The sequence below is a fragment of the Benincasa hispida genome, chromosome 6 (assembly GCF_009727055.1).
Source record: "Benincasa hispida cultivar B227 chromosome 6, ASM972705v1, whole genome shotgun sequence".
In the NCBI taxonomy this organism is placed as follows: Eukaryota; Viridiplantae; Streptophyta; class Magnoliopsida; order Cucurbitales; family Cucurbitaceae; genus Benincasa; species Benincasa hispida.
This window is the reverse complement of record NC_052354.1, coordinates 30781204-30838903: the sequence shown is the minus strand read 5'-3', so window position 1 is coordinate 30838903 and position 57700 is coordinate 30781204. Positions and strand designations below refer to the sequence as shown.

Here is a 57700-nt window from a genome sequence, read left to right as displayed (position 1 = left end):
CAAATAACATTTCAGTAAAATGAAGATCAAGCGTATGGAATTAATTACTAGGAGTATACATTGATCGGTCGATGTCAGTTTTCTCTCAAAACCGATACCAAAAACTTTGGTTTGACACCCGATTGCCAGTCGATCGGTTTGGTCAATTTTGTCGGTTTCCTCTTATTTTTCCCAACAATTAGATTATAGATATAGAGAGTTGAGAGGAGGGGGTGCAACGGTAGAAAATGTAGAATAGAGGTGTGGTTTGTGGCGAAAAGAGTCGAGTTTCGAGGAACAAAGAAGAACAAAGAGGAAGAAGAAGTTGGGGGGTGGTAGATGAATGAAAAAAGGAAGATGAATGTGTTAGGTGTTGGGTTTTATGTTCTAAAACTCGCAGTTTATAAAAATTAAACATATTTTATTATCAATAAAGATATATTCAACATTTCTTCAATAAAGGTATTGAATCTATTAATTGCATTCATAAAATCTAAATCCAATAAACTAAGATTCATGGTTATTATATGAATACTTGATGTAATGACCCGAATTCAGGAGGGGTACATGAATGAATCGGTATCACATCCGAATGAGAGGGATCCTGAGGACATGAAAGTATGGTCAAGAAAGGCTTAAAAGAATTGAAAGTTACTAACTATACCAACAAGGTGCACCATCCTTTTCGGTGGCTCAATCATAAGAACTCCAAAGTTAAGCGGGATATTTGAGTGAGGACAAAGCATGTTGAAAGGACCCGTGTTGATTTGTGGGGATTGTAGGGATTGTATTGACATGAGGAGTTTGGGCATCCTATGCATGAGTTTGTTTACTGGTTAATTGGATCCCGTTTAATGATTGGATCATAAACCAATTGTTCATCATAGACTTATTAGTTATGATTAATTTGGTCTGTTCAAATTCAAATTAGGGTTTGTACAATTATATTTGATATAATTATTTAACATTTAATTTATCAAAATGAAACGAAATTGGAGAGTTAATATTTAAATATTGATTTAAATATTAATTACATGAATAGAATTCATGTTTGATTAATTTAATATTTGATATTTAATTAATTAATTAAAAATGAAATTAATTTCCAATTTTAAAATTCATTTTAAGAAATCGATTTTTGAAATTTTTGAATTTGATTAATTGAGGATTAATCAAATTGTTTTAATTAATTTAGAATTAACTGAAAATTTTGGAAATTAAAAAATTGTAAATTGGAAAAAGAGATTTAGTGGGTTTTTCCCTACAAAACACCAAGCATGAGGTGTTGGTCTTCCAATCACACACAAATCCTATTAAATCTTCAAGCAGCTGCTGGCTATTGAGCTGAAGAGGAAATGCTTGCATGTATTAAGTGATTAAAAAGTATTTAATTTTGAAGGAGAGAGAGATTCAGCTGAAAATCAGTTTTTAGTTCATGTTCTTGTTCCTCTCAAACCTAGAAATCTCTTTCACAAATTCACTCAGATTTGAGTTTCATCACTCAAATTCAAGGCTAAGAATAGTAGAGAAGATCTCTTAGTGGTTCATTGACAATTTGGAGTTGAATTCACGTGAAGAACGCTTGGATTAGGGAGAATTCATCAAAGGTATGTTGAACTTGGAACCCTTTTCAGTTTTTCTGTTGAAGCATGTTTTTAAAGCTCAAATTAAATGCAATTAGAATGTTTATTGATTATGTTTACTTCTATTGCATACTTGTGTATCCCATCATTAGGTTAACATGATTTTCAACTTTTATTTGGTAGTGGACAATGGATTTAGGCTTGTGACCGTGGGCTAACACATTTTAGGGAAAAAACAGTAGTATACATATATCGATCAGTCGGTCGGATTTTTCACTTTTTGAAAAAAATTAACAACCACCAACCGACTTTAATTCAATAGATTTCGATCGATCGAACCGATTTTCAATGACTTTATGTACACCCCTTCTAATTACTACAAATATATTGTATGTGCAAACATTTAGAAAATACACATGGTTTATTCATCCATCTATACACCAAGTTTAAATTTCTTCTAGCCACTTGTACAACATCAAAATTTTCACTTTTTACATCTCAGGACTTCCAGTTTGCTTTATTCAAAAATGGCCCCCAGAAGCAGATAATAACTCAGAATTATTGGGAAGGCAATCAACATTCCAAAAACCACCCTTTATACAAATTTAAAAAAAAAAAAAAAAAAAAAAACAATATTTAGGTTAAATACATAGGTGATATCAACATCCTAAATATAATAAATAAGGGTTTACTATTTTTTCTATAACAATAATAACATCTTGGGATAAGCAAATTTGAATGTGTGATTTCTTAATAAAAATATATATCCTAATCAATTGAATTATAATTTTTTAAATAAAGAAATCAAGTTAGAAACTCAATAAGATGTATTTTTATGTCATACCTTCATCTTATTCAATAAATTTTAACATTTTTTAGATAATTTCTTTTAGTGATTAAAAAAGGAAAAAGATGAATATGTAAAGGACGAATTAAAAACTTTAGAAGAAAAAATGGTTTCTTTTAGTGATTAAAAAAAGAAAAAGATGAATATATAAAGGACGAAATTAAAAACTTTAGAAGATCAAAGTAAAAAACTTGGGTCTAAATATTGGTGGCTAGGTTATATGAGTGTTATTATTTAATGAACTTATCAATTGTAAATATTAGTTCTTGTCCCCCCAAAAAAATGTAAATACTAGTTATCCTTTTGATAAATTATTTCAAATGGTAAAACTGCTGAAAATATTTACAAAACATAACAAAATCTCGAAACTATGAATGATAGACGTTGATACTATCAGTGTCTATCCGTAACATTGATAGATACCGATAGACTTCTATCAGTGTCTAACAATGTCACGGATAGACACTGATAGAAGTTTATCCGTGTCTATCAGCGTCTATCATTGATAGTTATAATATTTTGTTATTATTTGTAAATATTTTTAGCAATTTTATCATTTAAAATAATGTTTGACATTTAAAAATGCATTTTAGTTTATTGTGATTTATCGTAGATAGATTGTAAAATTTTGAAATATTTATAAATATTTTGATTCATTTTTCTATATTTAAAAATAACCCTTTAAATATTCTCAATCAAGTGGTGTCTTTACTTTCATTCCTATGATATTTTAATATAAAAACTTAAAAAATATATATTTCATGTTTTTCGGATAGTAGTTGAACATTGGATTCCAATTTGAATAAGTTGAAAAAATATATTTATAAACATGAATTAATTTTATTTTCTAATATCATATAAATTTTAATACATATTTTGTAAAGAAACAATAATACATATTTTAATTAAAAAAAATTAGAGTTTATAATATGAAGTACTGTATTTATTATTTTTTTATATTTTTAAATATAATTCTATATTTTAAAATTTTAAATTCAAAATCGAGATACACAAAAAAAAATAAATTTGTTGTTTTCAAAATTTGCAATACTATTTATTATAGTACAATAATTACAAGATGGGAGATGAACCTTGATCTCTTAGATTGAAATGCATGTTAATTCCATTGAATCAATCTTGCTTTAACTAAAAGTCTCTTAATTAAATCAAAGATGTTTTTACTTAATTATTATTCTGTAAATTATGAATGAGTTGGTTGAAATAAAATGGTTCATTGAATAACTTTCGATTTTAAAAATAAATGAAGAAATATATGTGAATTAAAAATTAGATTGAATTATGTATGTACCAAGTGTTTACCCAAAATTTGGTTTAAATATATCCTCGGTTGTTTTGAAGGTTTTAACCATACGCTAACATTTTAATTAATGTGCATTTAATGAAAATAATTTTGGATGAAAATGAATACTTACGAAGTACTGATTATGTTTGGATGAACATTGTATTCCTTAGCCAATACGAATGAAACGATTCCGGGAGGAAAAGCAGCCTAAACATAATAATTAAAATTTAAAAATTTAAAAAAATCATATATATATATATATATATATATATACTATCTTTGAATATAGAAAAATAAATAAAAATATTTATAAATATAACAAAATTTTACTGACCGCGATAAACTGGATATTATTATCTGTATCAACGTGTCATGATAGACACAGATAGTAGTCTATCATGGTCTATCGTAGATAGATGGTGATATTTTGCTATTATTTGTAAATATTTTCAATAGTTTTGTCATTTAGAATAATTTCTTCTCCCATCTATATATCTGCACTTTCAAAAATTGCATGAGTACTCTTACATTCAAGAAAAAATGAGTTCAAAATGCTCTTACCCTTTATCTACACTCCATCACCTCCCTCTTTCATTTTCTTTCTCTCTCCCCTACTTCAATTTGTGACCTAATACTTATCTATTTTCTGTATTTTTTTTCTCCCTTCTTAACAAAAAGAAAAAGAATAATGAAAGCACCAAGTGAACCTTAGGGGTGTTTGACACGTAGGTCTGGAATCTAAAACCTTGGAATGTTAAGCCTGTGAGGTTTAGGTTGCCTGAGTTTTTTTTAAAAAAAAAAACTAGTGAAATATTTTCTTGTATTTAATCATTAGTTAAATTTTAGATTAGTTTAAATTTTTCATCTTAATTATTTTAATATAGATAAGTTTAAAATAAACAAAAAAAATTAGAAGAATATGTTTTTTAAAAAAGTTGAAATAGAGATTTTGACTAAAATTATAATTTTATTTAATCTATTGTTTTAATAATTTGATATTTTAATCTTACTAGATTTTGAAATAAAATTTCATAGACGTTTGTTACTTTAACTAATTCGAAAATAATCAATTTTTTTACTATAATATGCTGACCTAAAATTGAAATAAACTAGTATTTTAATATTAAATTTAATGATTGAAGAACTATACTTTTGTTTCCTTATCAAATTACATTTGAAGGATAAACAATCATAAATTTTAAGTTTTAGTTTTTATTTGGTCGCTAAGTTGTTTTAAACATTTTATATCTTTACACTTAGAAAATGATTCTAAGTCTTCGAGCTAGTTAAATTGACCAAGAAAAAAAATTAAAATGTTATTAAATTAAATTTAATCCTTCAAACATATATAGTTCTACACATATAACCTAAATAAATATAACTATACAATTGCAGTCTATTGGCGTGTTCGGAATGACTTAGGAAAAAATATCTTTAAAAAATTCATGTTTAATTAAACACTTTTAATAAAAACTCATTAAAATAAAATAAAAAAAACATACATGTATTGAAATTCTTTCTTAAAAGTGTTTTTATATACAAATTTGTCTAGTTTGTTATATACTAAGAGTATTTTTATTAATGTTTTTCAAGGTTGGTTGGTGGCAATCACCGGAAGTGGCCAACGGAGTTGGTGGCTGGAATTTTGCCAATGTAGGGGGAAGGGGGTTGCCAGAGGTTGATCAATGGTGGTCAAAGTTGGCTAGTGGTGACTGAAGGTTGGCCGATGATAGTCACCTAGGTGGCGGCCAGAGTTGGCGACCGAAGTTGGCCGATGATGGTCGTAGGAGGTGGTGATCGAAGTTGGCCGGTGGCGATCGTTGGAGGTGGCGGCAGTCGTCGGAGGTGGTGCCGAAGTTGGCGGCGACATTCGCTGAAGTTGGCTCGCGGCAGTCGCTAGAGGGTGGTAGCCGGAGTTGGCCGACGACGATTGTCGGAGGCAGGCAGCTAGAGTTGGCCATGGTGGTTATTGAAGGTGGCGTCTAGAGGTTGACCAACATACTTCCTAGATTAAACTAAAAAAAAATAATAAGGGGTTAACCCATGGGTTTTAATAGTAAACACTATTTCAAACCCATAGAAAAAGGATGTAGGAAGTAATGGCTTCCTAAATCCATGCCCCAAACAAGGGTTTGGCTTAGGATGCCTAACTCATCCAATCCCAACCCTTGAAACAAAAACCCTCTTAGTAGTTGTACGTTTGATAATATTGTAGTTGAATATGTGTTAATAGCCAAATACGTCTTTTTTGTATTTGGTTATTTATCATTTTGGTAAGTTTCAAGGGGAGATTTTGATTTTGAAATTTTTGAGATTTTGTAGAATTTTATACTTTAACCTGAAATTTTGGTTTATATTTTGTTGTGAAAAAAATGTTTAAGAAATAATATATTGTGTTAGAATAAGCATGGCCGAACAAAAGTGGGCAAGGGGGCCTGCTTAAGCATGGCCGAAGCCAGCATACTCGGCCTTGACCAAGGTCGAGGCCGACCCTTGCCAAATATTTGGGCAAGTTTTATGCATAACCCGGCCTAAGAGATCATCTTAGACTCGGAGTATTGCCAAAGAAAGACGCTAAACCAAGGCTTTGTCAAATTCTTGGACAAGATTTACGCATATTTCGACCCAAGAGATCATTTAAAGATCGGGATACTGTAAAAAGATGATGCTCGACTAAGGCCGACCCTTGCCAAATATCTAATAGTGCAAGTTTTACGCATGCCCGACCCAAGAGATCATCTTAGGCTCAGAGTATTGCCAAGATAAGAAATTTGGCCTCGACCAAGGCCAAGGCTGACCCTTGCCTAGCGTAAAATCGGTCGCTCCTCTTGACCCATTAGGTGACTCCAAATAATGGCATAACAACGGTCATGGATGATAGTGACTCCAAGCGGTAATGGCGATGAAAAGTACAAAAGAATATTTGAGCAAGACGCAACTTCCTGTTGATGGAGTTAGTACTAAGAACTCAATTGGAGTGATTATGTGTGAGATATGATGAGGGTGTTAAATGTGTACCAACCTAGTTGGGATACACTGGTGCACGTGCTGATCCATATTATTAAAAAAAGGGGGGAAAGAGCTTACGCTTCCCTTTGTTCTTTTGATTATATTAATGAATGATTGGGAGTGGGATATGATGAGGATGCTATGTGTATGTCAATCTAATTGAGATATACTAGTGCACCTCCTGAACCACACCCTAGGTTAAAAAAGGGGGAAAGAGTCCATCTTCCCCTTTGTTCTTTTTGTTATATTAATGAATGGTTAAGAGAGGGACATGATGAGGATGCTAGTGCGTGCCAACCTACTTGATCTACATTGGTTCACCTACTGAACCACACCTTAGAAGAAAAAAAAAAAGCAAAATAGGCAAAATGTTTCAGAAGGATGTAATTCTTTAGTTTTCTACATTGAGAAAATTATACTCAAAATGGTTTAATATGAACACAATGTGGATTCAAGATTATTGTGATAACATAACGACATTGGCAACATTTAGTAGTTTTTATGGACAGTTTTGAAGAAATCTATGTTTCACCATTGATAGGAATATATTTGAGTCAAGAAAACATCCAACAAATATTCTACCATATCATCTCAAAATTCTATCAATTATGAAGTTTTGACTTGAAACTATGCAAAATAGAAGGCCAGGCCAACCCTATGAATAGGAAAGCTGAGGCCGACCTAAGTCCAAAGGGAGCTCAAGGTCGACCATATCAATAGGGAAACTGAGTTTAATCCTAAAAAAATGGAGGTTAAGGCCGACCTATGAATAGGAATGCTGAGGCCGACCCAAGTCAAATGGAAGCCAAAGTCGATCCAAACAAAATGGGGGTTAAGGTTGACCTAATCAAGCAACAAAATAAAGATCCATTCATTCATTGATAGAGCCATACAACAAGTACAAAAAAGAGAAACTAAACATCCAAATAAATAACAAACATGAAGCAAAGCTAAAGCCAACAAATAAAACAACATAATAGTCGAGAGAGCCTCAAGCATTAGCATCAACATTATTATTCGGAGAGTGAAAAGTAAAAGGATCCTTACGCAGAGTTTCAAAATCCTGAATCAAAATTCTACATTTTCATATAGGTTTCACACAAATTTTTGTTCAAGATACGCAGTGTCAGAAAGAAGAGATTCAACTCTCTTAAGTTTAGTTTGAAGAGTTGATATGTTGGCTTTGGAAGATTGAAGATCTATCTGAGAGTCATAAAAAATGGTTAAGGCGAGAAAAGTTAGATTAAGCCTGGGTTAAATTCTTCACGAGGTACAAGAGATTCCATCAAATAGTTGATACAGTTAGCCATGCTTATGGTTGAAGTAGCGATTCGGGAGAAGGATTGAGGAAGGAAAGACAAAAGAGGCCATTCAAAGTAACAAACTAAACTGACCGACCCTACGTTAGCAAAAGTCAAGGACGACTGGAAAACAAAAGAGGGGTCGAGGCTGAGACCGAGGGAAGAACATAAAAGATAAAATATGATAAAATCATGAGGGGAAACGAGTCCAAGAGAAATTAATATTTTTTGCTGAACTAAAGTAGGGCTAAAGCGACAAGACTCATCAAAGCGACAAAGGGAGTCTAGGAAAGAAGCTACACTGAAAGATCCTTGATAGGTATGAGACGTTGCGCATAAAAAATAGTATGATTAAAAAAATGAGGAATCAAGCAAGGCGACTCCAACAAGGGAAAAGAAATGATAGCAAACTACTATATTCCTTAAACCCTCCTGGAACTACATAATAAGAGCCTTTCGGGTCAAGAGAGACCAGTTCCTGCTAACCCAAAATCGGTTGTCCTTTTAGTTATTTATAAAGAATGGACCATTTACAAAAACTCCACCTGTTAGGAATAATTTGAGCTAAGGCTAGTTGAACTAATACCAGAAAACTTTGAAGGAAAAGTTTAATTGATTTCCATCAGAATGTCATCAAAATCATCACAGGTACTTAAGTAATAGTTATCATCACTAGCCATGGAAAAGGAATTTCAGATAGCAAGATACAAAGAGGAAAAAAGTGAAAAAGAAAGAAAACCCACCTTAAAAAAGCTAGACTCGAGAGGAATGAAGAGATGATGTATGTGCGAATGGGGGCTTAAAGTGGTAATAAGAGAGTTGAAGAAGTGAGGGGTCGGCCGTGAGACCGAGGCTGAGGATGAAGGTGAAGGCAACTTTATTTCAAGAAAAGGATAAAATAAGAAATATGTGAGAAAGGAAGATTAAAACCGAGACAAGAAGCTAAGGAGATGCTCCCTAGAGCCTAGCAAGACAACATAAGAGTCTAACTTCCAAAGAGATGTGACCACAATACCCAAGCATAAGAGGCAAGAGAAGACATGACACAACAGTTCAAGAACATCATGAAGGACAATGTAATAGGTAAAGAGGAGAAAATTAAATTTTAAAGATGCAAGTTTGAAGACAGGCAAGTCTGGTCGGCCTCGATTTATAGCTGACCAGGGAGAGGGTGACATGTGGCACCAGAAGGATTGAAGGAAAATTTTGTAAATAGTAGTAGAACTGGAAACAACTCAATCGATAGTGGCAAGATAGCTATAGTCGGAAGGGTAAAACAACAATGAATATCGATGTAGAGAAGCTACAATCTAAGCAAAGAAACAAGGAAGGAAAACCAATAGTATTGGACATCATGAAGTGATGGATCAAAGGAAAAAAAAAGGAAAAAGAATAGAAGAAAAAAATGCATGAGAACAGTTTGTCTTGAATAAACCAAAAAAGTCTAAGAAAATAGTGATGCATGGTCAGCCTTGGCCCACGACGGACAAAAGAAGCTCTAGGAATCAACATCACAAGGGCTTCGAAGAAACTAGTTCAACAATAGCAACCAGAGGATGGAATAGCTATATAACAAAATTTTTGGGGTTTATGCCTAAAACCTCGTAGGGTCCTGTAGTTTGTAATTATATTGTACAAACATTTTATTTATTTAATAAAATATGAGATGTTTTATTTGACATTTAGTAGCATTAAATCTACAAACCAATAAACTAACATCCAAGGTTATCTTATGTAGCTTAAACATGTATGTAGAGACATACAGGTGGATCATGTTTAAGTGATAATCTAAATCTGTAGTAGATGGATAATGTTGGATACCTTATCTTAGTGACACTACGAGTATGGCTCGCTTTGTAGATGTTACAATTATTGTAAAGTGCTACAAATGATCTAATCCTTATTATTTATGTGAAGACATGTGAGCAGGGGTATTCTATACAATAAATTTTGTATAAGATCGGACCACGAAATGACAAGTCTCATTATATAACACCATTCACAATAGAGATTTACATTTCATCACAATGACCATAGGTGATATGACCTGAATCTTGAATGAGTTGTGAACTCTTGCCTATGAGGGTGTTCCTTTGATTTGTATGGGTGAGAGTGGCCAGATCGTAGACTCAACAAGCCTACCATTTTGGGGATTCGTCTGATTAAGAAGTTAGGAACACAGCTACACAAGACGAAATTACTCCCATAAAGGTTGATTTTGAGGCTTGAAAAATGTTGCGCCACACCCTCTCCTGGCCTGAGAAGGGTTTAGTCATAGTTGGAGTATGATTTATTGTTCATTAAAGGAATCAGTGGTACTTAAAGAGTTAGATGTAACTTTAGAGGCAAAACGGTAATTTTGACCTAGCTATAATTATGTGCAATTTTTGAAGGGTCATAGCACTATTGACTGGTTATATCCAATGGACATAGAAATATATCTGTACTGCGAAGAGTGCAACTAACGGTCTTTAGTTAAGTGCTTGACAGTTAATAGATGTTGAATAATTAATAACTGATATAATTAAAAGAGTTTAATTAATTATTCAAGTACCATTGGAGCTTCAAGCTACAGAGGGGCCTCGTGGACCTGTAGCTTAAAGCTCCAATGGTCCACGAGGTCCCCTCTGTAGCTTAATAGGGATTAAACGAGAATCAATTTTGGATTAATTTGAATTATTCAAATTAATTGACGAAACTAATTATATATGATATAGTTACTATAATGTATTTGATATATTATAATATAAAGTTTATTTGAGAGGAAATAAATATTTGAATATGATTCAAATATTATTTATGTGAATTGGATTCATATAATTAAATTTAATATAAATGGGATTTATATTAAATATCACTGTTGAGAGAATTAAAACTATAGGTTATATTGTATATGATGCAATTTTAAACCATAGGTTATATGTTATATATGATATAACATGTAGTAATATATATATATATATTATTAAAATTAATTATTGATTTATTAATTTTAATATTTTGAAATTAAGGGAGAGAAATAACTTCCTTCCTCTATTCTCTTTCAACTCACGTACTGAGTGAGGGTTTTGCTTGGGATTGGTTTTTCTTCTCCTTCTTCATTTTGACAGAGAAGTGAATACATAGAAGACAATGAAAGAACGGTTCTGAGAAATTTTTTTCCCAATCTCTCTTCTCCTCTCTAAATTTTCCTTTCCCTCTCAAAAAAGTCCAAGAGCCCACAAACTCCTTGGATTCTCATTCTAGAGAATACAGAGGAAACCAATTGGTGGTGGTCATCTTGTTTGTTTGTGATTTTTTTGGAGAAAGAATTTGAAGAAGAGTTCTTCAAAGGTAAGGGTATTCTTATCCCTTTTCTTTTATTCAATTTCATATTTAGCATGTTGTAGTATTTATTTTAATGCATAATATATAACAATTCTATAAAATTGAAAAAGGAATTTAAGACCGATCCCCGTTTTCGCTCAAGGACCTTCACCGGTTCCTTCAATTGGTATCAAAGCGTGGGTTTTGTCCTATATTTTTTTAATGTTTTAGAATTGATTTACAGAATTTTGGTGTATTTGTATTCTGTTCGAATTCTTCATATGATGAATATTTTTTATGAATGGTTTATGATTATTGGATATTCTGGGATTGGTCACTTTGTTTTATCGCTTTCAATTTACAAATTTAATTGGTAAGGGCCCATGTTTTTAGAGCATTTTTATTGTTATAGAGTATGTATTTATTGTTTATTGAGTCACTCGTGGTTGTTCTGGTCGAATTTTGGAGAAGATGGGGCCAAAATCGGAGGAGATTCGATGGAGATTGCAACTGTATAATGCATTATGTACAGTAGCATTGCATCGGTATGCCCTAGCGTTACAACGCTGCGATTGGGTGAATGAAATGTTCTATCTGTAACATTGCAATGCTAGGTCATAGTGTTGCAACGCTACAAGACAGAAAGAACAATCTAGTTCGCGTCCGATTCAGTTCGTGGCTCCGCTGGTTCCTATCCGATTCGATTGGTTCTAGCGATTCTTGGTTGGTTTAGGTGTTGGGCGGTTCGATTCGTGCAGTTCAAGGCCCAGTTCACTTGTTTTGACACGTTGACTATTTATTTATGTAATAGATAGTTATTTTTTTATTAATTAAATTAATATAAGTGTTATATTAATTTAATTAATTGTTTAACTATCCAACCCCGGTCCAATAGTTATTTTATTAATTATGCAATTGATGTATGATTTTAATTTATATATATATGTCATATAGTATAAAATCCCACTATAGATTATGCATTAATTTTATGCATCATTTATCTTATAAATGTTATAATATATAGTTTCATGATTTAATTTTTATAGCATGCTCGTGGATAAGATAATATAAGTGTTATAGTATATGTTTGCATGTATTAATAACATTGTCATGCATAATTTATATTATAAGTGTTATAATGTATAGTTTAATGTATGTATGGATGATTGTTATTAATTATTTCATTACCTTATTATATAAGTGTATATATAGCTAGTAATGAAATGGAATTGCATGAAACATGGTACTACCTTAGGTAATTTATAATTGTTATAATTTACTAAGTATGTCAATGAATGCAATTGTATGATTTTAATTTATTTCATTTTTTTTATAAAATTTATATTAAATAAAATTAGAAATTAAATTCAAGAATTCATAATTGCATGCAAACTTTAGATTAAAATATCTAATCTTATCTTTCCTCTATTCCCGATATAAAATATGATTCATATAGACCTAAGATCACTTTTCTAATAAGATTAGAAATTAAGTTTAATTTTTTTAATCAGTTTAATAGAGTTAAAATGATTCTTAATTAAAAGATTAAATTTGTAACAAATGTATCTATAAAGACCTTTTGTCTAAGGTAAGTTATGTCTAGGCTGGGATATTTAAGTTGACGGAAACGTAGCGCCCCTACCTGGGAACTTGTCTAGAAAGGTGAATTAGATAGATTTGTTATAAGCATGCAATAGTTGATTGTAGTTTATTAAAGTGTTTAATAAACATTAATAAAAAAATTGTTCAACCATCCAAAGGAAGTGTTACTTTTGGGAAAATTAAACAAACACTTAGTTTAAAATAAGTAGCCGGTTTTTCCTAAGTTAAATAACCCTAAGTATAACACTCAGTGAAAGGAAAGTGGGGTATATGATACTTCATTTTACCTTTTCATGTTTCTCCCTAAAAATTCATATTGTGAGATCTATAATCGGCCTTGAGACACCTTTGCTTGTGTCCCCCTATGTATAGTGTTTGTATAAGCCAATATCAAAGTGAATGGAAGGAGTGTTTATAGTAAGTGGAAGCGGGACGTGTGTCAACATATCCCACGATCTCTCTCATTAGTTGGTAGTAAAGTTTCATGCTCGGCCTCGAGGCACCTTTTCTTGTATCCCCCTATGGATGACATTTGCAGGATTCTTTACCTGATCACCTTATGGTGGCTTTTGTCCTTCCTCACTGAAACATCATTGCAAAATAGATGTCAATTAGGGTGCATTAGATTATTTTGCTAAATTTGATTGGTTTTTCCAAACGGGTTAATGCATAGATTACTAATATAAATAATTTGTATGTTTTCAACAATTTATTAATTATGACTTCTATGATACTTAATTTGCTTGCTGCAGACAAATTTACGGGCGAAAACTATACAACATGGGAAAACACAATCAACACGATTTTATCATCGAAGACCTCAGTTTTGTCCTTATGGAGGATTGTCCTTCTATTCCTGCTCCAAATGCTGCTCGAAACATTTGAGAAGCATATGAGCGATGGACACGAGCAAATGAGGAAGCCCGAGTGTATTTTTTGGCAAGCCTTTCAGAAGTCTTGGCCAAGAAGCATGAGCCCATGATCATTACCCGTCAGATCATGGAGTCCCTGCAGGGGATGTTCGTACAATCGTCCACACAACTCAGGCACGACACTCTAAAACACATCTTCAATGTTTGTATGCAAGGATGGGCATCTGTTAGAGAACACGTTCTCAAAATGATGGTCCACTTCATCGTGACAAAGATGGATGGGTTTGTCATTGATGAAGCCAGCCATTGTGGAATCTTTACCTGAAAGTTTCTTATAGTTCTGTAACAACGTTGTTATGAATAGGATGGACTACAATCTGACCACCTCAGACTTTTTAGTCCTTGATGAAAAGCAAGGAACAAAAGGGAGAGGCAACTTCAAAGAAGTTCTACAGAGGATCGTCCTCTAGAACTAAGTTTGTGTCTTCTTCTTCCGTCACCAAAAAGTTAAAGACAAAAAAAGGTGGAAAGGGGAAAGCTAACCCACTAGCTGCTGCCCAGAAGGGCAAGAAAGTCAAGGCTGCAAAGGGAATCTGCTTCCATTGCAACCACGAGGGACATTGGAAAAGGAATTGTCCCAAATACTTGACAGAAAAGAAGAAAGAAAAGCAAGGTAAATATGATTTACTTGTATTAGAAACATGTTTAGTGAAGAATAATGATTCTACCTGGATAATTGATTCAGGCGCCACTAACCATGTTTGTTCTTCATTTCAGGGGAGATGATGATGTGTATTGGAATTGAACACGTCATCTCAGTTATGGTAGTGGGAGGGCTTAGACTTTGCTTATATAAATATTATATTTTATTAGATAATATATATGTGGTTCCAGACTTGGAAATGAACCTGATTTCTGGAAAATATCTTCTTAAAAACATTATTCTCTTAATTTTTAAATAAATAAAGGGTTTATTTACAAGAATGGAGTATTAATTTGTTGTGCTAATCTTGCTAAGACTGTTAGCAACTAAAGCCCTCCTTAACACTGAAATGTTTAAAACTACAGTAACTCAAAATAAAAAGCTTAAAATTTCTCCTAAAGAAATTGCCCGCTTTTGGCACCTAAGGTTAGGACACATTAATCTCAATAGGAATGAGAGATTGGTTAAGAATGAACTTCTAAGCGAGTTAGAAAAAAATTATTTACCTGTGTATGAGTCATGCCTTGAAGGCAAAATGACTAAAAGATCTTTTACTGGAAAAGATCATAAGGCCAAAGAACCCTTAGAGCTTGTACATTCAGACCTCTGTGATCCGATGAATGTTAAAGCAAGAGGAGAGTTTGAATATTTCATCACTTTTATTGATGATTATTCAAGATATCGGTATGTTTATTTAATGCAACACAAGTCTGAAGCAAAAGTTCAAAGAGTTTAAGATTAGAGTTGAAAATACATTAAATAAAACGATTAAAACATTTTGATCTAATCGAGGTGGAGAGTTTTTAAATCTTACATTCCAGAACTATTTGATAGAACATGGAATCGTATCCCAACTCTTAGCACCTGATACACCTCAGTAGAATGGTGTATCGAAAAGTAGAAATTGAACCCTATTAGACAAGGTTCGGTCTATGATGAGTTATGCATCCCTACCAGACTCGTTTTGAGGTTATGTAGTACAAAATGCAACATATAATTTTAACTGTGCTCCATACAAGAGTGTTACCAGAACAACTTTGGAATTATGGAATGTTCGTAAAGGTAGTTTACATCATTTCAGGATCTAGGGTTGGCCAGCACATGTGCTTGAGGCAAATCCTAAGAAACTGGAACCTCGTTCAAAATTGTGCTTGAGGTAAGATTGTGTTGAATGAACTTTCCAAGGAAACTACTGAACCTTCAACAAGAATTATTGAAGAACCCAACACCTTAACAAGAATTGTTGAATTTAGTTCAACTAGTAGGTCATGTCCACCTCAAGTGTTGAGGGAGCTTCGACGTAGTGGGAAGGTCGTGAACCTGTCTGTCTGTTACATAGGTTTAACAGAAATCCTAGTCATGGTAGATGACAAAGATGTTGGAGATCCATTATCTTACAAGAAAGCAATGGAGGATGTTGACAAAGATGAATGGATTAAACCTATGGATCTCGAAATGGAGTCTATGTACTTCAATTCTATTTGGGATCTTGTAAATCAACTTGATGAGATAAAATCTATAGGTTGCAAATGGATCTATAAGAGGAAACGAGGTGCTGAGGGGAAGGTGCAAACTTTCAAGGCTAGACTTGTGCAAAGGGTTATACCTAAGTTGAGGGAGTCGACTATGAGGAGACTATCTCACCTGTTGCCATGTTGAAGTCTATCCGGTCCTCCTATCCATTCCCTCAAATTATGACTATGAGATCTAGCAAATGGACGTCACGACTGTCTTGATGAATGGAAATCTTGAGGAGACCATTTATATGGAGCAGCTTGAGGGATTCATAATCCAAGGTCAAGAGCAAAACGTTTGCAGGCTTAGCCAGTCCATTTATGGATTGAAACAAGATTCTCGATCTTGGAACATAAGATTTGATATTGCGATCAAATATTATGGCTTTGATCAGAATGTTGATGAGCCTTGTATATACAAGAACAGTTCAGTAGCTTTTCTAGTGTTGTATGTAGACGGTATCCTACTCATTGAGAATAATATAGGTCTACTGACTGAAATTAAGAATTGGCTAGTGACCGAATTCCAAATGAAAGATTTAGGTTAGGTGCATTTTGTTCTGGGCATTCAGATCTTTAGAAATCGAAAGAACAAAAAGCTAGCTCTGTTTCAAGCATCGTACATCGACAAACTGCTTGTCAAGTTTTCACTGTAGAACTCAAAGAGAGGTTCACTACCTTTCAGGCATGGAGTTATATTATCTAAGTAATAGTGTCATAAGACACCTCAAGAAGTTGAGGAAATGAGGTGGATCCCCTATGCATCAATTTTTTTCAGCCTGATGTATGCGATGTTATGTATTAGGTCTGACATCTACTATGCGGTGGGGATAGTCAGTAGATATCAATCTAATATAGGATTTGATCATTGGACCACCATTAAAAACATCCTCAAGTATCTACGGAGAACGAGGGACTACATGCTTGTGTATGGTTCTAAGAATTTGATCCTTACAGGATACATAGACTCTGATTTTTCAGACTGATAATGATTCTAGGAAATTCACATAAGGATCAGTGTTCACTCTTAATGGAGGGACAATAAAACGGAAGTATCATCTCATCCGGATAGTAGTGGTGTTGTGACTAATTTTCGAGAGCTTCGAAGTCACAAATGCAGGAAGCACATAGAGCGGAAGTATCATCTCATCCGAGAGATTGTGTATCAATGAGACATGATCATTATGCAAATAGCTTCGGAGCACAATGTTGTTGATCCATTTACAAAGACCTTCACGGCTAAGGTGTTTGAAGGTCACCTGCAGAGTATGGGTCTATAGGACAGGTCACATTGGGAGGTTTTGTATTGGGTGCATTTTATGCCTCAGTTTATTGATTTGTGTACTTGTATATTAGTATGACTTATATATTGTACACTCCACTAGCTTTAGGACAAACAGGAGATTGTTGGGGTTGGTGCCCTAAATCTAGTAGGGTCTTGTAGTTTGTAATTGTATATACAAACATTTTATTTATTTAATAAAATATGAGATGTTTTATTTGACATTTAGTAGCATTAAACCCACAAATCGATAAACTAACATCTAATGTTATCTTCTGTAGCTTAAACATGTATGTAGAGACATACAGGTGGATCATGTTTAAGTGATAACCTAAATGGTGTGTAGTAGATGGATAAGGATGGATAAGGCTAGATACCTTATCCTGGTGACACTACGAGTACGACCCACTTTGTAGATGTTACAATTGTTGTAAAGTGCTATAAATGATATGATCCTGATCATTCACGTGGAGACATGTGAGCGGGTGTATTCTATACAAAAGAGTTTGTATATGATCGGACAACGAAATGACTAGTCTCATTATATAATATCGTTCATAATTAAAACTTACATTTCATCAAGATGACCATAGGTAACATAACCTGAATCCTGAGTGAGTTGTGAACTCCTGCCTATGAGGGTGTTCCTTTGATTTGTATGGGTGAGAATGGTCAGATCGTCGACTCAACAAGCCCACCATTTTGGGAATTCGTCTGATTGGGAAGCTGAGAACACAGCTACACAAGACGGAATTCACTCCTTCTCTGACATTGGGGAAAGTAGATAAATTGCTCCTTTAAAGGCCGATTCCAGGGCTTGAACAATGTGGCACCGTACCCTCTCCTGGCCGGGGAAGGGTTTAGTCATAGTTTGACTATGATTTATTGTTCATTAGAGGGATCAGTGGTGCTTAAGGTGTTAGATATAACTACGGGAACAAAATGGTAATTTTAAGCTAGTTGTACTTACGAGCAATTTGTGAAGGGTCATCGCAGTGTTGACTAGTTATATCCAATGGACATAAAAATATATTTGTAGTGCGAAGAGTGCAGATGTCGATTTTTAGTGGAGTGCCCAACAGTTAATGAATGTTGAATAATTAATATAATTAAAGAAGTTTAATTAATTATTCAAGTACCATTGGAGCTTTAAGCTACAGGACCATGAGTTCTCTCTATAGCTCAACAAAGATTAAATGAAAATCAATTTTGGATTTGAATTGTTCAAATTAATTGAGGAAATTAATTATATGTGATACAATTAATTTAATATAATATATATGATATAATTACTATAATGTATTTGATTACATTATAATATAAAGTTTATTTGAGAGGAAATAAATATTTGAATATGATTCAAATATTAATTATGTGAATTAGATTCATATAATTGAATTTAATATAAATGGGATTTATATTAAATTCCATTGTTAAGAGAATTAAAACTATAGGTTATATTGTATATGATACAATTTTAAATCATTGGTTATATGATATACATATAGTACTATATATATATATATATATATATATATATATATAACTATTGATTTATTAATTTTAATATTTTGAAATTAAGGAGGGAAATAACTTCCCTGTCTATTACTCTCTCAACTCACGCACCGAGTAAGAGTTTTGGTTGGGATTAGTTTTTCTTCTCCTTCTTCGTTTTGATAGAGAAGTGAATACACAGAAGACAGTGGAAGAACAGTTCTGAGAAATTGTTTGCCCAATCTCTCTTCTCCTCTCTCAATTTTCCTTTCTCTTTTCACAAATTCCAAGAGCCCACAAAGTCTTTGGATTCTCATTCCAGAGAATACAGAGGAAACCAATTGGTGGTGGCCATCTTTATTGTTCGTGATTTTTCTAAAGAATGAATTTGAAGAAGGGTTCTTCAAATGTAAAGGTATTCTTATCCCTTTTCTATTATTCAATTTCATATTTAGCATGCTGTAATATTTATTTTTGATGCATAATGTATAATGATTCTATAAAATTGTATGTTCTGTAAAAGTTGGGATTTAGGACTGAGCCCTGCTTTTGCTCAAGGACCTTCACCGGATCCCTCAGGATTGAGACAAGAAAAAAAGGGGTCCGATACTGAAACTGTAGGAATGTCCTAGAACTCGCAGTTGGTAAATTTCGTGTTAAACATTCTATTTATCAATCAAATATTATTGAGTATATTATTCAATAAAATTGTTGATATTATATTCTATTATGAAAATCCAATAAACATATTCATAACTATAATATGAATACTTTAACTATATGTAGTGACATAAACAGGATCAAGTCAATAGTATATAGCCTAAATGGTCTATAAGTATATGGATGAAATTGGGTATCTCATCCTAGTAACACTATTGGATGCAGCCCATTTTGTATAGGTAATATAAATGATGTGATCCACAGATCAATCATGTAGAGACATGTGAGTGGGGGCATTCTATGCAATGATTTTGCAAAAAGACTGGACCATAGTCACTTTTCTTTATAACGACCATTTACTGTTAAAGCTGACTATTTCATGTTAAAGTAACCTAGGATAACTCGATCTTAATCCTGAGCTAGCTATAAACTTCTGTTTATTTGGGATTTTTCTTTGATATGCATGAGTGAGAGTAGTCCAACAACACTACTCAATAGGCCTTCAATTTTGGGGATAAGACCGGATAGTTGGGGACATAGCCCTGCGAGATGGAATTCACTCCTACCCGTTTTAGGGTTAGCAGATAGGTTGTTCTCTTAAGTGCTGATTCCAGGTCTTGAACAATCGGGGCCCCACCTTCTCATGATAGATTGGGACATGATTCATAAGTGGTATTATGAATTAGTTGTTCATTAGAGGGTCAGTAAGAACTTAAGGAACAAGATGTATTTACAAGGGTAAAACAGTAATTTTGACCCAGCTGTAAATACGCACAACCTGTGAAGGATCGACTTACTGATTATGGTTAACATGGGCAGAAATATATCTACAGTGAGGAGAGTGCAACTATCGAGCTATGGTATGTCTTGATGGTTAATGAAAAGTAATTAATTCGGTTTAAAGAATTTAACCAATTAATTACAAATCGTTGGAGCTCATGATCTGTAGGTCCAATAGGTCCTTCTACAAGCTCATAAAATGGAATAATGAATTGAGTAATTGATTGGATGAATTTCGAATTTAGGGTTATGAATTTGAAATGTTCAAATTCAGTTTTAGGGTTTATCAATTGTTTCTATTCTATGCAATTAAAACATTTAACTTAATCGAAATTAAAACGAGACTGGAGAATCAATTAATATTTAAATTATGATTTAAATATTAATTATATGAATTTAAATCATATTGGTGGAATTGATGTTATATTAATTTAATATTAAGATATTAAATGAATTAAATTAGTTTTATTTAAATTAATTATATAAAACTAAATTTTAAATAAGATAGTTTTATTTAAAATGAAAAATCAATTTTTTGAAATTGTTTTTTATTTAAAATGAAAAATCAATTTTTTGAAATTGTTTTTTGAGTTGGTGGATTTTCCCCAAAAATTGGAAAAATTCACTAACTTCACAATGGTGTATTATCACCAAATTCCACATGAACTCTTCAATCAATACCAAGTAGGAGTTGTCTTACATGCAACCATCTTTTAATGCATGATTTAATGCTATATAATGAAGCTTCATGCATGTAAATAAGGAGACTGAGCTCTTTATCCTTACTGTTGTAAAACCGAAACCCTACTCCACCCTCACTAGTTCATCTTCAATTCAACTTGATTAGAGTGTTTCCACCACACATTCCTTCTTGAGCATAGTTGAGAAGATTTTGTTGGTGGTCTATCTGAAGAATCCAGCTCAAACTTGTGGAGATTTTGTTGAAATTGTGAAGAGAACTATAAAGGTATTGTCATGTTCAAACCCTCTTTTGAAAACTTCATGAGTAGCATGTTTAAAACTCAAATTAAATGTAGTTTAAGTGCATATTGATTCTAATTTCTTCCGTTGCATGTTATATTACTCCTCTAAAAACTAGAAGAGCGACCAGTTGGTTCACCAAACCTTGACCTAGCATCCCACGTTCTCCAAGTTCGAAGGGATCCAGTGCCCAATTATCGTCTCCTCCTGAAATTGCATTATCATAGCTGAGCCACCTGTAGTAGGATAGAAGACTAATTGCGATGCTCGCGAACCAATTTGCAGTGTCTTCGTTGCTGACATTCATCAAGCAGGCCACGTGGATTGATAGCAGGACGGGAAAAGTGACAAGAAAAAGATGACAAGAAAGAAAAGAATGCAAAGAGCTAGGATTTAACTAGGTAGTGTTCCAAGCCAGCTTCTAATCCAGGGACCAATCAGGATCAGTTGAGCAATAACCTGTTGTTGCGACTTATCCTAAAGATGGGCTTGACAAAATTTGGCACATAACTTCGTCACGAGATGGAGAAGCACACATTAGGAAATCGGTTGGGCCTCAAAAGGGTTTGACTTGATAGGCCCAACAGCCCCTAACAATTATGAATTAAGTTTCGCGATAAGGTGGCGTGAAGTTTGAAGGGGAGATTGTACTCCCAAGACAGGTTTCGAGAATTAAAATCTATGATCAAAAGCTTGGAAAAGAACGAACCCTAACTTGTGAGTGAGGGCTAATGTTGTGGGTGGATTCTGGAATCAAGAGTAAAATGGTCAACTAACAGCAAACGAAAGAGAGAAGACCAAGCCTAAAAGAAAGATAGGCCTGGTCGGCCTCGATTTATTAATAAGGGCCTTGGGTTGATGAGCCCAACATAAGCTTAGCCAAAAAGGGATGGAACTCTAAAAGTGCTAGGTAAGAATATTGGACTAGTCAACCTTGATCCAAGCCGAATCCAGGAACAGTCGGCCCAAAAATCCTAGTCACATCGATAAGGAATAGGAAAAAGATTGAAGCCTATAAATACATCATTATAACTCCATATGAGATAACTTAAACTTCCATGTTCTTATCTATTTCATAATTCTCTTACTGACTCAGGCATTCGAGCCATTTTTCTTTGTTTTGCAGGTCCTCTCTTCCACGAATTACAAATTTACCATTGATGTTGCGTGAAGATCAAATGCATTTTCCTTTGGCCAAAATTTGGCATCAACAATAAACAACCATTTTCTTAATTTAAACTACTAGAGTGAACAAAAACATACTTATCCACATGAGTATAGCTCATATTAAAGCAATGAAAATATACGTTTTTTGATCCTTAAATTTTCAAGAATAGGAGCATTTAGTCCTGATGTTTCAAATTGGCCATTCTAATATTTGGATTTTCAACAATAGCTTTAAAAGTTGTCTCAACTAATAAATCTATTAAAATTAAACTTAAAATTGAATAAATAGATGACGTGACAAGATGACCTGAAAAATATATAATTTTTTTTGTTTGAGAGCAATACTCAAACTACTCCTAAGTCTCATGTTCCCCTTATTTTACGACAAAAAATATATATATCTTTTAATTATTTTATTTAAAAAGTTGACACATGTCAACTTTTAATTAGGTGCACAAGATATAGGTTGCCCCTAAGCTTTTTTCCTTTTTTTTTAATATTTGCCACATCTCTCTCTTCTCGTTATCTCTCATCCCTCTCCATCTTCTCTTTTCTTCTCTAATACTCCCTAGGTTTTTGTTCTTCCGGGGGGGCTTTGTTGTTTTTAATTCGAACGGTTTGGATGAAGACGTTCAAAATCTCTAAATTTTCTGTTCTTTTCTGGTTATATCATACTCTACTAATTGATTCTACGATTACGACTTATAACTCTTTCAATGCAGATTTTCGTATTGTGCCTATTTTACTTTGTCTTTATTTCATGTTCCTAATATCATATTTGCGAGAATTTCACCCTACACATCTTCTTCTTCACTAAATAATATTCAGTGATGTAAACTGATGTCTGTAGTTTGTCCTTTGATTTGAAACACTGTTGGGTTCTTTATGAAAGACATTGTTTCCTTATATATGACTCATATGTGCACTGCTCTTGATACTATATACTAAAGTTTTTTGAATACCACTACTAAGTTGATTGAATCAACAAACGTTTTAAATCTATTATTAAACTTAGGGACTGAAATAGCCCATTTGAAACAACATGGAACAAATGCACCTAATTTAAAAATTTATGGACTAAAAGGTTATTTTTCCCTAAATCAATCAAGATTTCAGTAACTTAGGTGGCTAATTCAAATCTCTGTCTTTGTTTGAATTATATTCTTAACAAACAATTAAAGAAAACAATTATGTAATACTCATCATTATCGGTACGAAAGTTTAGAGAGTAAGGTAGAACCTGGAGAATAGCGGTATACAATGCAATCCCATGAAGATCGACGAGTTTGGAAATGGCAGCTACGAGCATGGGACTGACGAGGAATCGAACGAGCATGGCGGAGGCAATCTCCAGTATCGAACAAGCGATGATGTTTGGTTGTGCTGCCATGAAAATGCCCAAACTGAACAAGGCGAGAGCTTGGCCTGTGTCTGAGAACATTAATACACATCTTTGCAACAATGTTGGCAATTTTATGTTATACCTGCATTGCATTCATGCTTTAATTACTCATTACAAAGTTTTTAACTTTAATTTAAGGAATCAGATATATGTATGAATGATAGGATTGGATTTTACCTTTTTTTAAAAAAAAAAAAATTAATTAGGGTTTCCTTAATAAGAGAGTTGTTTGAAAATATTTTTGTTTTTGTTTATTTACTTTGCCGTTTATGTTTCTTTCGATTTGAATAATACAAAATAAAAGAGAGACAAAAATGTCTTTCATATAATTAAAATTGGAAAAAATTTTACCGATAGAAAAAATATTAAACTATTTACAAAAATAGGAAAAAACAAAAAATACTAATAGATATTGAGAGACTCAGTGGTAGACTTTCAATCACTGATATATATGGATAGATTTCTATCAATCTTTATTAATCTCTATAAGAAAATATTTAAAATTTTATTGTTTTGTGTAAATAGTTTTCTTTATTTTTCAATTTTTGAAAATCTCCCCACTTTATAAGAAAAATATGATATAGTCAATGCTTTATTTATGTTCTTGAAAATTGGAAAAAACAAGTAGAATTTATGTTGTGTTTTAAATTTCGAATTTTGCATACAACTTCAAGAAAATCCTTTAAAATAAGAGCTATTTTTCCTTTTAGAACAATGTACATGTATTTATTTGATTCGAATAAGCGCAATATATAATCAAAATATTTTCTCATCATCTTATCATAATTCTTTAAAAGAAAATATGAACTAAAAAAAGTGGTCAAAACAATTATGGAAAATTAGCATATGTTATTGACTCTCAAACTCTATTTTGATTTTATAAGCTTCTCAAATCATAGTTTTAATATCCTCTAAGTTTTGTTTTTTAAATGGAATAATTAATCCTCCAACTTTAGTTATAGTGTTGTTATATATATATATATGCTCAATTCATGGAAATGTTTGAATTAGAAAAAAAAAAAAAAAAACATATTAATGTTCTGCAAGTATTCAAACATATTTTTTAAGATCAAAACCAAGTTTAGAAGGGAAAAAAAAGTAGCTTTTGGTTTAGAACTTTGCTAAGAATCTAAATATATATATATATATATATATATATATTAAAAAGGTGAAAATCATATGAAAGAATATTTGCAAGGTGTAACCAACACAAATTTCAAAGATAGAAAACAAAAAATAATGAAGGTTCCGTTTGATACTTATAATTTGTTGTTTTTTAAAATTAAGCTTGGAAAATACTACTTTCATCTCTTATTTTCTTTGTTTGGTTATTTACTATTTAAAAATGTTCAAAAAAACAAAAATTGAAAACTAAAAAACGGTAGTCGTTAAAATACAAAACTCAAATATGATTAGTCAAGAAAGATGAGAAATCTATGATAAAGAAATGGTAAGAAAAACAAGCGGAACTTTATAAAAGAAAAACAAAAACCAGCATGATCAAATTATTATATCAAATAAGACCTTGGAATAAGAAATAATTAATTAGAAAAATTGATATGATTGTTAGAGTGAAAACTATATAATTCTAACCTATATTTGAAAATATATTTGAGAATTAAGATAAGCATAAATAAATAAATGATGCAAAATGAAAGAAAGGGTTGAAAATATTTAAAATATAAAAGAAAATAAGGATATATACTTGAATGATATGAGAGACCAAATGATGCCAAGTAAACTGGAATATGTAATGGGATTTTGTCTAATCTTCTTCCACAACATACAAACTACAAATTTTGTCATTCCACTTGATGTTCCTGCACAAGAAAAAAAAATTACTTTAAAATTAATTTTAAAGAAAATTTTGTTACAAATTAATAATTAAATTACACATGTAACTCCATATCTATTTAATTTTTTAATTTTACGAAATAACTTTGATTTTAACCACTCATTGCCCTTTTGTTATTGTTATCGTATTGATTATATTTGTTTGGAGGATTCGTGGATGTTGATAACCTTGTTCTGCAACTTGTCCCATGTGTTATTCGACAAAATGTCTCACATAATATATTTTCTATCTAAAATTCTTTCCTTTCTTAGAAAATATTATCCGTTCATTTTGAAGGATATTTTCCTTCTCTCTGAGTCTCGGCTGGTTATGATAATGGTCCAATTCCTTCCTTGTTATTTTAGTTTATTGGGTTTAGTCGAAAACATCAATTGTGTCAATCCAATTGATCGTGGAGTGAAAGTTCTATAGAACTTGAGTTGTTACTCTTGATCATCTTGAAGCATTATCTTGTTCATGAGAAGGGATTCTCATATTTGGGGGAAACCTAAGTTTCTTAAGTGAAGTAGTCTCCATTTGATAAAGAAAAATATCGAAGCTATCAAGGAGAGGGAGTCTCACACTTAGGGAGAGCCTAACTATTATTTCACTAAGTTGGGCTGTTTATGTATCACTGTAGAAGTCTTGTATTTTCAGATAAGTACAATGTTGTAACCAATTAATTGTTCTTTAATGAAATTATCTTTCCTTGGGTACATTGTCCCCTAGAAGCAAGTGATATTGCACCCAAATGGGTCATCAAACCTTGTATATCCTTCTTGCTATACTATATTCGTGTTTTATTTTATGTTATTGGGATTATTGTAATATTATGTGTGAATTATTACATTGTATGTCAAGATTACCCTTTTTTCACAAATATCATTACTAACTATTAAAATGGTTAAATTACAAATTTAATCTCTATGATTTGGAAAAAGTTAAAATTTAGTCCCTAAAGATAGAATTTGATTTCTATGATTTTGAAAGATAGAGTTTGGTTCCTGAGGTTTGATAAAATGTAAAAAATAGTTTATGTGGTTTAATAAAATCTTCTAGATCAAGGATTTTATAAAACCAATAGAGATAAATTCTAACTTTCTCCAAACCATAAGAACCAAATTTACAATTTAACTTAATTCATACCCTCACTTGATGATAAATAACACTAGAGGATAAGTTAGTCATCAATACGACAATAGTTCAGCTGACATAAAAGCCCTATTTGATAACGTTCCTATTTCCTGTTTTGTTTCTCATTTTTTAAGAAACTGACCTATTTGATAACCATTCTTGTTTCATGTTCCTAAAATTTGAGAAAAGTTCTTAAAAATGGAAACAACATTGAGGAATTACAAAAAGTAATATCTCCTGTTCTGTTTATATTTTATTTAAAGTTGTTACTAAAATGTATCAAAGTGGAGACTTGACTGATTGACGAGAAAGTATGCCCAAATCACTCTTTAACTTCATGGTCCCTGAATTAAATCTCGTCTTAGACTTTTTTATTTAAATTTTCTTTCTTTTTTTTTATATTTCCTTTTTCTCTATATTTTTTTATATCTCTTTTAGAATTATTTATTTCTTTTATTTATATTTAGTTTCTTCTTCCTTTCTTTTATATTTAATTTTTCTTGTATTTTTATAATTTTTTATAATTTTTTATTTCTTTTATTTATATTTNTATATTTTTTATATTTCTTTCTTTTATTTATATTTATTTATATTTATTTTACTTTTTATATCTATAAGTTAATTTAAGTTAAATGAACCAAAATATATAGAAATATAACAAATTTAATTTTGAAATTTGAATTTTCAAATATTTAGATTTATATATTATTTTGATTTTCAAATTTCAAATTTTCAATAGGATTATTTTCAAATATAGGAAAATGAACCAAAATATTTACAAATATAGTAAAATTTCACTATTTATCATTGATAGACTGTGATAGTTTTCTATTATTTGTAAATATATTCAGTAGTTTTGTCTTTTGAAATAATTTTCCTTTTCAATATGTATATATAAATATTTATTTTCTTACATACGAAATCAATTATAATTTTACAATAATATACATTTTATTTACTAAGATATTCATTTAGGTTCATCTTAATATTTTTACAATCAAGACATTTACATAATAATATAATTGAGTTAGATTTGAGTCTACATCATTTAAAATCCTAAATAAATGGCTTGAGTGAGAAATAATATTGTAAATAGCAACATACGATTGTATTATTGATATTAATTTTACATTGGGACTTATGTGTATTCAATAGTTTATTTAAACTATAAAATATGAAAAAAAAAAATGTAAGGAAAAAAAATACAAGAAATAATAATCAAACAAGTTTCTGTTCTTGTTTCTTTTTTTCAAGAAACAGGAAACAAGAATAGTTATCAAACATATTTCTATTTTTTGTTCTCAAAAAAGAGGAAACTGAAAATGGGAACGTTATTAAATAGATCCAAAATAACTACTCGAAAAAGAAAAAAAAAAGTCAGAGGTTAATAAAGAAATTCATAGATAGTAATAATAGTGTTTATAAACTTATTTTTAAAAGAATATCATAAAGCCCGAACCCCGTGTCATGTGTTTCAAGATTTGATTATCTTCTCCATTTAAAAAAATAATTTTTGACGTTATCTCTTATACATTTGAATTGTTGAAAACAAATATAATTTTGAAAAAATTGATTTTGGTTGGAGAAAAGCATAGCAAGGATATGGTACAAAAAACACAATTTTTAAAAAACAAGACACTAAAACGAAATTGTTATGAATCGGAATCTTAGGACTATTTGGTATGCAATAAAAATAATTTTAAAAATAAAAAATTCAAAGAAAACAGAGTTATATTTCATATTTTTGAATATGCGTTTGTTAATAGATTCAGAAATTAAATTTTAATTTAATAATTTTTCAAAATGTGTTTACAAATATATATAACACTCACTACATACTAGGTTGAATAAAAACCATTACTAATTAATTTATGATTTTTTTAATGTTAAATTTTTTGTATAATTATTATTTTGTACCACCATATTATAATATGTAATATATTACATATTATAGTTTAACAAAAACAATTTAGTCTAGAACATGAAATAGTATATTTGTTATTGTTTTTATCATTTTTAATATAATTTTTCTTTTTAAAATCTTGAATTCAAAATCTGAATACACTAAAAACATGAAAAAGTTGTTTTTGAGAATGTACACTATTTGGATATCAAGAGAGCTCACTAAACAGTTGGTTTGTTTGTATTTTATTTTGATTGTTGAAACTAATTCATCTCTTTTCATTTTTCTATTAATTAGTTGTTGGGTTGTTTATTTCCTTTTCATAATGAGACTTCTATATAAACTCATTATGTTGGTCACTTTACGCACTTAAATGAATGATACATTTTGTGATCAAATCCCTATTATTGGTATTTTGTTTTGGTTAAAATCTTTTTATGATATAAGAGCCCAAAGTCTAAATGATTGGAATTTTTTTTTCTCTCTCCTTCTCCAACAAGTCCCTTTGGCTATGGATACTCCTACTAGAGATCAAATCTCATGTGAGGCAATTTCTTCTTCACCTCCATTCAAAGTTATCAATCCTGGAAGTAAGATTACAACTCCGAAATTGGATGAAAGCAATTTCTTATCCTGGAAACTTCAGATTACAACGACTCTGAGAGGATATGGGCTTAAGCGATTCATCGATCAAGAATTCATTGCTCCACCAAAGTTTCTATCGACTGAATCACCATCTTCTTCTACAAGAGTACTAAATCAAGAATATGATTTCTGGGTAAGGCAAGACAATCTTATTGTTTTTTGGCTTCTTGGTGCGATGTTGAAGGAAATTTTGTCTGAAATGTTGGATTGCTCTATATCTCAAGAAGTCTGAAGTATTCTCCTCGTGCGATTTGCTTCACGCAATATGGCTCGGGTTCTTGATTTAAAAGGTAAATTTGAAGCAATGAAGAAAAGCAGCATGAAGGTGGAGGAGTATTTTCAGAAAATCAAAGCCCTAGTTGATTCGTTAAAAGCAGTTGGTCGAAGTATATCTCATGAAGACCATGTTATGCATATCCTAGCCGATTTGGGACCTGAATATGACTTCACTGTATCCATAATCACAGACGAGAATGAATATCCTTCTTTACAAAGAGTCTACTCTCAATTGCTTGCTGAAGAAAATCAGATTGAAAGACACAGCTTGGTTAATGCAGATGGCTCTACTCCTTCAATCAATCTGACTACACAAAATCAATCAAAACAGTCTTCTTCTTCTCAGTTTCAATCTAATAAAAATGCTTATGGTAACAGGCGAGGTAAGAATTCAAATGGGAAGCAGAACAAACGATTTTGGAACAATAATGGTAAACCTCAATGCCAAGTATGTGGTAAGTTCGGACACACTGCTTTAAAGTGTTATCTTCTTCTTGAGAAATGGTTTCATGGACCAAACTCAAGTTATAATACACAGAATACCTCTTCAAATCATCAAGGACATAATATAGGATCTTCTTGCGTGAATACTCTGTCTATACAAAATGATCTCAACAGGGAAAATTAGTAGTTTCCAGACTTCGGAGCTATTAATCACTTGACATCAAATCTGACTTTTGGAACTAAATATCTTGAAGACAATAAGGTGGTTGTAGGCAATGGTGCAGATTTGAATGTTTCTCATATTGGGACCTCTTCTATGAAATCTTCTTTCCCTAATGCCTTTTCAAATACTGTTTTCTGGCTTAAAAATCTCCTTCATATGCCAAAAATAACCAAAAATTTTATAAGTGTCCGTCAGTTTGCTAAAGAAAATCGTGTCGTGTCTATTTTGAATTTCACTCTAATATTTGTTTTGTGAAGGATCTCAATGGCAAAACTCTTCTCAAAGGAAATCTTGTTGATGGACTTTATTGTTTTGCAATGGAAAAAGCTAAGTCCCAAAGGTTTTCCTCCAAGCATAGCTTAATACCAAAAGCTACTCCTCAAGCTCTTCACATAACAGTCACAAAGTGTAATAGAAATCAATCCTCTACACTTTCTTTACTAGAGATATGGTATAATAAATTAGGTCATCCAAGTTTAACTACTGTCAAGCATGTTCTTCAATCTTGTAATATTTCATATTCCAATAAAAATACATTCTCTCTTTGTCATGATTGTGCAATAGCTAAAAGCCATAATCTTCCATTTATATTTTCTCAAACTACTTACTCAAAACCCCTACAATTAGTTGTAAAAGGACCATCCTACCAAACTTCTAGGAATGGCTTTAAGTATAATATTAGCTTTATTGATGCCTTCTCAAGATTTACATGGATTTACTTTCTTAGAACTAAAAGTGAGGCTCTCAATGTTTTCTTATCTTTTAAACAAACGATGGGAAAACTCTTAGGGCATTCTATACTTCTTCTTCAAATTGATGGAGGAGGTGAATTTCGTTCATTTATCCCTTATCTAAAATCTCAAGGTATTCAACATAGAATGACTTGTCCTCACACTTCCCAACAAAATGGTCTAGTAGAAAGAAAATATAGACACATTGTAGAAACTGGTTTAACCTTGTTATTTTATTCATCTCTAACTCTTGATTTTTAGGATGATGCTTTTTTCACTGTAGTGTATTTGATCAATAGACTCCCTACAATAGTCCATCAACAAATATCTCCTTTAGAAAAGATTTTTGGTACTAAACCTGACTATTCCTTTCTAAAAATATTTGGTTGTCTATGTTATCCATCCTTGAGGTCTTATAATCAACATAAACTTGATCCTCAATCCACTCCATGTCTTTTCTTAGGATATAGCTCTATTCACAAGGGATATAAATGTTTATCCCAATCAGGGAAATTGTATATTTCGATGCATGTCCTATTTGTTGAGTTAAAGTTTCCTACTTCAGCCTTTCTTCACAATCGTACGTCAGTATCCTTTCTACCAGTTTTTGTTTCAAAACCTCCTATTATACATCACTATCAATCATTAAATAGCCAGCCGGATGCGTTAGTCTTGTGTCCTACCATCATTGACCTGCCCGATAGTCCTTTGATAACCTCTGATTGCCCATTGCCTAATGACCATTCTATTACCCCATGTTCAAATCAAATGCATAACAGTCCTTCCCCTGCACCCTCCAATTCTCCCATTCCTTCTTTCCTTCATAAGGATCACTCCTTACCAGAGGTGTCTTCCATACCTCCTACTCAAACCTCATCTCCACATTGCAAACAACCTATCTCGACTGTCACAAATGAACATGAACGACTATTCACCCATGCACCTTTGCCGAGTTCTTCCTTGGTTGTTAATCAACATCCAATGGTTACTCAAGGCAAGAATGGGATTTTTGAACCCAAAATATTTGTTGTGGAGTATGTTGAAGAGGAGCCTCCAAATGTTAAAGAGGCATTAAGATGTCCTCATTGGGTTTAAGCTATGACAGAAGAATATAAGGCTTTGATTGCTAATGACACATTGTCTTTGGAGTCTCAACCTCTGATAAAAAGGTAATTGGATGCAAATGGGTTTTCAAAATCAAGAGAAATTCAAATGGTTCTATTACTCGGTATAAAGCACGGTTAGTTGCTCAAGGATATAATCAAGTTACTGATCATGATAATACACAAACCTTTAGTCCGGTTATAAAACCTATCACTATTCGGGTGTTGTTTACTCTGGCGTTACATTATAGATGGAATATGAAAGAAGTCAATATTAACAATGCCTTTCTTCATGGTATATTAGAAGATGAAGTATACATGACTCAACCACCAGGAATGATTGATAAGTCAGCTCCTGCAAAGGTTTGTAAACTAAAGAAAGTACCTATGGTTTAAAGCATGCACCTCGTGCTTGGTTTGAGCGTTTAACATCCTTTCTTCATCAACAAGGGTTTCAAAAGTCTAAGGTTGATTCTTCTCTACTGATTTACAACAAAAATGGGGTATTATGCTATATTCTCATATATGTTGATGATATTGTTATTATAGGGAGTTCGTCATCTATTATTGATAGGTTGATTTTTTACTTGAACAACAAATTTTCTCTTAAAGATCTGGGCTTGTTGAATTAATTTTTGGGTGTTGAGGTGTCCTATCCTGAGTCTGGTAGTTTGCTTCTGTCACAAAAGAAATATATAGTTGATCTGTTATATAAAAAAAAATGAAAAATGCAAATGCTAGTGCTACTCCAATGGTTAGTGGGTTTATTTTATCTACATTTCATGGTGAACGGTTTGCTGATGTACAGTTGTGTAGGAGTATAGTTGGAGCTTTACAGTATGTAACCTTAACACAAAACCAGAAATCTCTTATAGTGTGAACAAACAGTTTATGCACTCTCCAAATTGTTTTTATTGACAAGCTGTCAAGCGTATTCTAAGGTACTTAGCTGGAACACTTGAGCAAGGGCTATTGTTTAAGAAGCCAAAAGATTTGACTATTCAAGGTTTTGTTGATGCTGATTGGGCTTCAGATCCAGATGATAGAAAATCAACTTATGGTATTTGTGTATATTTTGGAGGCAACTTGATTCAGTGGGCTTCAAAGAAACAAACGATTATTTCTAGATAAGTATCGGGCTGAATACAGAAGTTTGGCTCTTGCTTCATCATAATTGGTATGACTATATTCTTTGTTCACAGACTTACACATTACTCTATCACGACCTCCAACTTTATGGTGTGATAATTTGAGTGCTGTCCACTTAAGTGCAAATCCAGTTCTTCCTTCTCGTACAAAACATGTTGAAATAGACATTTATTTTGTTTGAGATCTTGTGCAACAGAAGAAGATTAGAGTTTAATATCTTCCAGCTAGTGCTCAGATTATAGATGTCTTCACCAAGCCATTATCTCCTACATCCTTTCTTCCATTAAGGGACAAGCTCAATGTGTGTGTGGGTGGGTGTGGGTGTGGGGGTGTGTGTGTGGTTAGTCACTTTACTCATTTAAATGAATGATGTATTTTGTAATCAAATCCCTGTTATTGGTATTCTGTTTGGGTTAAAATTCTTTTATTGGATCATAGAATCCAAAAACAATTTTCGAAAATAAAATTTAGACTGCCAACCAAATATATATTCACCGAATTCAATAAATTTGAAAACATAAAGCTGAATCCGAGTTGTCGACCAAACTGACCTTTTAACTTTTCAAATATTTGTTTTAAAGGAAAAATATACACATTTTACAAAAAGAAAACTATAAACATTAAAAAGACCACGTTTAGGGTCCTTTTGCACGGTAAAAAAAAGACTCCTATGAGAGAATCTAATCATAATTTAGTTATTAAATATAATTATTTATTAGTTTGTGTAAAATCACTTTTCAATTTAGTCTTTTTCATACCAGCTTTTCAATTCAACTTCCTAAAAATATGTCATTTTCTCTAACAAAATTTAGAAAATTTCAAATTTATTCTCTAAATGTTTATCAAAGATTTAAACAAAGTTATCTTGCATATACAATTTTTGAATAACTATCTTATAATAAATTTGATATTAAATATCCATTTAAAAAAAATTATGATAGTAAACGTCAATATAAAAATAAATAAAATAGTATCTGTACTTGGGTCATTATAGCTAAATCATAAGAATTTAGTACTAATTTACCAAACATTTATATTAAAGTTTAAAATTAAAATTTATCATATACTATTTTTACTTCCTGTCACAACTAATTTTTCTAAAAGTACAACTGCTAATACCTATTATTTTAAAAGTAACATCAATTTCAAAAACCAATCCTTCGTCGATATAAACATTTTAGATTTATTTTGGTATCTATAATTTTGGAAGTGACTATTTTAGTCTATAATTTTCAGAATTGACCAATTTTTGTCTTTAAAATAATTTTAAAAGCTTCAATCAATTTATTGCAATTCATTTATCACCTTTTATCCACCCACCTAATTGGTGTATGCAACCTATGTGACTCAAATAGATGCTCTTGTCATTAGATTAATATACATACTCAAATTCATGTGACCAAAGATAAAAATATACTTTTAAAAAAATTAGAAATGGAAACAAGTACTTTGAAAATTAAGATACTAAAATTAGAAAAAAAATATATTAAAAGATTAAATACTATTTGGAAGCCAAGGGAGACAAAATATATATTAAAGCTCAAATATATGTTGATATAAAGTTCATATGTTATTAAATTATTGTTTAGCTAATATCATTTTGGAACAAAATCTATAGACTATCAAAAGTCATTAAGCTTTTATAAAGGTTCTATGATCATCCAAAGAAATAAACAAGAAGTATGATTAAGTGTAGCCCCATATTCTCCTTTTTTTATATATATAAAGAAAAAAAGTAAAAAAATATGACATGATATTTTTTATTGGACAACTACTTATACAAAGATAGTTGTAGCCCATGCAACATTTAACTATCTATAAGAGAAAAATATCTCTTAGGTAATTGGTGCGTTTAGTTCATAATATTTCAGATGGGTCATTTTAGTCATAGAGTTTTCAAGAATAGGTTTAAAAAGTCCATCAAGTAATAAATTTATTAAATTTAAATATAAAATTAATTAAAAATATGACGTGACAAGATGACTTGAAAAACATATATTTTTTTTAGTCTTACCCACTTCTCTGTTCCCTCTCTCCTCTTTCTTCCTCTTCTCTTTTCAATCATCTCCCTTGTCCAATCTCGAGGGATTGTAACCAAAGGAATTGATCAGAAGATAAATTTGTTGCTGCAAACTGATAGCCATTAAGAGTCCAATATGATAGACAAAGACATATCATGCATGTTTAGCATTTTACCATGGAAGAGGAGCGAAAGAAGAAAGAGAAGTGAGCAAATTTCATCTTCTATAATTAAAAGAACGACACACAAAGAGAGACGGAGATACACATGAGAGAGGAGAGAAGAGAGAACATGAAGAAAGAGGAGAGAAAAAAGTGGAAGAAAGAGAAGAGAGAAGTGGGAAAGATTAAAAAATAATATTTTTTTTCCAAGTCATCTTGCCATATCATATTTTTAATTATTTTTATATTCAAAATTTGATAATTTAATTACTACATTTTAAATCTATTCTTGAAAAGTCAAGAACTAAAATGAACAATTTGAAATATTAAGACCACATGCATCTAATCTTAAAAATTGAGACTAAAATGTATTTTTCTCTAAATAATAATTTTATTTGGAAGGATATTTTTTTTTTCTATTTGTTATTTCTATTAAAAAAAATCCATATTTATGTAAAATAAGAATGATATTAAAACTTTTGAAATGATAAGCGGCGATTTTATATTTTAAACAAATAGCCGAATTTGGATATGGTTTTTTAAAAAAATTATTTTCAAATATAAAAAAATGAATCAAAATATTTATCAATGATAACAAAATATCACAGTCTATCTAGACGGCGATAGGCTACTACTATCGTTATCTATCATGACATAAATAGACATAGATAATAGTATATCGATGATCGCAATCATCGTGATCTATATAGAATTGTGATATTTTACTATTATTTGTAAATATTTTCAGTAGTTTTATTATTTAAAATATTTTTTCTTAAATTTTAATTAAGTCAAATAATATATATATAAACTTGGGTGTGTTGCACCATCTATTGTGCAATGTCGAATGAAAAATTGTCACGTGCTAAAATCTTCTTTTAAAAAATTATCAAAACAAACACCTAAGTATTAAAATATATATATAATACCTAGATTCATATTCATCCTACTCAAATCATTCACGTAAAAATAAATTAAAATATTTTAAAAAAGAGATAAAAAGAATTTGCTGGAACTAAATTATCATGGAACAATTTGGTGGTTCCATTTGGTGGGATGCACGCATGGCAGCTAAAAGGATTATGAATTAATTACCTTTGGTAGAAGACGTATGCTCCGACCGGACCACATCTTTCTCAAAACCACTGCCGTCGTCGATCGGACGTGTCTCTTTCGCCGGAAAACCTTCATTACCATCGCCATCAACGCACACAACACTCACCTCTGTTTCCTCTGGAAAAAGCTTCGTAAAGCCACAGCGCCTCTGAATCTCTGCCCTCGAAAGTTTAGAACTCTCCGCCACAAAAGTCAGCCTGGCAGCTCTATACTCGAACAGAACAATCAACACATTCACCCAAATCACGCCCTGAAAAACCACAGTCTGAATCATTAAACCAACCGATGCTTGGCCGTACATAGCGGTCGTCATTGGAAGGCCAATGATGAGCGTATTCGGAAGACAGGACAGAGAGAAGAGAGTGATGACCCAATCGAGAGAGGCGCTTTTACAGAGAAAATTCCAGAGAAACAGAGCGGCAAGGAAGACGAGCTTCTGAAGTGAATCGGCAGCGAAGAGTTTGAGATTAATGGCGAGGAGATTGTTAGTGGAGATTACGTGGAAGCAGAGGAATGGAATGGCCAGAAGTCTGACGAAGCGGTTTATTCCGGCGGATTGCTCGTCGGTGAAGAGATTGAACCACCGTACAGTAATGTAGGCAATTGTTGGCGGGAAGTACATTGGAACGATTGCACCGAGAATGTTGAAAACATCCTTGCCGGCGATCATGGGGACGGCGGCGGTTTAAGGTGTTGATAATGAAGAGAGAAGAAAGGTGTGTGAGTTTTAATTGGTTTTTGTGGACACAATCTGTTTTTAGAGGCCAAAACAATAATAACGGTTCTTTTCTTTATATGCTTACAAATTGCATCTACTCTTACCTCATATTTGTTAACCTGATAATTTTACAACACAAAAACTTACCTGATATATATATATAAGTATACATTGTTTTTCTTTTCCTAATTTTGTAATTTTCCTAAAATTAGAACAAACTTTTCTCTTTTTAGTCTTCACCGGAAGATTTGAGTTTTTATTTCAATTTTTAAAAAACAATTAAAACAAATGCTAAACAGGAAAGAAGAAGGAAAAAGAAAACTCGGAAAAGAAAAAAAAAATCTTTTTTGGTCCTCAAGTTTTAAAGAATGTGTGTGTTTTCCACCACGTTTACTTAGTGTCGTTCGAATTTGAATCCTGAAGATACTCATCTTACTAAGGTTGTTGGCATATCTACTAAAGTCGCGACCAACGCCAAAAACAAAATGTAACCAAGAAAAATATAAATGAATGGCGACAACGGCGGCGGAAGAGGGTGAAGACCATCTAATCAGAACTGGAGAAGAAGAATCATCACCTTGAAGAAAACTCCATTTTCTCTCTTAAGACTTTTGAATCTTAACAAATTTCAACAACTAGTTTTTATTTCTTACCTAACTAATTTGTTCCTATTTTGTAACTGATTATAAGGTATGAACTATAAATACCCACAATTAGGTTCATTACACATAGATAGAAATTAATGTAAACATTTTTGTAAAAAAACACTACAAGAAATAACGAATAGGATAGCTAACGAAAAAAAAAGTTGTGGTAGACCTATGGCTATAACAAATGCTATAATAGAGTAAAAAGATATAGCATATATACGTTGCTATAAAAATATTTCATAGCCTTGATTATTAAGGTTATCGTTAATGAATAATAGCTTGTTCGTAATGCTATCTTTTCCATATAAAAATGTACTTTTAGTGCTATCTTTATCATATAACAACTTTTTATTAATGCTACCTTTAACATATAATGATCTTTTCTTAATTCTATTATTATATCATATATATAAGTTAATTTTATGCTACAACGAACTTACATATCAAAATTTCATAATCAATTTACATTAGAATTACTTATTTTTAGGTAAGTACACTCATGAAATACTTGGTAATGCATCAAATATCATGACTTCCTTTAACAATAGAAATTTGTAATCCATTTGTACATTATAAAATAATGAAATTATCCAACAATAAAAGTACATCAAATATAATTTACAACTATATAAGTTCACAAAATACAAAATTTACAAGCATTCAAAATTATGTCATCATAGAATTAAGCTTTCATCTTTGAGTCAAACTGGATTGAGATTATGGATAAAGAGCTTTGAGTTGTCGAGTTGGATGAAGTGAAAGTTGGATCATGAGTCAAATTGAGCCAAACAGGGAGAGAATTTGGTGATGAAGTTATCTCTTGAGTTGAAATTGACATTGAGATCTAAAAGGGTTTCAACATAAGCAATATAACCTGTAATTAAGAAATTTATCAAAACACTTCATCACAAGTAATATAATCTCTAATTATCACTTCAAGTTTCACTCAATATGCAATCCTTTAAATCTCAGTGTTCCTCCTGTTATTATAAAAGATCTAAACTAGCCTAGAAAAATTTATTATATAAAGAGATCATAATTAGAGATACTATAATAATCTCCTACTATTTTATTTATCTATACTGTAATAACTTAAATTAACTATTGGCCAACAAAATCCTCCAAGCATCCCAAATAGTATATTAACGATCCACTTAGTATATGAATTCTCATTGTCAGCAAGACAACCCACTTAGTATATTAACATCCCAAATCTTTTTCCAATAGTAATTTAATTAATTTTTTAATTTTTTCTTTAAAATAAATTAATTAATTTCCAATTTTTAATAAATTTTAAATTCTTATTTATAATAGGTTGTTATTAGCTTGCAGTGCTAAAGACAATAATTTTAGCGACTTATTCTATTGATGTCACTGAAAGGGTTTAAAAACCTTTAATTTTTAATTAACTAGATATGTTAATTAATAATGATAGGGGTAGATTTAAATATTACTTTGATGACTATACATTCAAAATATTTGCGCTGGTCGCTGCAATTTTAAACTTCCGTTAATCTTGCCATATATATTTTCGAGATATAATGTTTGGTTGGTTTTTGTATTTCTAAAAAACGATCATTTAAATCTTTTAATTTAAAATTTTAAAATGAAATTAAAACAAAGGAATCAAAATGTTGGTTTCTAAAACTAAATATATTGGACATTTTAGAAATATAGAAATCAAAACGAATGATTATTTTTTAATATATAAAATAATGAAGTTTTTTTTTAAAAAAAAATAAATTATATATGAGGTTGCCGGGATTAAGGCCTTTAAAATTATATAAAGGGTGCCTTTATCCACTTAGTTGGAATTGATAATAATAGCTATTATTTATTGACGAGGCCATATTACAACTATATAAAATCTAATTAATTTGCAAGATTCTTTCTCATTAATTCTTATATATAGAACCAATATCCAACCATAGTTCCGTAGATAAATATATCAGTATTATCGTTCCGAAGTTTGATGGTTCAATCCCATCGTATAATTTTGTATCTAAAAAATATACAAACATATATAATTTAGAATAAAAGTTAATTGTGTTAATTAAGCCTTGTTTGGTAACAATTTTTTTTAATGTATGCTTGTTTTATCCAAAATTTTTAATTATGATTTTCATGTTTATTTGATGAATACTTGAATTTCTAGTCAGACTCTTATATAAATACAAGTTTTTTAAAACTATTTTTTTAAATTTTCAAATTTCGGCTTGGATTTTAAAAACGTTAATAGAAAGGAGAAAATAAAACATAAAAACTTTTGGGTAAAAGTAGTGTTTATAAGCTTAATTTTCAAAAATAAAAAATCAAGTCTTTTAGTAATTATTTCATTTTTTATTTTTGAAAATTAATCCCATAAACACCACTTCCATCTCCAAATTTTTTGCTTTGTTATCTAATTTCTACCCATGTTTTAAAATCCAAAGCCAAAATAATTTTTCAAAATTTTTTTTTTTCTTTTTTGAAATTTGGTTAAAGATTCAACTCTCTCACTTAAAAAAGATGAAACCCATAACAAGAAATTGAGAGAAAATAGACTTAAATTTCAAAAACCAAAAACCAAAATTCAAATCTCAAATAATCACCACCTATTTTTTAAAAATTTATCTATATTTATAACTAATTTAAGCACAATTTAACTCGGTTAGACATATAACTCTTGACCAAAAGGTCAAAAGTTTATTCCCCAACTTAATATTAAATAAAATAAAGGAATATAATTAATTGTCAATAAAATTATTGTTATTAAAAAAAATTAGGTTTTTTTTTTTTTTTTTTTTCTAGTAGTGTTACAACCATATACGAGATAGAGATCGATGGCATTATTTGCTTAGCTTTACACAAATTGATATTGAAAGTAACACAAATACATCATAACTTAGAACATTATACATAAAAATAAAATTCAATATGTAACATTTAAATGGAATTAAACAAGTCCACATAGACAATAAGAAGCACATTATATATTATATGTGTGTGTGTCTATAAACACAATTGGAGGTGCTTTCTATATGTTGCCCCAAAAATTCAACTTTTTACCCTTCAGGACTTCCAGTTTGCTTTATTTAAAAATGGCCCCAAGAAGCAGATAATAACTCAGAATTATTGGGAAGGCAATCAACATTCCAACAACCACCCTTTACAAGGATTAACACACAAAAAACAGCAAAACAAAATATAGATGTAAATACATAGGTGATATCAACATCTTACATATAAGTTATTAAATAAATGAGAAATTATTTTAAATGCTAAAACCACATAAAATATTTTCAAATATATATAATTTTTTTATTATTTTACTATATTTATAAATAAGTTGGCTCATCATATGAAAACAATCTTAGATTGTATGTTTCATCTATAAAAAAAAAAATTATGGAATCCAATTTAAGCGACGATTCAGAATGTATTTGATCTATTATATTTATAAACCATAAAATTAGTTATAGTTAAAGATGAAAATTAATTCATGGAATATTTATGTATTCTTTTTCGTTTAAACATTATTTTCTTAAAGATATAATAATACACATTTTAAATGAATTGGACTTGTAGTATGCATATTATATTTATTAATCTTCTTTAATTTTTGTAAATGTAATTCTATGTTTTAAATTTTAAAATTAAAAAAACTGGATATATTGATAAATATATATATATATATATATATATATATATATATATTATAGGTATATAAAGATATTGTTTCTAAAATTTGCACTATTTAAATCTTTGAAAATGAAGACAATTTTCTAAAATAGATTATAGATTGATTATCAAATGATCAACTTTGTGAATCTCAAAACCTAAAATAAATTCTCCTACAAGTCTCAAATTTAAATGGAAGAATTCTTTTACTTAATTATTACATGGACGATCCATATAGATTTTTTAAATTTAATAATGGAAAAATTGTTTTAAATAAAATTTCGTTTAAAATGTTTTCAAATATGATAAAATGTCACAGTTTATCAGTAATATATATTGATAGACATTGATAGACTACTGTCATTTATCACCGATAGACATTATATATTAGTAATAGACATTAATAAATAATTAGTGTCTATCAGTGTTTATTACTGATAAACAGTGATATTTTGTTATATTTGTAAGTATTTTGGTTCATCTTTCTATATTTGAGAACAACTATTTAATAATTATCAAGATTTTTTTTTATTTAAAAAGAATGTTTCCAAATGCAATATTAAAGGGTCTTTTAAGATATTTTTTAAAAAAAGTTTTTCTCTATATCAAATAAAATCACTATCATCGCCAAAATGAGCGACTCAATTGACATGTAATATGTTTTAGTAATAAAAAAGTTTGTAGTTTGAATCTCTCCTTTATTGTACTAAAAAAAAAGACAAAATCACTCATCTTAAATTTTTAATATGGTTAAAAAAATTATAATTCTATTAAATTTTTTTTAATTGCATTCGCTAAAAAGAAAGAAATTGGCACAAAATGACCGTCCATTATTTATTATAATTTCCAAAGATAATTAAATCTTTAAAAGATAGGTTGAATTATATACCAAATGTTTACCCAAATTTTGGTTTAAATCAATCCTTGATTGTTTTGAAAGTTTTAACCATACCCTAATCTTTTAATTAGTGTAATGCATTTAATGAAAATTGTTATAAAAAATGTAAGAATAATTTTAGATGAAATGAACACTTACGAAGTACTGAGTACGTTTGGATGAACATTGTATTCCTTAGCCAACACGAATGAAACAACTCCTTGAGGAAAAGCAGCCTAAATATAATAATTAGGAAAAAAAGAAAAAAAAAAAGAAAAAAAGCCAAATTAGAATAAATATATAGTAGACTTAAAAAAAAATGATAATTATTGATTTCTTATCTAATCCGAGTAATACATAAAACTATCTTATATACATAATTTTAATCTAAATTTTTTATTTTTATGTAATATTGATTAACATAAATCAATAATTGGCAACATGATGTAATATGCTTTTACTATATTTATAATATTTTTCAAAAAAAGTTACCAATACTTTTTTGTCTTTTTTTTTATTAGTTTACGGCACGTGAAGTTAAGAGTAAAAAAAATATTTGACCTCTTCATTGAAGGAATATGTCTTCTCAACATATTGAGTTACGTTGCTTATGTGTTTGTATTTTCATATCTAACTTCTATATTCCTTATACTTAATTTTTGTTTAAAAGAGTATAGACAAATATTTTGGTGAAGTTTTCAAAAATAAAAAATAAGAGAAACTATTTACACAAAATAACAAATTTTTATTCTTCTTTGATAGAAGTTGATAGAAGTCTATAAATTGTTTTTTTTTTTTTTTTTTTTTTTTTACTATTTTTATAAATAATTTGACATTTTATTCAAATTTAATATAACTAAACTATTAGAACAAAAGCTTACTTATGGACCACATGAGTATACCTCATATATAATCAATATAATTAATATATCAGTAACTTAGATGCCTAATTCAAATCTTGTTTGAATTATATTTTTAATAAACTATAATAAAAAAAAAACATAGATTTGAATTATATTCTTAACAAATAACTAAAAAATAAAAAGACAGATTTGAATTATTTTCTTAACAAATAATTTAAAAACAATTATTTAATGGCCATAAAAATTTGTGTTGAATGCAATAAAAAATTTTAATATTAAGATAAATAAGTAATATTAATAGAAAAGTTTAGAGAGTAAAGTAGAAACCTGAATAATAGCGGTATGCAATGCAATTCCATGAAGATTGACGAGTTTGGTAATGGCAGCTATGAGTATGGGACTAAGGAGGAATCGAACGAGCATGGCGGAGGCAGCCTCCGACATCGAACAAGAGATGATGTTTGGTTGTGCTGCCATGAAAATGCCTAAGCTGAACATGGAGAGAGCTTGGCCTGTGTCTGATAACATTAATACACATCTTTGCAACAATGTCGGCATTTTTATGTCATACCTGCACATTCATGCACTAATTATTACAAATTTTTAATATTGGACAATGGAAGGGAATAAGAGATCAATGCTAAGGTTGGATTTTGTTTTCAAAAGAATTAGGGTTGTTTAAAAACGATTTCGTTTTTCGTTTATTTAATTTACCTTTTGTGTTTCTTGGTTTTGAATAATAGGAAAAGAAAAAGATGGAGAGAAAAACGTTTTTGAAATATTAAATTTTTCTTGATATATTCATTTTAGATTTTATAAGACAGAAATGTATAAGAAAAGAATGATAGACAAAAATGATATATTCATTTCGAAATTTGAATACCATTTCAAGAAATTTCTTTAAAACAATGAATTAAAAATAAAACACAATCCATTTCAGAAAATAATAATAATAATAATAAATTATACCCAAGTCATTGAAATGTTGAATTTTTTTTATTTTTTTTTTAAATTATTAAAGTGTGACCACTATTTATTTTTCCTCGTGTAAACTTGCAAATCATTTTCTTTTTCTTATACAAAAAAGAAATAAATAAATACAATAATTCTCTTCTCAGTGTTATAATTTCTCTAACCTTATGAAAATTTCAACTTTTATGTGTATTTGATCTTTTTTTTTTCAATCAAATATATACCATTGATAAATATTAAAATTTATTGACAAAATTATGATAGGTACATTTTATTATTTTGACCAGAAGTATCCTAAATTTTAATTACGGACTTACCCAGCCCCAATTGGATTATGATCTATTATCTTCTCTACAAAACTGACCGTTCAAATTTTCACCTCTAGCATTATTGAATTTTAAAAAAATAATAATAATAAACTATAGAAAATATTTTTGAATTTTGTATTTCACGTCAAAAATACTTGTAAACTTTCAAATATTTCAATAAAATCCTTAAAGCTTTCAGGAAAAAAAAAAGTTTAAAATACCATTTTATCATTAGTTTTAGATGGAAATATGAGTACTATATTTAAAAAATACTCTTCAACTTTCAAAAGTTTTAATAATACTCGTATACTTCGAAAATATAAAAAATACCTAAAATTTTAAACGTTACATTGATACCCTTAACCTTTTTATATGAACAATAAATAAATAAATAATGTTCTTACCATTAGTATAGTCAATTTTATGAAGTTATCTTGAGTTGGAAAAGAAACCATTTCAAAACAATGGATATAGATGCCTTTTTTCTTTCTTTTGTAAATAGACACTCTCATTTTTCTCCCGTTTGTCCAATTCTTATATAATTTTCTTCACAACCAAAACACAAACTAAAACTACAAGTTAAAAGCATAAAATCCTATAAAATCTCAAATAAAATTTCGAAATTGAAATCTCCCCTTAAAACTCAATATAAAACGATGAAGTCATATACAAAATTGATCAATAAAGGAATATCAATCACAATAAATCTTCTTAATTAATCATAATAAATAGAGTAATTTGAATCACGAAAAGGATCGACAAAATCCTCATCATTACAAATTTGGTAATGCACATGTTTTCTTTCTTTCTTGATCTCCTACTAGCAATTGTCATCAAAATTATGATCCAAAACTCAATATATTTCTCTTCGTCAACATGTCGCTCTTTTCATATATTAGACTCAAACGATATATTAGCACACACTTAACTACTAAGTACAATCTTGTTAAAATATTTAAGTTCTAATGTCCCTTGATGTTTCCATTTTTCTTTTTCTTTTTATTAAAGTTATATATACCCTAATTGAATGAATTTTTTATTTATGAGATAATAACCAAAGGTCAAATAGTTAACACAAAGTAACAAATCAATAACAAGAAGAGAATCAAGGGACATGAGATACAAAGAACGAAAGTAAGAGGGTATTGAAGAAGAGAGGAAGTTATAGATTAAAGTAGGGAGATCAGAGAGAGGAAATAGGAGAGAGAGGTGATTACGGGTAGATAAATGGTAAGGACATACTTTTTTTTAAGGTTAAGAGTACTCATGCAACTTTTTAAAGTTTAGAGGGTAACAAGGTTGTAAAGGTTTCTATTCGAATGCTAACAAAGATGTCTTTGAACTATTTTAATAGTTTAAGGGGATTTTGAAGCTTTTAAGAGTTTAGAAATATTTCTAAAACAAATTAAAATTCTAACAAGTTGCATCCAAAACTAATAGTAATGATATATATATATATATATTTAATGTTTGAGGATACTTTCGAACTACTTTTTCTTTTAACATTTAAGGGTATATTTATATTTTTGACACAAATACAAAGTTTGAGAGTATTTTCTTTATAACTTATCCTAAAAAATTGATAACATAAAATATATGGCAACCAATTACAAATGCAGGTATCATACATACAAACAACCTATACAACTACAATAATTATTTTAATATTTTAATGACAGTAAATGATGAAACTATAAATTTTAAAGATTTCGATCATGTTTGATGACAACTATTTGGTGTTTAAAAAAAAGTTTATAAATACTACTTTCGTTTATTATATGTTTACATTATCTCTACATCCTATAAGCATTTTAAAGCAAGTTTTGAAAAAAATAAAAATAAGTAGGTTTTTTTTTTTTTTTTTTTTTTTGAAAATTGACAAAGAATCTAAATGTAGTTTTTTAATCAAGAATGGGAAGAAAATTGCTATTTTTAACTGTAAAATTTTTCTAACCTCTTTCTTATTTATTTATTTATTTTCATTTTACAAAACTAACATCTTTTCCAAATTTTACAGGAAATTCATGCGAAGAAACCTATCTTTTTAAGGGGTATTTTACCACCACTATGTGGGGTCCACTCATAAATATTGAAAAAGTAAAAGATGTTTGAAAAAAAAAATTGAAGGGTGAAAAACCTTTTAGGTTAGAAATAACAAATACCCGAAGTGTGAGTATGACAACAAAAATTACAAAAGAAAATTATTTTAAATGACAAAACTGTTGAAAATATTTACAAATAATAGCAAAATATCCTAGTCTATCACAACCTATTGTAGATAGATAATGAAATTTTGTTGCTCTCACTAACCCGCTCTCCTACATCATGTAGGGAATGGAACTCTAGAAAAACAGTTATAGTTATCAATATCATATTAAACCAAAAGGAAATGAACTCAAGTAAATTATTTGGTTCATTTTTCTATATTTAAAAAATCCAATTACAGAAATAGAAAATAAAAAATAAAGGCTCCATTAGATCATTACATTTGGTTATTAAAAATTGAATTTATAAACAGTGCTTCCATTTATTATTTTTTTTGTTGACTAATTACTTTTAAGGAGCATGGGCAAAATTTTGAAAACTTGAAAAAAAAAAAACAGTTTCTTAAAAACTTTATTTTGTTTTTAGAATTTTTCTAATTGAGAGAAAAATTTAAAAAAAAAAACTAAATAATTATCTAACAAAATTAAATTATTATATAAAACGACCTTAATTAAGAATAAAAATTTAATTAGAAAAGTTGATATGATTGGTTAGAGTGAAAAGTATATAATTTTAACCTAATTGAAAATATTTGAGAAATAAGATGACATTAATAAATAGATGCAAATCAAAGAAAGAGTAGGAAGTATTGAAAAGAAAGAAAATAAGGATACTTGAATGATATGAGAGACCAAATGATGCCAACTAAACTTGAATAAGTAATGGGATTTCTTCTAATCTTCTTCCACACCATGTAAACTACAAGTTTTGTCATTTCACTTCTTGTTCCTACACAATCAAAAAAATATTAAATAAATTACTCTAAAAGTAATTTAAACTAAAATTACATCTATTTAATCTTTTAATTTTACAAAATAAACTTTGATGTTAAACGTTAGTTTTGTTCAGTAAATCTGATTTTTTAGACTTTGTTTGGTAATCATTTTGTTTTTGAAAATTAAACCTATGGACACTACTTTCACCTCTAAATTTCTTTCTTTACTTTTGCCAATGGTTTAAAAAACCAAACAAAAAAAAAGTAGCTTTCAAAAAGTTGTTTTTGGAGTTTGGCTAAGAATTTTACTTTTGTACCGAAGAAAAATGCAAATAATTATAAAAAAATGTGGATGAAATAGGCTTAATTTTTAAAAACAAAAAATTAAATGGTTACCAAATTGGACATTAATTTAAACTATTATATTGAGTTTTTTTCTAGTTATATATTATTTTAATTTTGGATTTAAAATATTTACCCTCATAATGCATAAATACAATTTTTTCCCCCTCAATTTCGTTTGTCAATGAAAAAATATATGTTTTTTTTCCTCTTTGACTATATGTAGGGTGAGGGATCGATATTTAACATCAAAATTAATAATACAAATAATATACTAATTCAACTATCGCTTATTTTAGCTCATGAAAAAATATGTCGTTAAAATTTAAATGATTAATATAAAGTTGATATGGACGTTGTTGCTGACAGTTTTTTTTTTTTTTTCTTTTTTATTTTTGACAGATTAACTTTTGCCATCATATTTTTTTAAACTTTTACTCAATACAATCCTGTCGGAAGAATTTTTTTTAAAAAAAATGTTGTGGAGAAGCTATTTTTTTTTTTTTTTTTTTTAAAAAAAAACATTGACATTTGTTTAAAAAACAATGGCAATTCATTAAAAATTGATTGTTACCATTACGACGAGTATTCAAACAACCCAATAACTCGAATACCCAATTCAAAAGGTAAGAGTTGGATTGGGTTGAATTTAAATATTTTTATTAGGTTGGGTTGAATTGTGGGTTGGCTAAAAAAAATTTGGGTTGACCTAACCCAACCCGAATTTTGTATATATTTCTCTTTGTTTAAAGTTTGATTTATTTGTATTGATTAATTTTTGAATTTTTAATATTTTTCTTTTAAAATTGTTATGATATTTGTCTTTGTTTAAAGTTTACAATAAATATCATAGATATTTGGTATTTAGCATATTAATTTTATGAAATTTTAGTTATTAGTCATGTGTTATATATAAATTTACATATTTTTCATTAAAAATAAAAAAATAAGTTATAATATGATAACCCAACCCAACCCAACCCGAATTTTAAGGATATGGTTGGGTTGGGTTGGAAACTTTATTTGGGTCATTTGGGTTGCCAATCAAACCAACCCGAATTTTCGGGTTGATCCAAAAAATATCTTCAATCCAACCCAATTCATGTACACCCATAATTACCACCATTCATAAAGGTTTCATAACTATCCATTTCAATAAAAATGCATTAAAATGTTTAAAAGAAATTAGGAACTTTGGAACAATATTATTATCGTTATTTTTTTTTAATTTGATGGATTTCTACATAAAATAGTCTAGGGTAATATTGAAAATTTTCAAAGAACAAAGTTCTTTTATCACATCTTCCGAAAGAAGAGTATATTTACATTTTTTTAACAAATGAAAAATTTTCGATATTTTTTTATAAGTACATTTCAATATTTACTATCTTTATACATCACATTTTTCTAAGACAAATTATTAAATTATAATTATATAATTTAGTGGAGGTCATAGAAATAGTTGGTATGTAAATATTTTTCTAGAAAAAAATGTTCCTGTTCGATAATCATTTTATTTTTAATTTTTAATTTTTAAAAATTAAATTTATTTTTTTAATAATATAATGATTGAATTTTGTGCTAAATTCTAATAATAAAAATAAGTTTTTAAAAGATTTTTTTGTTTTCAATTTTTGTATGATAAAAAATACATAAAATGATTATGTAGCGAAACATTGATTTTTTTTAAGAAAGAAAAAATTTGGAGAAAGTATTTTCAAGAATTAATTACCTTTGGAAGGAGAAGTATCGTCCGATTGGAGATCATATTCCTTCTCAACCTCCATAATCCGGCCTAAATGTCTAGAACCACCACCGCCGTCGGCCGGACGTATCTCTTTCGCCGGTAAGCCTCCATTACCAATACCATCAGAACCAATTTCACCATCGCCATCAACACACACAACACTCACCTCTGTTTTGTCCGGAAAAACCTGCGTCAATCCACTCAAATCCACGAAACCACACTCTCCGCCACCACGTCTCCGATCCTCCGCCGCGGCCTCGACAATCAGCCTCGCAGCTCTATACTCGAACAGAACAATCAACATATTGATCCAAATCGCGTTCTGAAAAACCAGAGTCTGAATCATGAAACTAACCGATTCTTGGCCGTACATCGCTGTTGTCATCGGAAGGCCAATGATGAGCGTATTCGGAAGAGAGGATAGAGAAAACAGAGTAATCATCCAATCTAGAGAGGCGTTTCTACAGAGCAATTTCCAGAGAAACAGAGCGGCGAGAGAAATGAGCTTCTGAAGCGAATCAGCGGCGAAAAGTTTGAGATTAATGGCGAGGAGGTTGTTGGAGGAGATTACTTTGAAGGAGAGGAATGGAATGGCTAGGATTCTGACGAAGCGGCTGATTCCGGCGGATTGCTCGGCGGTGAAGAGGTTGAACCACCGTACAGTAATGTAGGCGATTGTTAGCGGGAAGTACATCGGGACGATTGTGCTGAGAATATCGACGACTTCCTTGCCGGCGATCATGGCAACGGCGGTGGTTTGAAGGTGGTGGTAATGGAAAAATTTAGAGAGCTAGTGAAGAGAGAAGAAAGGAAGCATTTGTGTATTTATAGGCTTTCAAATTGCATATAAATACCGTTTTCATCCATTTTTCTCCGTGATTTTTTTTGGATAAATATCATTTATACCTGAATTTTAGATATTGTATCAAATTAAACCCTAAACTAATATTTGTATCTATTTAAATTCTCAACATTTATAATGTATCAACTTAAACTCTATTATATTTTATTAGGATAGATTTATGAAAATTCATGGTTTAAATTAATACACTTGTAAAAGTTCAGGGTTTAAATTGATACAAATCCTAAAGTTGAGGGTTTAAATTGATACAATCTTCAAAGTTTAAGAAGTTTTTAATTAAGGGTTTAAATTGATACTTTTCCCAGAATTTAGGATTACAAATTCATATTTTCCTTTTTATTTTTAATCAATATTGCTCATTGATAAAAAAAAAGATTAAGCTCGATTTGAAATATCGGGATTTTTGAAGAATTTCAAAAAGAATTTTAATTTGTTATAATAATTCAAAGTTTAGCGGTAGAAATTGTTGTTTTTTCTTCTTCTTTTTTTAAAAAAGAAATTTTCAGCATATTAACGAACTAATTAAGTATCTAATTTGAATCAAAGTTTAGGTCTCCTATCTCAAAAGTTTGTCATGTTTGATAACAATTTCATTGTTGGTTTTTGATTTTTAAAAATTAAGTGTTTAAATACTACTTTCATCTCCAAATTTATTTTTTGTTATCTATTTTTTACCAATGGTTTAAAAAATCAAGTCAAATTTTGAAATGAAAAGAAGTAGCTTTTAAGATTTGTTCTTGTTTTTAGAGTTTGGCTAAGAATTTAACCATTGTAGTTAAGGAAGATGCAAATCATTATAAGAAATGAGAGAAAATAGGTTTAATTTTTGAGGAAAAAAAAAACAAAATGATTATCAGACAAAACCTTAAAAATAGAGAGGCCAAAGTATTACTAAAAAACAAGGGTTATTTGGTAAGTAATTGATGTGAATTTTATTATATTTTTTGATTCACAATTGAATTTTAATCTGAAATTTGAAATTTAAAAATCTATATTATATAGATATAGAAATAAAAAAAGAGTAATTATTTTAAATGGTAAGACTACTGAAAATATTTTTTAAGTATAATAAAATGTCACTATTCATTAGTGATAGATAATGATAGATTGCGATAGACATCTATTGCTGACAGTCTACCGCGATCTATTACAATCTACCACTGATAGATAGTAAATTTTTACCACATTTATAAATAACACAAATAAGAATTTATTATGAATAATAATTTTTTATATTATAAACCCAATTTATTTACCCATTAATCTTCATTCACCCGTATGGAAAGATACAAACATTTTCTTGTCTTTTAGCCTAACGTGAAAAGTACTTTGAGATGTTAGCCAAAATTTTGTTCATTAAAAATAACTTTTCAAAAGTCCTTGTTTTTATTTTATGTAATTTTAAATTTTAAAACTGAAACAAACGAACAAAATTTTTCCACTTGGAAAGGTTGCATCAAATAAAAATCCTTCTTTGTTTATTTTAAAATTTTTAAAATTTTTTATTTTTAAAAAAGGCCCCATTAATCAATAACATACTTAGGAATTTTTTTTTGTTAATCAAGATATGTTTTGATACGTGCTTAGTTTTATTAAATATAGAAGATAAAAGTGAAGCTTAAGGTGATAGATTTATTAGATGGTACGATATTAAATTTATCTTCACTTATCTATCTTTGCAGTGTTATTTCCTCTTTAATTAATTCGATTTTCACTTATTGTGTATTTTCATATTTCAAGCCTATAAATGAGGTAAAGTGTTAGATGATATGATCTTAAATTTGTCTTCAGCTTAAACTACCTATGATTTGGAGAAAGGTAAAATTTAGTCCCTATGACTTTAAAAAATAAAAATTAGTTCCTCTGGTTTGATAAAAAAAAAATCATAAATAATTTATATTATTTGATAAAATCCTAAAGAAATTATAGAATTAAATTCTAATCATAAATTAAAGAGACTAAATTCAAACTTCTTCCAAGCCATATGAATTAAATTTACAACTTAGCCTAAGATATTTAGAAATATACATATTTTAGGGGAAGAAAAATCTCAAATCCCAAGGAAGGAAATGAGGAAAACAAACCTCTCCAAGCTAATCGCCAATTACAAATTTCTCTTTTTAACTAAAAGAATTAAAAAAACCATAAATATTCGCACATAATTTAAGGAGGGAAAAAAACATTTAGAGGCGTTTGGATTGAGATAATTGGGGTGAGAATAGATAAGGAATACGTATTCCCTTGTTTGGTACAAGTTTTGAAGCTTTAGGCATGAGAATATGTTTTTTCTATGCATCATTTACATCGATAAATGATACTCATCCAAAAAGGTGGGTTTTCTTTGTTCCTACTCTTTTCTTTTTTAATACAATTATATTTTTTTATATATTATTAAAATTGATTAATTTAAATTATATATTATATGAAAATTAAATTTATATTTTATAAAATTATATTAAATTAAAATTATAGTATATGGAAACAATTTTAATACTACTCTTATAATAATTATTTGATTTAAATATATATATTTAAACATTAATATATATGTAATTTTTAATTTTAAATTAATAAACTAGTTTATATATACGCCTTCATACCTATTCTTTATTTTTCAATAAATTGTCAAGAACGAAGTAATAAGATGTATCGTTAATTAATTAATTATATTTTATAGTTGCTAATGATCAATATGACTTAATATAATTGAATTTTTGTTTTTATACTAATAATTTTTATCATTGATAATTGTAATTCATTGGTTGTTTCTTAATTAATAAATATTTATCAATAATTCATCAATCGATCCCCATCAAAATTATGTAATCAAGTAGTTTTTAACTATAATTTTTAATTTTACAATACTTGTAGTTAATAAATTTTAATGTAATATATTTGGTTGTTATAATTAATTTTATTAATCAAACTTTGAATTGAATTTATTGTTTATCGATAATCTATTAAATTTTAGGATTTTTCAGATAATTTATAACATTAAAAAAAATAAAAAATATCTCGTAAAATTCCCTGGACATTTCATATAATACAAGACACAATCGATCTTTCATTTCAATCATCTTTGATTTTAGGAGACGTGGAAACTGCATGCACTAATGGTCTTAATGTTTATTTGACCCAAAAAAACATGAACAGTTCATGAATTGAATACATTGCATTTGTTAAAAGAAGCCACATGGAGATTGATGCATGAAAAAGATATCGAACAAAATTTAAATTTGCATGCATGAAAACGAAATTTTTCCTTCTTGGAAAATAAAACTTTATAACGACGTTGTCAATAAGAGATTGAAAATTTTTGATACATCATACATTTGCTCATAATTCACACTCTTTATCATTCCTTGCATATCATCCAATGAAAAAAGAAAATATATGAAGTTTGCAATATACCTTTTTTTGAGAAATTATTTTTGGATAAAATTCGATACAAATTTTGTTATGAAAAAAAACTAGGTCGGTGGCACTCGAATAAAAAATTAGGAAGTCCATACATCATAGACATCCTTCTAAGTTAATATAAAGGTTGTTTGTAACTTTTTAAAATGATATTTGTATTTTAATTGCTTTAAAAAAAATAATTGTGACATGATGTAAAGATAGCGTTTGACTAAATTTTAAGAAAAAAATGCCTAAGGCGAGAACGACAATGTCTCTCGATGCTTGTGCAACACTCGTTCCAAAAGCATCACTGAGATAGAAGTTTATCGCTACCTTGTGGTAACTGCAACTCACTGCGATTGAAGAGTTTTGTGCACTGCAATGCTACAGATGGAGGTAACAGAGATGTGATATGGAAAGCGCTGTAGCAAACACGAAGTATCTATGAAAGATCTCAAGTCGCCTAAGGTTAAATAAAATTGAATCCCAGCCTCACTCTCATATTTTTCTTCTCTTTTCCATCTTTCTTCATTTTATATTTCCTCTTTAGGTTTAATCTGACCATAGAGATATATTAAACGTTATAGTTGTAATTTTATGATAGTTAAGCTTTTGTTATATTTCTGTTGTATAGATTTGCTTTTGTTATTTTTCTGGTATATAATAATTGCTTGTTATATTTTTATTTGTATATATTTGTTATTTTGATTTTTCAGTTGCATATATTGGTGTATAAATTGGTAGTGAGGAAAGCTAAAATATGGGGAAAAATGACTTTTCTTTCCTTTACTGATTATATCTTATTTTTCCTTTATTAATATGGTAATCGAAGTTTTTTACAAAAACATTTCCCCTCTCTTCGGTCTTCTTCCTTTCCGCCGCCAAACAGCCATGAATCCACACCTTCTTCGTCCGATCTTCCGCCACCTTCAGTTAGTTTTCCAGAAAGATTCCGACGCCTGTCTATCCGTCAATATGATTTTACCAGTTCAACAGATCTTTTCCATTTTCAAATAACCTTACATCCTTCATCAATAAATACCCTCAACTTTGTTTTATTACCGATGACTCTCACCGAACCATTATGTTACATGGAGCGCGCTCGATGATTCTTGCTTGTTGATTCACAACAAATTAGGCTTCATTGATGGCTCTCTCGTTCACCCATCCTCTTTGGATCGAAATAACAACAAATGTTGTGATTGCCTGGCATCTTAATACTATGTTTCAAAAGCAAGAGTTTCATCAGCATTCTTTCACCAATTCTGTTATGGAATTTTCGCTTGATCTTCAAGATAGGTTTCAGAAAAGGAATGGTCCTCGTGTTTTCAATTAAAACATGGGTGTCTAATCTGAAACAAAAACAAGAAATTCAGTAACATGTAATTTTGTTTTCAGAATTAAAAGCTTGTGGATGAATATATTCTTTATTCGACGGGGGTTGCACCATGCGGTAATGGTACTGTGGTAGTGTTCGGATCCACGGATGAAACTTCATCCAAATTTGAATTATTTGCTGTGTTTTCTGATGGGTTTAAATCGATGGAATATAACCATGCTCGCTTCCGATACTCTGTATGGACCCTCCCCCACCAGTCAATAAGGCTTACTCCTTAATTATTCAACAAGAATAAGCATAAATTTCTACCTCTGCCTGCTGTCAACTTTAGCCACCAACAAGCTGAAAAATAATTCCCAGTCACTTAACCACAATCCCAATAATTCATCCAAGCAAAACAGAATCGACCTGTCTGCACTATGATTGTCACATTTCTGGCCACAACCATCGAATAATATTATAAGTTCCACAATTATCCGCCCGGTTACAAGCCAAAAACAAACGACTAATCAAGTTCATAGGTTTCCAAATTCTGCCCCTTTCTAACTTCAAGCTCGACTGTTGATACTACTTCTACAGCACTATATCCTCTGTTAACCTCAACAATGACACCCTTACTTCAGTGTCATAATAATACTTTACTATGCTTCAGTCAAACTTGCTGCTGTTAAGCGTTAACAATGATGCTATTAATCATTGTAGCAAGATAACTTATCTTCCAATATTCCTTTTGGGGGCTGGATTGTTGACTCCGATGCTTCTACCACATATATGTTTTCAAAACATATGTTTGCTTTTGAGGCCTTTTGCTATTTTTCGTCCTTTTGCCTAACAAAACACACATACCGATTCATTATGCGGCTTCACTTGTCTTTTTTAGGACTATAACTCTTTCATCATGTGCTATTTGTACCCAATTTTCATACGTTTATGATCTATCAGTGCTCTCATGTCTGATAACTCCTCTAGTCTGTTCAATTTTCCATGGATATTTGTGAATTCAGGCCAACATCCACTTTTTGAAGACGATTGCGCTAAGGGGTAAACTACATGATGGTTTATCTCCTGAGAATCCAATATGAACGCTTGTTGATTTTTGTGCATGCTTTGTCTACTATCATGTTGTTCACAATATTCGAACTGAGTTGTGGCATTCCAAGCTTGACACCCTTCTCTATCTCGTTTATTTGCTTTTAAAGACCAACCTTTTGTCAGCTAATCATCTTCATTACATCATTCACGATCTTGTGAATCTGTCCATTGCAAAACAGAAGAGATTAGCTTCCAATCACACAATCATCGAGCATCCCACTCTTTCTGACACTATACATGCTAATGTTTTGCGGACTCGTTTCTAACATGTTCCATATGCTGGTTATCAGATATTTGCTTTACTTTGGTTGATGATCATAGAGATACACTTACGGTGTTTTTTTTATGAAAAAAGAAGTCTTATATTCTTTCTAATCAATTCACATTTTTTTTTTGTGTATGTAGAAACTCAATAACAATAAAAGAATCAAAGTTTTTCGTTCAGAAATGACCCCGAATTAATGTTTACTAAATTTTTTTCTTCAGAAGGGTGTTATTCATCAGTTTTCTTGTGTGGGAAGACCAGAGAAAACTCCGTGTTGAAGAGAAAACATCAGCACATAATGATATTGGTCGAGCCCCTTTCTTTCAGGTCTCGAGTGCCTTGTGCATTTTTTGGAGTGAATGTATCCTAACATCAAGTCTTCCTCATCAAACCGTACTCCATACACTCTCTTTAAGCTGAAGACTGCCCTATGAACTTTACATGGCACGACTGCTGGATTACTCTCTTCTTCGAACCTTCGGATGCTTATGTTTTGCATCTATCTTTACAGAATGGACCGGACTAATTTCACCACCGTGCCACAGCTGCTAGTCTTTGTTGGTATCCATCTGGTATGAAAGCTTATAAGGTTGTTTGATAATTGAAAATAATATGTTTTTTAAAATCTCGTGAGTTGTCTTTCATAATCTTGTTTCCCTTTCATAAAAGTTACTTCCCACAAATGAAACAATCGATTTTTCTTCATGACCTTGTTTTTAAACCCAAATAGTGGCTGTCGATTTTTCTTCTCAGCCAATATATTGTCCAACAGTCAATGAGCCGGCTTATTTATCCAGCATTTCCTACCAAGCCTAGCTCCTATTACTTTTCCTTCACCACATAACCAGTCAGTCGATAGTCCTAGTGATGCAAGTCCTCTCTTTCCTTAGCCTGTACTGCCTATAAACCAAAATAAATCACCTCATTTACCAACTTTACAGCCTTCTAGTGATTGTCATCTCATAGCTTCCGCCCTTTACCCCTGCCTCTGCATCGAAGTACTTCTCCTTCCATCTCATCAAACCTGACCCTCAAATCCATCCCACGTTGTTTCTAATTTTGAAATCCGAAAAATCCCATTGCATTTTCTAAAGCCCTCTTC

General features: G+C 30.1%; 2 protein-coding genes across 2 annotated transcripts; both read right to left on the bottom strand.

Moving 5' to 3' along the window:
- Positions 1 to 2079: 2079 nt before the first annotated feature.
- On the bottom strand, positions 2080 to 37195 carry LOC120079200 (probable auxin efflux carrier component 1b). The gene is made up of 5 exons (XM_039033365.1): positions 36504 to 37195; positions 25491 to 25605; positions 23624 to 23867; positions 3843 to 3919; positions 2080 to 2155 (listed from the first exon to the last, which is right to left on the bottom strand). The coding sequence occupies exons 1-5, from the start codon at positions 37192 to 37194 to the stop codon at positions 2080 to 2082; spliced, it is 1203 nt and encodes a 400-aa protein (XP_038889293.1). The 5' UTR covers position 37195.
- A 3767-nt stretch (positions 37196 to 40962) lies between these two features.
- Positions 40963 to 50383, bottom strand: LOC120079199 (auxin efflux carrier component 2-like). Its single transcript, XM_039033364.1, has 5 exons — positions 49627 to 50383; positions 47452 to 47566; positions 43620 to 43863; positions 42589 to 42665; positions 40963 to 41038 (listed from the first exon to the last, which is right to left on the bottom strand). Exons 1-5 carry the CDS (start codon positions 50381 to 50383, stop codon positions 40963 to 40965), a joined length of 1269 nt encoding a protein of 422 aa, XP_038889292.1.
- Positions 50384 to 57700: the final 7317 nt, after the last annotated feature.

Coding starts and splice junctions, on each gene's coding strand:
- LOC120079200 (XM_039033365.1), bottom strand. CDS start 37,194: ATGATCGCCGGCAAGGATGTTTTCAACATTCTCGGTGCAATCGTTCCA. Junction 25,606..36,503: donor GCATACGTCTTCTACCAAAG/GTAATTAATTCA, acceptor TTTCTTGTGCAG/GAACATCAAGTGGAATGACA. Junction 2,156..3,842: donor CCAAACATAATCAGTACTTC/GTAAGTATTCAT, acceptor ATTTGTATAAAG/GGTGGTTTTTGGAATGTTGA.
- LOC120079199 (XM_039033364.1), bottom strand. CDS start 50,383: ATGATCGCCGGCAAGGAAGTCGTCGATATTCTCAGCACAATCGTCCCG. Junction 42,666..43,619: donor TGCATACCGCTATTATTCAG/GTTTCTACTTTA, acceptor TATTATATTTAG/GCTGCTTTTCCTCAAGGAGT. Junction 41,039..42,588: donor CCAAACGTACTCAGTACTTC/GTAAGTGTTCAT, acceptor ATCCTTGTAAAG/GGTGGTTGTTGGAATGTTGA.